The 72,089-nt window shown below is 35.0% G+C and overlaps 1 protein-coding gene across 1 annotated transcript; it reads left to right on the top strand.

Moving 5' to 3' along the window:
- Window positions 1–51,114: 51,114 nt before the first annotated feature.
- LOC131063141 (brassinosteroid-responsive RING protein 1) lies at window positions 51,115–52,228 on the top strand. Its single transcript, XM_057996908.1, has one exon. It carries the CDS (start codon window positions 51,650–51,652, stop codon window positions 52,139–52,141), a length of 492 nt encoding a protein of 163 aa, XP_057852891.1. The 5' UTR covers window positions 51,115–51,649; the 3' UTR covers window positions 52,142–52,228.
- The last annotated feature ends 19,861 nt before the right edge of the window (window positions 52,229–72,089 follow it).

Genomic DNA, 72,089 nt, shown 5'->3' with positions numbered 1-72,089 from the left:
TCTTAGTACCGGCTAGAAAATCAAACATAAGGACGATATATCGATGAGATAAGGAAAGTGATCAAATGCAAACACACAGGGATACACAACACATAACACCAGATATACAAGGAAAACCCAATGTGGGAAAAACTTCAGTGATAAATACTATTGGAGTCTATTCCTCCAATCCAACCTCACAATAAACATGGTTACATAGTTTAGGGCACCAACCCAAGCAGTACCAACCCCTGATTTTAGGGCATCAACCCTTGATTTAGGGCACCAACCCTTGCACCGAGATCCAATTCAGTGAGATATAATAAATCAAATCAATATAATGGTTGTAGCTTTTTTACAAATAAGTTTTGTAACACATGCAATCTAAATACTTCACTGGTTTAACTCTTCTCTATCGGTTCTCCTCTTCTTAGTTCTTTGCTAGTTCAATGTCCTTTGTTTATATCCTTTTCGCCTTGATTTTGTCTTGCAAAACCTCCACTAGTACACTCTCTTTTCTCCTTCATGTTCAAAATCTTTCTTCCTAAATCTCCCTTGCCAGTTCAAACAATATTTATCCTATTTGGTAGCTTTGCAGTTGCTCTAACCTTACTAGTAAAACCTCTAATAAAGCTTCTACCGGTTCAACCTTTTTGTCAAACAAATCCAACGCTTAGATGATTTCTATCTTCTCTTTGATCACTCTCTGCTCTCTCAGTTACTTTATCCTTTCCGACATCTAGCATCATCATATTTCATCTTTGGTCTACATATTTATACTTGGCTTTCCCACCAAGACCAGAGTTCAAACAGTGGCATGCTAGGGATTTTCTCCACCAATTCAATCCTTATCAAATCTAATTAGATCTCATCTCCTCAATTAATTTTCTATAGTAGATCAAACATCACCATCATTTCTGATGACATTTGTACACGCTTTATATATTTAGCAACCTACACCTTGTTTTTTGGCCTTGCTCTATCAATCACCATTAATGCTTCGGTTGTTTCCTTCGACCAATGAGCATGAAAATTGGATTGTCCTACTTGATTTACATCATAAAAAAGCCTCTGCATCTTGATCCACCTTGAGCCACACTTCTTCTCTCATTGACCCATGATTTATGGGTTCCTCATTTTAAGTTGACCTTCTCATCACCTACCATGTCGATGGACACTTCACTAATCTTTGCATGCCTGCCACCTGGTATCCACATGTCATCCTTATCGACATCCACCTCTATTTAGTCCATTGAGTCAATTTAGATTCATTAACCTACCAAGGCATACTACCAGTGCTTTCTCACCAGTTCACTAACCCTGCCTGTCCATGTCACCTTAACGATTATCCTTCATCCCCGCTTTCCTCTATTCTGTTGGTGGGTCAAACTGACTTGTCATCAAACACATTGATTCATGCACTAAGTCTATTTACTAATGATATTACACCTGGCTTCATATCGGTATTATCCTTGAGTAAAATATATCATTAATGCACATCCTGATAATCATGCCTACCAGTGTATTACACTCTTCTTTGTTGTCTTTTTCTTGCTTACCGGTGAACATCCATTCCAGTAACATCTCCTTCTTGCATCCTGCATTCATCTTGCATACCGGTAATCATCCATATTAGTGGCATGCTATACTTACCGGTTGACATCAATGACAATACAATGTCAACAAGGGTCACCACCCATCCGACAGAAACTTAGAGATGCAAGGATGTACCAATCCGGTGAGCTTATCAGAAACATCTTTTGATCTGGGTTGATGGGATGATGTTGCTGCTAAGGGGGAGTAGTCAGCTATTTGGTTTGGCATCAGCCCTTTGTCATTTATGTCAAAGGGGGAGAGGTGTTCATGTGAAAATCAAAAAATCTGAGGTGGAGAGATATTTTGTAGGTTCTTAATTGTTTGGGGAGATTGTTGGCATTCCTTGGCACTTGGATATTTTTCACATTCAGTGTTGCCATAAATGCCAAAGGGGGAGATTTGTTTATGTATTATTATTGATGTCAACACTGGGTGAAAGCATAGTGTTGTGTTTTATTTTTAGCTAAGTGCGATACAAAAAGATATCCTACTCAGTCAAGTCTGTGTGGCACCACATGGCACCTACGTGGAGGATGGGTGGCGAGGTATACTTGACTGAGTACTACCCAGCCCTACATATACCCGCCTTCCTTCTTTTAGCCCTCCATTTGCACACTCTAAAATAGATAGAGTGGGAGGGGGGCTAAGAAGACTTTTGGCCAAGCAAGGTAGGGCTGAAAGGCTTTTTTTAAATTTTTAATTTATTTTTTTGTTTTTAATTGTTTTAATAATTTATATGTATAGATTTTTAATTTTTTAATTGTTTAAGTAATTTATATGCATGGATTTTTAATTTTTTTAATAATAATATATGTATATATTGTTTTAATTACATATAATTAAAAACATATACAAGAAAAACATATACAACCAAAATATATATAGCCAAAAAACATATACAACCAAAACATATACAATAAAAATATATATAACCAAAAAACATATACAACCAAAAAACATATACAACCAAAACATATACAACAAAAAAAAAAAAATTACAAACAATATAAGAGAATATAATTTACAAACAATCTCTCTAATTACATTTAGGCATCCATGTATACCTTCCAAGATTTTAGGAGATCTTTTAGTTTCATGGAGTACCAAAGAATATCATATTTAATAAGGGTAAGTTTGATAAGATCATATTTGAGACACCTAGATAATGTCAAGGTTTCGGAAAAACATACACATAATTGGGAAGTAATTGGAATATAGATCAACTCATCACCTTAAGATTGATCAACAAAAAGAGAGTGAACCAAATTCTTGGGGACTTGTGAACAAAAAGATGAGAGCTTACTTACTATTAATTGAGTTTACATATGATAGTTACACTAACCATAAACAAACTTCTCATTTCTTCATTGGATGTTCGTAAGCTCAAGTATTGTATGCTTAACAAATAGGCTTGGACATGGTAGTTGTGGATCCAAATGAACTAAAAAATATGAAAGACCAAACTTAGATTGATTAGCAATTGGGAAATGTAGTGTTTTTAGAAAATTTATAAATGACAAAAATATATACATCAAAATAGGCATGTAACAGAGAGAGTGTTTCTAATAAATTAGCCATTGACAAGCCTGATTAATGTTTTTCTTCCAAACTTGCATATCACTTTGTGGAACCTTTTGAGATCCTAGAACCCTTTGATGCAATAAATACTATATAGTGAGCTTCATCATTTCAACTTCTAATTATAACTTTAGTTATTTAAGTCTTGGCTCCATATATCCCCTACTTCTCTCAAGTTCTACCCCCAAATCATGATTCTAAATGTTGGTTCCCTCCCACTAATCATTATTTTGATTAGAATTTTTAGAACATTTTAATAGCTTCATTGACATTTCCTAAATATTTTTGGTCCTTTGATCTTTGGTTAAACTAGATTAACTAGATTAAATTTTACATTAATGAATTTTCTTATAAAATAAAAATGAAAACCCTAGATAAAGTAAAAGGAATGTAATTAATGATTTATTAATAAATTAGGTTATTGTCTATTTTACTCCAACATTATATACCTATTACAAAATTTAATATTTGAAGTACAATTATGCTAGAATGATTATTATTATCAATATGATATTTGGCGTAACTTTCTAGTTTAATAAAATGATCTCATAATCATTATCTATAATGGTGTAGTCGCATATGCATATTATATTTTTTATGTTAAATAAGTTCATGTGTATGTTCATGTGATTTGTTTTGCAATGTAATCTTTAAGTTGTAATGTCTATAGGTCACAATTCTTTTGATTCGTTTTGTTTGAAATGTTTAACTCAAGTGCATTTTTGTACAATATTTCGTCTTGTTTGTGGCATACATTGTATATTAACTTGTTTTTAATTCAATTTAATGTATACATGCATATTCACACACACACACACACACACACACACACACACACACACACACACACACACACACACACACACACACACACACACACACATATATATTCATACATTTCACATCACATCTAGATATGGATTCTAGTGGTTCACATCATTTTTCTTCTAAGCAGAGTGTGCATCTTGATCCTTAGCAGACCTCACGTAGGTCTGAGACTCCTAAGAGTACTCCTGAGAATTCAGAGACTACTCGTACTGAGACTATTTTGAGAATGCAGTCCTCTCAAGCATAGTTACAACGAACTTTAAATAATACTTCTGTTGGCCAATAGAGATAAATTAGAACATATTAGAATGATATGATGCGTATGATTGAGCTTGCTCAATCATACAACCCATATGATGACCCTCACATTGAGCATATTTATAGGACTTTATCTCACACTGTCTATGGCATGGTTAAATAGAAAATAATAGATAGAGATGTTTCTGCAATGAATGTGAAATTTATGTTCCCATTTTACATGGAAATGGCTATGGTTAGAGGATATCGAGTCACTAGATGTGAGGATCCTATTGTTGTACCATTCATATATCCTAGATGGTTGGTGACACATCATAGGTGATCGAAGAAGGATGAGATGCCATAGTATTTTTGCAAACAATTGTATGCATAATTTCATCTAGGATATGATGTTGATTACATAGAATTTCCATGATATTCTAGGCAGGGTAGGGGTAGATTTGTAGACAAATTTAGAAACCATGAAACACAACCCCCTAGTAAGAGGGAAATGGTGGGTTGGAACCTTTCAATTTTTCTGAAAGGTTTGGATTTGATCACAGGTTGTGTTGGTGATATGGCAACTGAAGAGGCACGCATTGGCATGTATTCTAGCATTGCCAACATTTCTACTTAGGTTGATGAGATGAATTCTGATCATGTGGGGAGATATATGTTGCGTTCTCGTATTGCCCCTATTGTTGATGAGATGGATCCATTTTATGATCCATATATTCATTATGAGCTACCGTTGCCTATAGAGATCACACGCTTATTAGAGGATCATCTGTTCCAGATGAGCTCCTATTTACTAAGTGATCTTGTTGATGCTTATCATGCTCTCTTTACATTACATTGGATCACTCCTCAGTAGCTTCATGAGTTCATTGGATGAGTACTTCTGAGATCTTCAACTAGTACCAGCCATGGTGGAGGAGATTCAGAACCTGGTAGTTCCAGGCATGAGGATGTTTCGATACCTCCTACAACTCCCAAGACTACAAAGCATCCTACACCACAGACTCCAGGAGTTCGGCGATGAGGTTTTTCATCTCTTCTTATGGATGACTTTATTGATCTAGATGTTGTGTCATTACACTCTTCGAAGATATCTAGCATTGGGCATGCATTTGAGGAGAGGAATAAGGTAAGAAACTGGAAATTTTGATCTTAATTTAGTTGTATATATAAAGTTTTTATGTATTCACAGTACTGACATATTTTTTTAATTTTAAATATATATTACAGGAGATTATGATGGACATGAGATATGGATATTTGCAGGCATCTGGTGATCCTATTCATCAGGATACACAGGTAAATTTATATTTAAATTTAAATTTAAATTGATGTGTCTTATTTTTTTCCTATTCATCACAATCCACTATATATATAATTTTTTTAACATGGAAATTGTGTACACAATGTAGGCCCCTGGAGTAGGCGACAGATCAGATCGGGGATCGGGATAGGGCATGACATAGCTCATTATATTGTTATATATACATGCTTTCTTCTTTTATTATGTATATCTGACATTTGTATTATACATGTTGTGGACGTTTCTATTATACATGTTGTGAACATTATATTTCTATTATGCACTCAATTTATATTATACATGTTGTGGACATTGCATTTATAGCCTTATTTTAGACATTATACCTCAAAATTTCATACTAGTTCCATGTGTTAGGATTCCCACAGATACTGAAAGGGGGGGTGATTCAGTATCTAACCGGTATATTAAATTTCTTAACTTAAAATAGCTAGAGCATATTAATATTATGTACCAATAAACAGAAAGTAATGTAATAAACAGAGATAAAAACAACCACATGAAAAACACACCATAACAAAAGGATTTAACAAGAAAACCCGGTGTGGGAAAAACCTCGGTGGGATTTGTAACCCACAATATTCACTTACTAGCCAATAAGAGAATATTACTGCTACAAGAGGGGCCTGCACATGCAGGAAGGCCAAGTGCTTAGAGCTCACTGCTCAAATACAAAATAGGAAGTCTCACTGACTTACAAAATGGATTATATAAATCCAGTGTCTTGTACTGCTTCAAAATAGCATCTATAATGCCAGATCCAGTACTAGTTTCTACTCTGCTTCTTACATAAACCCTTAACCTATAATTCACATAATAGGTTTGGCTTATTTTGCCTAATTACATTCCTCTTACTTACATAAATGTTCTATAATGATCTCGCTTATATAAGAGTTATTTTACAACTTGCCAAGTCGGCTTACAATGATTTTACAAATAATAAATTAAATATATTACAAAAAAAACCGGTCGACCTCTGTACCAGTATGCTTCCTTTCACTGTCGGTGTCGGTGATCTGAGTGCCAGTGTAGAGTCTGATCTTGATAGTGCTAGTGGAATGCCTTGTCGGTGTCATAGGATTGTAAGGGTTCCATCAATGAAAAAACCTTCAATCACCTGCAATGTCTCATTGGAGTGTGCATATGCCAACAATCTCCCCCTTTGGCATTGATGGCAACACTCATGAGAAAATTTCAAAAGTGTATCCAAAACTTGTAATCCAAAAATTGTTTCCAAAAATGTGTACCAAAAATATATGAGCTCCCCCTGAGTAGATAAGTCTTTTGCAGATTATTTTCTCATACTACTACTCCCCCTTTGGCATCAATGACAAAGGTTGTCAAGGTGTCAATAGAGTTGTAGTTTTTCTATCTCAACTTTGTAGCTGGGTGGTCACAATTTGAAAAAGATCTGCCAAAACCAAATTTATGCTTACCATAAACTTCTTACTGTCTTTTATTGCTGCCTTTGTTCTTTGAACTGTACCGATGAGGTGTTGCATATGCTTTGCCAGTGTTTTCTGTCCTTGTACTAATGCCTCTGATATTTCCTTCCTCAAGGATGCTAGATAGTCCAGTCTTGGACTTAGTCTTAGTCTCAGATTTTTAGCCTTGTTTATTATTCTCTCCTTTTCTCTTACTAGCTTCAGTAATTCTTCCTCAAAACTAGTTATCTTTTGCTCAAAAATTGATAATGTATCAAGTGAATTAACAAAATTGTCAGCAAGTTTATTTATTTCTTCTTGTACCTTTCTCATTTTCTTATCTATGTCAACTGTTAAAAAGTTTGTCTTGCAAGTATCTTTGTACAGAGTTTTAAATTCTTTCAATGAGTTGCATAGTTCTGGTAGAAGTATATCAAATTCCCTAGTACACTTCTTTATTTGATCCTCAAAGAGTTTTTGTTTTTCAATTTCTAATTTCTCTTTGAATGCATCTTCCTTTATTTGCTCAACTATCACTATGTTGTTAGTAATATACTTCGACAAAGTGTCAAGTTGACTCAAAGAATCCTTATTGCCTATGTTGCATTTTGGAGCTATCATTTTCAAAATTGGGATTGTGTCATCTATAGCTTTATAGGCTTCTAAACTACAATCCGTTATTTTCTTCAAAGAATCTAAAAGAACTTTAGCTACATTGGTTGATTTGTAACCTATTGAGGAGGAACCAACATTTTGAATTCCACTGGTGGGGGAAGTAACCATGCTTGTAGTGACCTCTAGTAGGTCAGTCTGTGTTTCCATTTCCTTAAGCAAGGGTTTTTGTTTCTCTCCTGTTGCCGGTGGCACTATTTCCACATGAACCTGTTCCTATTTCAGAGCCTATTGCTTTGCTTGTCTCTCTATCGATTGATCTATTTCAGTCTCTATCGAAGTCTCTGTCTATTTCCCTATGCTATCATCTTCCACTTTTCCTTCAGTGTTATCAATGTTGTCAGTTGCCGGTGGCTCACTAGCCATGTCAATCTTACCGGTTGTGTCTTTATCTACCACAATGTTGACCTTTTAAGTATCAACATCAACTGTGTATAGTACCTATGAATTAGGATTAGTATCCTCTTGTGATACATCCATACTGTCATTTGCCGGTTGGTCTTCTATTATTTTTACCGGCAGAGTAATCAGAGGCAGTGGGGATAAGTTATCTTTTATTTTTATACTAGGAGGTCCACCAACCTTTCCTTTACCCTTATCTTTGTCCTTTTGATAGACTTTGATAGGATTGAGGTTCCTATGCTCTTCCTGCTTTTCCTTCTCCACAAGGAATATATCCCATCCATTTTTTGTTTCTTCTATTACCTCATTTACTCTTCCTACCATTAGTGCAATATGTTGGTGTGCAGTAGAGAATACTGATTGGTTGGCCTTTGCAATTAGATCATCTATTTCTTTTGGAGAGTTGACTGGGTAGATAGAAAGTAATTTTTCAATTTTGATTTTCTTGTCAAGTTCTACAACAGATTGTCTTCTTGCTTCCAGTCTCTTGAATAATTCATCTGGTAGTTCATCTACAACTTGCATTAAAAACTTCTTATAGATATCCAGGTGTAAAATGACACTGTTTTCAACTTGCTCTTTCTCATCTACTGATAGTGTTTCATATAATTTTTCTATGTTCGTGAGTTTTCCTTCTATTATTTCATCCAACAGTCTGTCAATCGGAGCAATGTTTTGTTGAGTCCTTTTCTTCTTAAGTGTTATCTTTTTCTTTGGGGTTGTCTTCTTTATCAGAGACCTCACTGCCTATTGTTTTTGTCTAGTTCTTCTAGGCGAGGGTGTGGATACCGGTGAAGGTTGTCTTTTCCTTACAACTCTTTTAAATTCAGCTAGCTTATCACTCTCTGAAGAAGTTTCTACTGGTGATAGGTGAGTTTCTGGTTGTTGTGCCTGTGACTCATCTTCAGTGATACCGGTTTGTTTCAGTACATCTTCTTTTATAGCCTTAGCCTACCTTGAACCTCTCCTTACTGTTGCTTCTACTTTCTTTACTCTCTTCTTAGATTGAATTTGGCTTTCAATGGTCTCAGCACTACCAAATACCTCTTCCTTAGGTTCATTTGGTGTTTCCAGAAGGCCTTTAGCATATGTTTCAATGATGTGATCATCGGTCTCATAACCCCTCTCAGTAACCCAAATTGTCCTTGGGATAACTGCTTCCATCCAGATCTCATCCTTTTTAATCACAAAACATATCATCCTTGTATTTGTTAACAATTTCTTGTGGCAGTCTGATTCTTTTGTTCATTCTGGCCTTTAGTGCTTGAAAATACTCATTGATATTCTTTTCTTTGTTTTCACCCATGTTGTTGAATATGTCTGATAACTATTTCCCTACTAGTATGTCAAATCCAAGGTTCTTGATGCCTATACCGGGCACCTATTTGGTTAAGTTAAGTTTTTATGCATAAAATCGAAACTGAGTTAAGTTTGTTTGCATGTGTTGCTTTGTATCCTAAAATCATGCTAACAAATCTCACATTTATGTTGGTTACATCATTAACCCTTAAAGACCTTCTGTCGGATGTTGCACCAATTAAGTTCATTGCTAGGTCATTTGAGACCTTCTTTGTTTTGTTTGGTCTGCTACCGGTGGAGGGTAATCCTGTTACAGCTTTCACAGCTTCCTTGGTAATTTTATGGATGGATTGAAGCCAAAAGAATGCACCATGTACTCTACTTAACACTATCCTAATAACTTCCTTGGGGAAATCCGGAATGCTAAGAATTTATGTGAATCCTAGGGTTTCAATAATTTGGTATTCGGGTTTTACTTTACCAGAATCATTACAGATAACAGATTTGTACATGTTCTTGATTTCTTCGTCTCCTAATTCTTCTATATGGAAATGGATATAAATTCTAGGGTCTTCTACATAAACAACTCCTTTGGGAATTTGGGGAAAAGCACCTACATTGTCATCCTTTTTAGCTGTCTCGATAACTAGCTGAAATATGGGCCTAGGGCGTTTGATTACCTCGACTACAGTAGGGTTTTCTATGAATTCAGGTGCAGAGGAGGATGCCATGATTATAAATACCTTTTTCTGCCTCAAGAAGGATTGATTGCTAAAGTGCTTTGCCTCTTTGCTCGAAATGCCTTAGCTCTGGAGATTTCATGCTCTTCAAATGTTTGAATTCTCGGTGAAGTAAAATGGAGCCAAAAACATTAATTTATAATGTCAATTTTCCAACTACAACATTTAATGCTTGCCGATTAAGTAAGCACTTAACATATCTGTTGGTATAGAAATTTAACTTCTTACATCAACCGAGGGAATAATAGCATATGTCTCATTGATTGCCAAACCCTCAAGGAAATTTCTTCAATTTGATGAAGAGACTCCTGCCGGTGGAGTGCTACTTTGTTCTGTCGGTGGAGTGTTGCTTGGTTCTACCGGTGGAGGAGTATTCCTATCTACATTTAGTTCTGATTTCCTAATCCATTGTTTTGAAAATTCTTGCTTAACCTCGTCAACTTTTTCTTTGCCTTTCAAACTAGAAGCTTTGTTGTCTGTTGGTCATCCTTAACTTCTGTAGAATTTTGCAATATGCCCAATCTTGTTACATGCATAGCAATTCACATTATTCTTTTGAATAGCTTTCCCATAACCTATGTCGGTTTGTGTTTTGCATTGATTATATAAGTGTCCAAATCTTCCACAAACATAACATCTCACATTCATTCTACAATTCTCAGAGTAATGACCAACTTTGTTGCATTTTGAACATTGACCGGTGGGTGTGTTGATATTCTGATAATTTCTAGATCTACATTGATTTGCTCTATGACCATACTTGATATAGTTAACACATTTGCCACTGAATTTATAAGTAGTAGGTTGTCTTACCAGTTTACTATGATCCTGTGTGTTTGCAGTACCAGAGCTTTCACCAACTTCAAAGCCAATTCCACAAGTGTCACCTTTAGGTTTTTGATTCTTTAGTAAGTTACCAAGTTCTTCTGAGATTTTCTTGAATTTCTCTTTATGTTGATTTGCAGTATCTAGTTCTCTTTCTAAGACTTCTTTCTGCCTCATCAGTTCATTGGAGTCATTCTGAGTGTGCATCAGATCTCTCTTCAACAAGTCATTTTCATAGCTAAGTCTTGTGTTTTCATTTGCTGCATCATTTAGTCTTCAAGTCAACTCTTCTTCATTCTTCTTTCTATCTTCAATTTCTTTACAAAATCTCATAGTCATATCCTTCATCTCATTCGTTGTTGTCATGTTCTCTTGTTTCAGCTTGTTTATCATATTATCAAGAGTTTCCTTTTCATCATTTTCATTTTGCATCTTTTCACAAAGTTCTCTTCTCTTATTTCTTGAAATAGTAAGATTTTCTTGAAGTGCTTGAATATTATCCTAAGCAGCCTTTAGATCATATTCAAGTTTGATATTTTTCAAATTTTATGCATCATACTCTGAAAGAGCTCCTTAAAGTTGCTTCATCAGATTTTCCATCTCTACCGGTGTCAAGATCTTCCTCAAGCTGTTAGGCTTTTGAAAATGGAGGACCAAGCTCTGATACCAATTGTTAGGATTCCCATAGATACTGAGAGGGGGGGGGTGAATCAGTATCTAACTGGTATATTAAATATCTTAACTTAAAACATGTAGACCATATTAATACTGTGTACCAGTAAACAGAAAGTAATGCAATAAACAGAGATAAAAACAACCACATGAAAAGCACACCATAACACAAGGATTTAATGAGGAAACCCAGTGTGGGAAAAACCTCGGTGGGATTTGTGACCCACAATATTCACTTATTGGCCAATAAGAGAATATTACTACTACAAGAGGGGCCTATACATGCAGGAAGGCCAAGTGCCTAGAGTTCACTGCTCAAATACAAAATAGGAAGTCTCACTGACTTACAAAATGGATTATATAAATCTAGTTTCTTGTACTGCTTCAAAATAGCATCTATAATGCCAGATCCAGTACTAGTTTCTACTATGCTTCTTACATAAACCCTTAACCTATAATTCGCATAATAGGTCTGCCTTATTTTGCCTAATTACATTCCTCTTACTTAAGGAAATGTTCTATAATGATCTCTCTTATATAAGAGTCATTTTAAAACTTTCCAAGTCGGCTTACAATGATTTTACAAATAATAAACAAAATATATTACAACAAAAATCTTGTCAGCCTCGGTGCCAGTATGCTTCCTTTCACTGCTAGTGCCGGTGATCTGAGTGCCGATGTAGAGTCTGATCTTGCTAGTGCCGATGGAATTCCTTGCTGGTGTCATAGGATTGTAAGGTTTCCATCACTGACAATACCTTCAATCACCTACAATGTCTCATTGGAGTGTGCATATGCCAACACCATGTTTATCTAGACATTTCGTGTGTTACATGTTTATATCTACATTTCATGTATTGTACAAGTTTATTTTATGTGTTATAGTGAGCTCTCACTCTGAATTAGGTGCACAATAGATCACTCTCCTAATTCATTGAAACATCTTTTTTTAATATTTATAATTTTTTATTTAGTGCATAATTTAGTCGAAAAAGGATGTCTTATGGGATGCTTGCTTTTCTTCACAACTAGTACTAAAGTAAGAGCTAAGTTTGATATTAATCTATAGTTTAACATCATTTAAGACTACATCATAGGACTTTACCTAACTTTTCTTAAGGTTTTGTCTTAAGGGGATGTCAATGAAATAATCTCTAATAAATAATCACTAATAAATATGAATAATGCAATTATGACTAGTGCCTTGTTCTTAATCAATGAATATAAATAATTGCTAATAATTTCTTAATCAAGCAATATAAGTAATTACTACTAATCTAATTCAAGTAATATAAATAATCACTAATAATCTAATGTAACAAAGAAAGGAATTTACATGTGTGTGAACTCATGAAAAATTGAATACTAATGTATATATATATATATATATATATATATATATATATATATATATATATATATATATATATATATATATATATATATATATATATATATATATATATATATATATATATACATTAGTATTCAATTTTTCATGAGTTCACACACATGTAAATTCCTTTCTTTGTTACATTAGATTATTAGTGATTAATTAGTTCATCAGGGAATCTAAAATTAGAACCTATTAGGATGTCTTAAGGGGATGTCCAAAGAGGATGTCTTAAGGGGATGTCCAAAGACAATGTCTTAAGGGGATGTCCAAAGCGAATGTCTGAAGGGGATGTATATCACATGTAAAAGCACATGTATGTATTTAATTGACGAATACATAAAATAATAAATATAAAAGCATTTCAACCTTGAGAATGCATAGCAATATATGAAATCCATTGTTCACCATGTCAAAAAAACAAAACTATCTATATTATCGAATGCTAAAAAATCATCTCTAAGTTTTAACATGGTCCAAAAATATATATATCCAGTCCTAGTTCAAATTAAACATGAGTTCAAACTCTAGTTCAAATATAAAAGTATTCAAGCTACAAAAACAAGTTAGATAGCCTAAGTTAGCTCCTGATACATATAGTCTGGATCCCCTCTATCTTTTATTATTTCCAAAAAAATTTCATGTTCTTCAAAAGGTAACCTCCACTTTTGGTTGCCACATCCTTTTTTTGGCATGTATTCAATAAATTGAACACCATTTTTGTCTATCTTCATTTTCTGATAATAGTTGCCTCTATAATAATTGAACCAATTGGATATGACTGTCCATCACCATCTACAGTTACATTTGGTAATTCAAATTTTTCTTTCATGCATCTTAGTAGATAATAATCTACACCTTCCACATTGTCAAGATCTGCAACCACAACAAAAATATCACCTACATGTATGTACATCCATATGACACCATGTAAATTTAAAAGAAAAGTAATATGTATCTATAAAATCTGAACATGTCACTACATGATATAAATTAAAACTAAATAAAAGAACATGTATGCACACACGCACCTAAAACGACTAAATCAGAAACATGTTCATAATCGACTGAATATATAGGATCATGAATGCCTATGTCATTTTCACCATCTTCATAAGGAGGCATTCTAATTAAATCTTTCATATTCCATTGTGAGACATATCCATTTGCAATATTCTCGCATTGACTCATTGAATTGTCCTCAACATAGTCAACACCAAAGCATGATTTTTCTCTTACTTGAGTCAATGGAGGCTTGTGGTGTCATATAGTCATCACTTGATGGGCGTGTACACAAAGATGGTGGTCAGAAAAGTGGACACCACCCAAAAAAAACTTGGAAAAATAGGCAACGCGTAGGTGGTTTTAAAATTTCAAATTCCCACGTATGTGCTTAGGTTTGTTCTTCTTGAGCCTAGAAAAGGTAGCGTGTATGCGCTAATCTTAAGAAACTGAGCACGTACGTGCTACGGCTAGGAAAATTAGTGCGTACATGCTAATAATCCTAGTAAAACCGCATACGCGATGCCTGATGAAAATTTTTTTTAAAAAAAATTGGGTCCTCATTTACCCGAAAAGCACATTTTTTACTTTCTTTTTTTCCCATTTTTTAAGCTAAACCGTGAACGGGGTGTGAAATTTGTCCTCAGGCTATGGATCAAGGTTAGTTTTTGTCTTTATTTCTGGTTTATGCAATTTGTTTTACATTTTGAATTTAATTTCATTAATTTTGATTAGGTTTTTTCATTTTTTGTTTCAAAAACCAGATTCTTCTAATCCAGAACAAGAACAACCAAATGCACCTCCTAAAAACCCACAAGAACAACCAAATGCACCTCCTGAAAACAAACAAGAACAACCCCCAATTCCTCCTTTTGACCGCACAACCGAAACATAGGAAGAATTAATTAATCAGTTAGGGCAAAATACATCCAAAATCAATAGACTGATTGTAAAATTGAAAACTTCTAAACTTGACCGTCATCAATCCCTTGCCACTAGCCTAGAAACATTAGCTAGTGGTGCCATAGCTGTTTCCACTGAAATTACCAAATGGGGAAGCTTTAGGGATAGGTGTCATCAATTCTATGCCAATGGGCTATCATACGATGGAGTTAATAACAAAAATATTTCTAAACAAAAAATATGTGCCCTTTTTGTTGACCCCAAAACTGGTCAATCATTACCTCCTAATGCAAAGAGGTTTCCCATACATTGGTGTACCAATGTGCAGATGAAGAATCTTTTTTGGCAAAGGTGGTGGATGGTCTTTGACAATCCACCTTGTAATAATTATGAGATGCCATTATATTTTTTGAGAAAAATATATTGTGAGTTTGTGCTCAATGTGCGCCAAAATTATTTTGACATGAGAGAGTTTCATGGTAGAGGTGGTGGCTCTACCCAAGAGAGACCTGGAGCCCGTAGGCGATTAGCCGCAAAGAGTCGTCGCCCCCTAGCACCCAAACCCAAGGTGCATCAGGCTGTCCCATTAGAGCTGAAAGAGTCGATGGAGCTTCAGACTCTTCAGGTGGCCACATCATTGACTGGTGCCATCATCCAGCATGGGACATCATTAGCACACCCTATTGTATTGGATGATGAGTCGTTAGAGGGCGATAGAGAGCCTATCGAGCATATGTGTGTTAGTTGCTCAGGGATATGCTCGGGGATAGATGATGCAGCTGGTGCAGATGGATACTCATATCATCTATGCATGATTTGTGGTTGTAGATGTCAGGCTCACACGGTTGAGGATGTCGTGCTGACAGATGAGTTGATGGATATGGTGTTTGCCAATGAGCCACAGACACAGGTGTGTTGATTTGAATTCATAACATTTTATTTATTAGTCACTTTAATTTTGTAATTACATAAATGAATTTTCATTTATACATCAATTTAAATTGAGACAAATAATATGCATTTCAGGATGCAGCAGCGGTATCCAATACACCTCCCCCAGTTACCACAGCTGCAACTTTGACGCCTGAGGTATAAATTTTGTAACATGTTAAAATAGAATAGTACACTTTGAATTCAAAAAAATACAAGATATACTAACTATCTTTAATGCTTGGTCTAATTTCTAGTTTGTAGGTGTTGACAGGGGACGAAATATCCCAGATTGATGACATCACACTGTCGGCGATCAATTTTGGCCTACAAGGCTATACGGTATCATATAAATTGTACAACTCTTTTTATGTATTGTTTTGATGGAATATACAAGTCATTTCATTTTAGATTTTTAAAATTATGTTTAATTTATTATCTGTACTAATATCTCATGTTAATTTTCTATTTTTAGGGCACCCCCTCCACATCTAGGGCTCGTCTGAAGAAAAAGAATATCTTGAAGACACCAAAACATGTGAAGAAGGTAATTGAACACATTTTTAGTTGTATAATTGTTTGAAAATGTTGAAATCAAGTATTAGTTGGGGTTTGTAAATTGATTAGTGTTTTTTTGTCTATTTTACATGTACAGCGGCCATTGAGCTTTGTGGATATGTTGAATGCACTTGATTCACCCATGAATCAAGAGAGGGAGGAGGTATGTATCTCTATTTTATTTTCTTGATTTAATGATTATATGCACATGTACATGTGAACTTGTGATATATTATAATCTTATTTTTTTTCATACAACAAATATCCATACCTATTTCGTCAATGGTGAACCCTCCTCCTTGCACTGGAGAAGCATATCAGGATCCGGTACACTTTTGTTTGATATGTAAAATTAATTGTTTTCAACCTTCAATACTTATCATTATATTAATTGTATTTAACATTTGTACATTTTTTGTATAGGTAATAGCGATTGTTTCTACATTGATGGTGAGCCATCCTCAGTCCATTGGAGAAGCATCTGAGGCACAGGTACGTCATTGTTCTCTATATTATAGCTTTAATCTATATTTATGTTAGTACATTGTATTAATTGTACATTTAATCTACAATAGACTACTTCATGGAACGGCCATAACGTGGATCCATTTAAGTATGTCTTCAAGAAAACTCCTAAGAGTGACAAGGAGAGGAGAGAAAAGACATTAGCTCTTGGATCAGCCGATGAGGTAATCTACATTTCAATTGCAAAGTAATTAAAGTTAAATGCATAGTTATGATGTCAATTGTGAACTATTTTCTACAAAAGAATTCTAACTTGGCTTTTGAATTGTGGTTTTCCAGCCATCTACAGAGCCGTGTACTGCACCAAAGAGGCTTGATTTTGATGATCCACCAGAAGTTTAGGATCATATAGTGTTAGTTTTGGTCATAGAATGACCAATACATGTAGATATATCCTACATTTTTATTGTATATCGATTTGGACATGGCATATGCCACATTTTTGTAATACTTGTATTGACTTGGTAGACATGCCTTTTTTTATATATATAAATATCGATATTCGATCCAATAAATGTGTAATGAGTTCATTATTTTGTATTCGTTGTATTTTGTGGTTGTCCTTTTATAAATTTAAATGAATATTTGTATATGTAATCAACAATATGAATATAAACAACAAAAATATATGATATAAAGAATTGCAATCGTGGAATATGATTTGATAAAATTTCTAAAATGTTGAATTAACTGTACAAAACACCTTGTATTCAGTTCATTATTGTGTATTCATTGTATTTGGTGGCTACCCTTTTATAAATTTAAATGAATATTTGCATATGTAATTAACAATATGAATATAAACAACAAAAATCGACAATATGAATTTAAACAACAATGTGTTTGGTGCGAGAGCACCCTCACGCTCGCAATGGTCAAATTTTGTTCCTCATGTGCACAAACCAACATCGCGAGCACATTTGGGTGGGCATTTTTATGCTAGGCATGCCCCTGTCATGCATCCCAAAGCACTAGAACGTCGAGAGTCATACCCTACCGGTGAGATCTCTCAAGTGCCTTGAGTCCAAAAACTTGTCAAAATTTGATGGACTGTTTCTTCCAATCCATGAATCATACGGTCGATCTGTTTGATCCCGTGGGGTCATGTGAGGCTCCTCTGCAATGGCTTATCTTAGTTATTGACGACTCAAAGTCATTTTCAATTAGTAGCATTTTTTCGCCTGCTCAAAAAACTGTCAGTTGCTTGCAAGGAAAAGTTGCAAGATTGGCTAGAATTGATTATGTTCCTCATGTGCACAAACCAACGTCGTGAGCATGTCCAGGTGGGCATGTTTACACTAGGTATGCCTATGTCATGCATCCCAAAGCACCAGAATGTCAAGAGTCATACCGTACTGGTGAGATCTCTCAAGTGCCATGAGTCCAAAAAATTGTCAAAATTTGATGGACTGTTTCTTCCAATCCACGAAACATACGGTCAATCTATTTGATCCCATGGGGTCATGTGAGGCTCCTCTACAATGGAATATATCATTTTTTGATGACTCAAAGCCATTTTCAATTAGTAGCATTTTTTCGCCTGCTCAAAAAACCATCAGTTGCTTGCAAGGAAAAGTTGCAAGATTGGCTAGAATTGATTTTGTTCCTCATGTGCACAAACCGACATCGTGAGTGCATCTAGGTGGGCATTTTTATGCTAGGAATGCCCCTTTCATGCATCCCAAAGAACCAGAACATCGAGAGTCATACCCTACCGGTGAGATCTCTCAAGTGCCTTGAGTCCAAAAAATTGTCAAAATTTGACGGACTGTTTCTTCCAATTCACGACTCATACGGTCCATCTGTTTGATCTCATGGGGTCGAGTGAGGTTCCTCTATAATGTCCTATCTCATTTTTTGATGACTCAAAGCCATTTTCAATTAGTAGCATTTTTTTGCTTGCTCAAAAAATCATCAGTTGCTTGCAAGGAAAAGTTGCAAGATTGGCTAGAATTGATTATGTTCCTCGTGTGCACAAACCGACATCATGAGTGCATCTAGGTGGGCATGTTTGCACTAGGGATACCCCTATTGTGCATCCCAAAGCACCAGAACATTGAGAGTCATACCCTACCGATGCAATGTAGAAGTTGCTTGACAAATTTTTTGACAATTTTTGCTCAAATTGTATGTAGTCTCAATTTATCACCCCTATGACCCGATAATGACTCAAATAATTATCCATGATTATACAAGAATTAAGAATGCTCATGATTGACCAGGGACATATCACATATACTCAAAACATAGTCACAAAACATTGTCACATATTATTCAAATCAGCTCTTGGCTATTTGATTATACAAAAAATTGTCTTACAAATAATCTCATGGGCTTTTATACAAAATTTGGCATTACAATATATGCGATTCAGCTCATCGCCATTTTAATATACAAATAATCTCATGGGATTTTATACAAAATTTGGCATTACAATATGTGCGATTCAGCTCATCGCCATTTTAATATACAAAATTTGGCATGTACATATGTACAAATCAGCTCATTGCCACTTAAATATACAAAATTATGCCCCTAAACATGTAAAAATTAGCTCATGGGCATTTATATATACAAAAAATGAACATAGAACAATTCATCGATGATTTATACAAAATTCTCAAAATCATTCTACTCTGAACCATAGAATCAATCAAGTGAGCCTTCAGGATCGACTCTAACCTGTATTGTGTCAAGTATTGCCTCGTGGTCAGATTCACAAACCTTCCATAAAATCTTGTTATGAGGTCTACCATGATACTTCATCAAATGAATATTTGTTGCAACAACAAGGTTAGAGAAATGAAGAATATGTCTGTGTGTTTCAAAGTCCTTGAACAACCAAACATCAAAATTCTTGATAGGGTATCTCCGAAGCCATGTTCCTGTCATGACAACAAACCCTATTGGGTACTCAATACCCTCCCCGTCAATGATTGTGGTTGTCAATTTTCTTTTATGCTCAACACAATGACACAAATAGTAATATGTTCCTTCTTCATTGTTCTCTTCTGCAACAACTGCATACACATGACCTGCATTTTATAAAGTGTTAATTAATACCAAAAATAAAGTATGATGTACAACAAAATGAACCAAAAAGAATACTTGCAAAAAAATTAACTCAAAAAATCACCTGAATCCACTAGGTCGGATACATGGTCAAAATCCACTGATGTCTCCATCTGGCTCAATTGTAGTGCTTTGAGAATTTGATATGAATCAATGGGAACCAACGGTCTACAAGACCATTTGTCAACCCACTCTTTTGATTCACATTCTTCCCACAAAAAATACATGCATGAAGAGCAAAAACATACCATATGTCTGATATAAATTACCAGTGAACTTGAATTTGAACTCATAAATGAGTGCATGTCACTCGATCCTGCAACTGTACAACAAACTAGATAGTTTTCAATGTTAGATTCAATAATCAACTAAAAATATCTACAAACCAATGACGTACCTGGATTACCTGGACCCATCATAGACTTACACCATCGCATAATTGTTTCTACATCTACCAACTCAGCACCACCTTCATACTTCAATTCTTCCCTGGCTAGGGCTCTTTTCACAAATGCTCCTACACCATCGTGCTCTCCCTTACCATGTCCAGCCTCAATGAAATTCCAAAAATGTTGTACACCGCTTGTCACATGCATCCTTGTCAGCCAATAAAACATCCTTGCATTCTTGAATTGTGCAATGCAATTATCTGACCATATTAAGTGTCGATTGTATCGTATGTACCTTTCCCTTAAACTATCATAGAAAACTTTAAAGCATCCTTGTACAAACTCTGATGAATGAGTACGATAATGACTTATGTAGAAGTGATACTTTCTTACAACCTTTCTATCCTCCTTTGTGCTATCATCTGCATGCATGAATGCTATGCGTACAAAAATAGAAACTTGTGTAGAGTGATAATACATGGATTGCACTTCATTTTGAGGTTGTAGAGTATAATTTTCAGCAAAATCAATGATAGAGACAATGGTGCCAAGAGGAAATGTGTCCTTACACAACTTGAATTGCTCATCTAACCATCGAGCTCTATGTGTATGCATTATGTACTCATAAACTATTTTCTCTTGAAACATTTTCATAAATTGAGCTACACATATATCATTTTTCACTAGCTCACATCTCTTCAAATCTTTTCCATCTTTAACTCCATATGTGATTGTCTTGTATTTTCCAAAAGAAACTAGTTTCGTACCAATTTCATGTGTGCTCTCCAAATGTATGCATCTTGGTAAACGTTGCAAACCACCACATATAGCACAAGAACCTTCCGAACAAGGCATCTTATAATAAATGCGACCATCATGTCTATTACATAATACACTTGAAATAAATTCTCTTGCCAACTTAGGAGGTGCTTGTATATTACATTCCTGCAAAACATCGTTAGTGTGCAAAGTAGAACAAATATGACGAAAAATATCATAATGCATGGAAAATTCAATATGCATCCTACAACAACATGTGGTGTGTACATGATTAATCTTAATATAAAAAGGTTTTGCCATTTCAAAAAATATTTGAGAAATTTTTATTTGAGGAAACTTTTGAAGGAATCTTTCATAAAATTTAGTTTGAGTCATATCCAAATAGTGTTTCACATGTGGCTCATGATTTTAAGACCCAATTTGCCTTCTAACAGCATCTCTTTGGTTGGGTGATACTCTTGTGTTGTCATGCCAAAAATTTTCAATTAATGTTTTTAGTGCATCTACAACAACCTTGTCTTTGCGTGGTAGTCTACCTGAGAATGCCCAAAGAGAATTATTGTTAGGTTCCTCTATTTTTTCTCACCTCTTTAATGCTTTACTTAATGTTGTTCTACTAATGTTCAATGACTTACTTGTTTTGCTTATCAAATGATCTTTTTTTATTTTCTTGCTCGTTATGGTTGATGTAATGACACAAAAAGTAGCATTAGAATCTTTACTACGTGATTTTGAACCAATAGATTGATATGCATCAAATATATTTCTGACAATAGTTCCTTCACTATTACTTTCAGATGATCTTAGGCCTAGAATTTTCATTGTCTCTCTAAAATTCAAATTTTTAATCATTTGAACAATTAATTGACATCTTGCGGTTTGATTTAAGTTTTTAAAATTGTTTTTCCATATTCTTTTAACCATTCTCCTACAAGTTTGTTCATTCATTTTATTGGGCATTGACTTCAATATATTCTCATCAATGTCAATTAGATACTTTGGTTTCCTACGAATGATTCTAGGAGGTGTTAACATTGGTGCATTATGTACATTCAATTCATCAAGTAGAGAAGGTGTAATATGTTCATCATTTAATTTATTATTCAATGTGGTATCTTCTTCAATTGCATTAGGTTCAAATGGTAAATTATCAAATGTTTCTTCTTCAATTGCATTAGGTTCAAACGGTAAATTATCAAATGTTTCTTCTTCAATTGCATTAGGTGCATTATATTCATTTGGTAAATCAAATTGAGATGTTGAGGTTGACATACCTTCTTCTCCCATTGTTCTTATGTCATGCAATTTCTTCATACACTGCATTTGTCTTTCCTTTTGAGCCTCTCATTGTTCCATCATTCCTCACTTGTTCTTTCCCATGGTTGAGATCAGTTGACCTAAATACAATCATATTACATATATATGTAAAGAAAAGTTCAAAAATAAATAAATAACCATAAGTATGCATCTTATCACTATTTTTTGGAATCAAACTATTTAACAATCACAATTTAATCATTTGAAACCATGCAAAAATAAAAAACTAATAAAAACAACAATTCAATCATTTGAAATCATGCAAAAAACAAAAAATTCACTTACTTTTATGTATATAGCAGTGATAGAAGTGCAGACACAGTTCCAGTGGGGCCTTCAACGACCTCAAAAACTTCTTTTGAGGCCGTTGAGGCTCTTGGGAAACTAAAACTATGTCTATAAACCATGTACGCATTGCTAGGCCATAAATGTTGGCAAGCCCAACGGTATACATGCTTATGAGTAATAAGTACCGCATACACGCTTATGAGTAAAAAGTACCGCATATGTGCTAATAAGACTTAAAAAAGTTATGGAAGGGATATGGAGGAAGCGAGAGAGAAGGAGAGGAGAGGAGAGAGGGAGAGAGAGGGAGAGAGAGAGAGGAGAGGGGAGAGGGAGAGAGAGGGAGAGGAGAGGGGAGAGGGAGAGAGAGGGAGAGAGGGAGACAATATGGGGGGAAGGGAGAGGTAGAGGGAGGGAGAGAGGGAGAGAAGAGGGGGGAGAGAGAGAGAGAGAGAGAGAGAGAGAGAGAGAGGTATATGGAGGGAGAGGGAGAGAGAGAGGGAGAGGAGAGGGGAGAGGGAGAGAGAGAGAGAGGGAAGGAGGGAGAGGGAGGGAGAGAGAGAGAGAGAGAGAGAGAGAGAGAGAGAGAGAGGAGAGGGGGGTGGGAGAGGGGAGAGGGAGAGGAGGAGGGAGGTGGAGGGAGAGGAAGATGGGGGTGGGAGAGGGGAGAGGGAGGAGGGAGAGGGAGAGGGAGAGAGACAGAGAGAGAGGGAAGGAGGGAGAGGGAGAGAGACAAAGACAAAGAAAAAGACAAAGAGAGAGGGAAGGAGGGTGACAGAGACAGAGACAGAGACAGAGATAGAGACAGAGACAGAGACAGAGACAGAGACAGAGACAGAGATAGAGGGGGGAGGGAAGGTAGAGAGAGAGGGAAGGAGGGAGAGGGAGAGGGAGAGAGAGAGAGAGGGAGGAGGGAGAGGAGAGGGGAGAGGGAGAGAGAGGGAGAGGAGAGGAGAGGGGAGAGTGAGAGAGGGAGAGAAGAGGGGGGAGGGAAGGTAGAGAGAGGGAGAGGGGGAAGGAGGGAGAGAGAGAGAGAGAGAGAGAGAGAGAGAGAGAGAGAGAGAGAGAGAGAGAGAGAAGAGGGGGTGGGAGAGGGAGAGAGAGGGAGAGGAGAGGGGAGAGGGAGAGAGAGGGAGAGGAGAGGGGAGAGGGAGAGAGAGAGAGAGAACATGGGTGGAAGGGAGAGGTAGAGGGATAGATAGAATACATGATAAAAATCAAAGAGGAAGTTGCAGATAAGAAATAAATTCACTTACTTCTATAGAAGTGTAGACACAGTTGCAGTGGGGTATGGAGGGAGAGAAGAAGAGAAAGAGGGATGGGGTATGGAGGAAGGGAGAAGGGGAGAGAGAGATTGTGTGTGTGTGTGTGTGTGTGTGTGTGTGTGTGTGAGAGAGAGAGAGAGAGAGAGAGAGAGAGAGAGAGACCTTGTATGCGTTTGAGAGGGAGAGACGATACACTTACATGTGTATATATATGTTTAATATATTAAATGTATATAAACATATTATATATACAATGTCATATTATACACATATTATATATTACATATATTATATGAATATACACATATTATACATAGAATATCATATTATACAATAGCGCGTACGCGCTGTTTAATGTGAAACACTCGCGTATGCACTTCTTACACTATAAATACCCCGTACGTGCTTTTGACTTTTTAGGCTTGGAAATAGGCCTGGATGACAAAGCTACGGATTGGAAGTTTGATTTCCCTCCATTTCTCTCATTTTTGACATGTTTTATTTTATCAACTTGGTTTATCGACTTTGTCATCACTAGGTTTACACTTCATAAAGTGGGTATTTCAAAAATTGCCACCATATTTTCACCCATCTTCCGAGCTTTCTAACCATATAATTTTTTTTCAATTTGAACAACAATAACGTATTATTATTGAATTTCTTTTACTAGTGTTTCCATAGTTCTCACAGACATAGGTGCACCATTTTTTGAATAACTTTTAATATACATATCCAAATTTAAAATAATTTATATATTATTGTAGTGCACTTGATTCTTTACAATTTAAAAAAAAAAAAACTTGTATTTTCGATTTGTTTAGTGCAACTTATGCTTCGCGCATGAACAAGTACCGAATTTTCAGGATGTGCTTGATTGGAAAAATCATTTAAAAAAAAATACTCAACAAAAAATTACAAAAAAATACACATCTTCTAGTGCTCACTCTTAGCTATCTTTTTGCCAAAGGATTTGTGAAAATACTAAATCTAACTATGACTTTTTTTATGCGCACGTCAGACACTATGTTATGTTTTTTAGAAAAAAACAGGGTCAGTTTTTCATGCACGAAGGATTTGACCCCCTTAATCTTATCCAATTTTGAAAAAGTTTAGTAGTTTGGAAACTAGATTCAGAGTCCTACAATATTTGTGTTTTGATTATCTTCATATCTTGAGTGGATGACTTTCAAATTTTGCCTCTAAGTTCAGGTTCACCTAATTTCAAAAAAAAGTGTCCACTTATACCCCCCTTTTTGACCACCATCTTTGTGCACTTACCCTGATGTAAACTTCTAATACCAAAAATTTTTCAACAATTGTAAGGATTAGATCAATCAATACCTATTACAAATATGAAATGAGATTTGCACATTTTAAGATCAACTAATTTAAGATAAAAGTGAAATGCAAAGCTGATGGAATTTTTTAAGAATTCTTGAGAACAAAAATATTTTACCTTTCACTTCCCAAAAATAACGTTTGTTGTATGGCGTGTCCCAACTAGCAAAATGACTTTGACACCATTCAACAATTTTGTTTGCATTCTCTATGCTATTACCTACATAAAAGAACTTAGAGATGTTGTAATGTGCACTTCTTTTTAAATGAAATTATATTAAGAAATAAATACAAAAAAATTGAAAACAAAATTAACAGTACCTATAAGTCTATGTTGGCAAAGTGCACGCTTCACACATGCTCCTTCTCCATCATGATGTCATTTTCTATGTCCACTTTCAAAGAAGTTCCACATAAACTTAACATTGTGTCAAGCATGTTGCATGGATAGCCACTTAAAGACTTTTGTAGATTTAAATTGTCCTGCTCCATAAAGTTGTATGTCATGTACATGTACAATTGAACATTTAAAATAAAATTTATCAAATTGAAATTAAATACAAATTTACATATAAATGAAAATGTATTGAAACTTATGTACTCACGTGCACAACCATCCGACTAAATCTAGTTTTGTGAAAAAAATTTCCCCTCTTATCATCTGATAGTGTTCAACACTTGGTATCAGAGCGAGGTTCTTGAATAAATAATTTAACCACTAAGGTAGTTTTGAGATTTGAAAACTATACTTGGAAAAGAGAACATGGACTCTAATCTTGGGAGGCTAATACTATTATGGATATTGAAGGAGAATTGAGAGTAGTTCTATAGGATCAAGATGGATGCAGAGATAAAAAAAAGAATGTAGAGGAAAATATTACCTACCTAAAGGGTTTAGTTGATGACAGGTAAGAAGGCCATAGATTATTTTGAGGTAGATATTAATGATAAAGCCAAAGAATATACTAAACTTGAAGAGGAAGTAGCTAAGGTAAAGAAAGAATTAAAAGATTCAAAAGAAAAAATTGACAAAGGACTAAAGCTTAATGGATGCAGTGAAGTTCTTGATTGAATGTTGAGTCCTTAGAAACATAATAAAGACAAAGGTGGACTTGGCCTTAGGAAAAGTGAAATCTTTATGACTTCTAGCAAAAGGGATAAGGGTAAAGAAAATGTGAAGGATGAATTGATTAAATCCAACAAAACTATCAACAAGGTTTAATCCCCATCCAAAACAAGAACAACGTTAGAATTACCCTTCCTACTAAAACCAAGTATTTAACATTCAATCAAAACCCTTTTTTTAATAAGTTTTGACATAGAGCTAGCGAATGTAGAAGCCAAATCAGATAACAATCATTTAGTAAAAAGTGTTATGATTGCAATAAGTTTGGGCATAAGGAAAATGTACGCAAAAGTAGGATGAATTGGAATAGATATAGAAATACAAACTATAGTAGAAATGTTGAATATTTTAATGGATATTGCCATGCATGCAAATTGGGCACAAGTTTATTGGGTGCAAGTCTAACATAAGTATCAAAAGTAGTGAAAATAATTGGATAATTATAAGTACTCCACAACAAGGTCCAACATGCTATAGTTGCAATAAATCAAGACACATTGTTAGATTCTACAGAGGAAATAATGGGAGGATGAGTCTGATTAAGAAGATTGATCTAAATGAGAAAGACAGAAGATGAAGGTGAGTTCCAAGTGAATAAGGAAAATTAAAATAATAGTGAGGATAGATCCACACCTTTTGTTGGTGCTAATTTTTTCTCTTTGGAATACTAATCAACTGAGCACTATCTAAGGGGGAGAGCTAAACGTAGATCTTATGTGCCCCCCTCAGATCTTGATGTTGAAGCTTCTTTTAGCATGGAAAAGGATAGGAGTTTTTTTACTAGAAGATACCAGATGTTTTTGTTGGTCCAAAATTTTGTTTGTAGCTGGTGAAAAAATAGAGTATCTACTTTCATGTTCTAACGGTAAAATGCATTTTAGATGAAAAAATCCTAAGTGGGTAGGAACAATGAATATATATATTTTCTTTTTGAGTTTATTATAGTCATTTGAAATTTTTTGGATATTTTGAAAAATAAATTTGTTCAACCTAAGGAAGATTCTTACTATACATGAACTAAGGTATTTCCTATGACTTGGTTTTCAATGGAAAGTTCTAACTTTGTGAGTATTATGGATGAACAATGACTGTCTTTCAATAAGCATCCATTCAAACCCTCAAAGGAATCTCCTAATAGTGATTTCTCTCTTATATTTGACAAGACCATTCAAAAGGAGAATATTCAATGTTACATTCATGTTTCTTTGGACAAATATGATCATTGATAAGATAGGTAATTTTAGAAGGACTCATCTGATTAATAATATGCAAAGGCTTAAACCACAATATTCTAGTCTAGGATTGATGAAGTTAGATGATTGGAACAATTTATTGGTGTTTCTTGGAGAATATGTGGTAAGAGTTGCATTAGTCATAAATCATTAGGATTCCATATGGGTAGATTAGCCATATCTAATTACCAAAGATGTCCTAAGTAATGTAACTAGTCTATGGTCGATCAGAGAGGTTCTAGTTGTGAAATTAGTAAAGAATGAAGTTGCCACAAGGTTAACTGGGATTATATTTGATAAAAGAGCACTCTGGTTTGACAACATTATTGATTTAGATGTTAGATATGCATAAATGAGTATTCCATACATGGTTTGCTTCATAAACAGAGATGGATCTTCATCTTCTCTGATTGTATATGTCACTCATAAAATGGTGAAGAAAAATAGAAATTATGATTTGTATGAACTCCTAAGAGTTCAGGTGATGCATAATTATTGATGGATGAAGGAAGAAATGTACCCATTCTGGTACAGGTCTGTTATTGTTCGCCTAATATTGTATTTTTTTAATGCATTGTATGGTAAAAAAAATATTGTATGGAAAAAGATATATCTATTAGTGCTTAGATAAAAAATTACCTAGATAATGTGAAGGATAGTGACCCAACTGGTAATAATTTCTTCATGGATCTTTAGAAAGAGATGATAATTAGAAAAAGGGCTCCACCGAGGGTTGTAGAAATTTACAGAAATGAGATTACCTTCGTGGTTGATAAGAACGATTGCTTCATGGAAGAAGTAGGTCCTTAAACTTCATGGGTTACCAAGCTCCCATGTGAAATCACTAAACACAAATGCACAAAAATTATAGAAATTTTGCTCAAATTTCCTAGGGATTAGAGTGAAGAAAAGATTGGGACTTTTGATGAAATAATAGGTACTAATGAAAAGACAATACTATAAGAAAAGGTGAGTATGACCTTAGAAGAATATAATTTAACTATCAAGAGGGATAAAATATTATCCACTGCATCTATAGAGGCTTCCTCCTCATAGATGCAATCTACTTCCAATTTGATGAAATCTAAAAAGGTGCATTCTGACAAGGAGAAAAGGGCAAAAACTATAATTGTAAAAACTAAAGAAGATGAATAGGAGAAAGATGGGGAAAATAAGAAAGTTGTGGAAGGAGAAAATATGTTTTCCCCAACATCTTCTAGGAAAGATTCACTTGAGGTACATAAAGTATTGACTATGATTGAATGCCCTGATGGACTAAGGACTATAGGTGGTTTGTACCTGGTGGTACTAACATATGATCAGGATGTTATTGAACAATATTTTGTTTTGTATCTAATCTAGAACAAATTAGCTCCTACTAATGTTGTAGATATGCTTCTGGAAGTATTAGTAGAAAATCTAACTCAACATATGGCTTTAGAAGAAATTGGTGATGAAGATAATGGGAAGAATGAAGAAAAGGAATTTACTTTATAAGACAAGTTACTGGGGAATATGTATACAAAATGTCTGGAAAATTTACAAAGTCACATCACAAATTAAAGGCTTATTTAAAGAATCTCAAAATGTGCATTGAAGATGTTGTTTGGTTGTGTTGTTATTTTTTAAGGTGGACCAATATTATAAACAAATTTAAGGAACAAATTCACTCAATTGAGTCAAGGTGTTGCAAAGGCCTACCCAAACTCCTAATAACAAGCCCATATAAGGTTAGGCTAGTGACCCTCAACTACTCACAAGGGTATCACAAGGAAGGACTCTACACCTTGGATGAAACTACTCACACACTCACTAGCCATGGGCCTACTCAAGATGAGTAAAAGGCTTCAACTCTTAAAAAGTACCTTACTAGTGATCCCTACTCCTTGGGATTTTGTATTTGGTCCACACATAACATCTACGATAGCTTTCAAATATTGGTTTTGATCTTGGGCATCAAATCCTTATACCTCCTTTGTAAACCTACCCCTTCGGCTAGTAGCCCTTTTATACCAGTATTTTGGCCTTAACTCGGAAATATTTCACACACCCATACAAAAAATTATCATTTTAGACACCCTTTTGGGAGGTAGAGTGATCCCAAAAGTCATTTGGTCAGATATGCAAATATAAGGTCTACTCCCTCTAGAGGTTAAGAGACCTAATAAGGGCAATTAGCCCTATTTTCCAAAGCAACTACCTTTACTAGTAGACCAAATGAAGATTAAACTTAATAGGAATGTGGGGCTTAATGAGAAACTTCTAATTCTAGGGTTGCATGCCTAGAATCAATCGCTAAGACAAAATATGATGAATGTCCTAAAACTTGCCCTAAGTAGTCACATAGAGATGCCTACCTAAATCTATTCATTTCTCCAAACAAAAAGGTCTCCCCTAAAAAAAAACATAAAATAACTAAAATAAAAAGGCTTATCTTGCGTCCCTCCAAAGGAAGAGTCTTCTAATGGATTGAAGTGCAAGATAAAGCCATTTTGGTTCAAAACCCTCTCCAAACCCTTAATTTCTGGGTCACAGTCAATAAAATGAAGGGTTCTCTCTACTCCCAAATAGTTAAGAACTCAGACCACCACCAAAAGAAAACTAATTCATCACCCTATCTACTCCATGGATTGTGTGGTTGAAACCAGTCCATACAGTCATGTACAACACCTGCAAAATCAGAATTTCTAGGAAAACTAAAGTATTTTGAATGTTATTGCTTCATAAACTCTAACTCCAACAACAAAAACCTTGGGAATCAAGCCCACAAGGCTTATAAAACTCTCCAATGGTTTCCCACCTAATTTGGAGTAGGTTGGAGCCATTGAAATGCTTACCCCAACTGAATTACAAAATGTTACAACTTTGCACTCAAAATTTCCATTTTTCCAAAAGTTGCATTTTTGCAATTTTGCTCACAAAGTTGTCATAATTCCTAAGGTTGGGATCCACACACATGGACCAACCAAACACACATAAAAAATGTCTAGAACCTATTAAACATGAATCTAAACCATCTATTACCCCTTTTTACCACATTGTCCCAATTGCATTCTCAAATTGCCTAATTGGTGACATGGGCTTACATGGTGGGGTTCATTTGCATACATGAAACACAAGACACTCTAACACATCCTAAGGATCCTAGTCTTCATCTTCAGGGTCATGAATAGCTTGTTTATAAGGTGCTCTTGCACCATACTCCCTGAAAGAAAAGATCTCAAGCCCACTTGAGATCAGAGTTTGTAAATTTTCACCATGATTGGATATTTGTTCACTTGTCATCCAAACCACATTAGAATCTAGTTTATCCTACCAAGCCACCAAGTACTCAATGCACTCCTTTTTCTGTGTCTTCTTTGTAACTCTAGTGTGAATCACTTTGCTCAACTAAGGTGATTCCTGCCTTGGAATGTCACTGTCTACTACAACCTATATTGGTTCCTCTTCTTCATTGTCAGTACCTTTGAAAAGTGTAAGATCACACACATTAAAGATGGGTGATAATCCAAGATTGAGAGGAAGTTGGATCTCATAGGCATTTTGTCTACACTTCTTCAATATCTGACATGGTCCAATCTTCCTCTGCATGAGTTTGGTGTATTTTCCTTTTGGTAGTCTCTCCTTATTCAAATGTACCCATACCAAATCCCCAACATTAAAATGTACATCTCTATTCTTCTTATCAGCATGAGCATTAGACTTCATTGTAGATTGTTGGAGATGAGACTTGACTTGTTCATGCACCTCTTTAATGGCTGCTACAAAGGCTTCACCATCTGCACTAATGGCTTCTTCTTTGGGTAGATCTCTTAACTCCAACACTCCCCTTGGGTGTATGCCATAAACAATTTGAAAAGGAGATTTATCTGTACTCCTATTTATGGTGTCATTGTATGAGAATTCTTCCTATGACAAAATGTTGTCCCAGTTCTCTCCATGTTGCCTTGTTAAACACCTTAATAGGTTTCCTAATGACCTATTGACAACCTCATTTTTCCCATCTATTTGAGGAGGGTAGGCTGATGAGAAAGCTAGGTTAGTTCCCAACTTCTTCCAAAGAGTCATCCAAAAGTGACCTATGAACTTCACATCTCTGTCTGAAACAATGTTTAGGGGCAATCCATGTATCTAGCCTATCTCTTTGAAGAAAATTTTTGCAACATATGATGCATCACAAGAAGTCTTACATGGCAAGAAATGAGCCATTTTACTAAACTTGTCCACTAATACAAAGACACTATCAAATCCTCTCCTTGTTCTAGGCAAACCCAACACAAATTCCATACTTATGCTCTCCCATGGCCTAGAAGGAATGGGTAAAGGCTGATATAAACCTGCATTTGCAGACTTCCCCTTGGTTTTCTAACATATGACACATGTTTCCACAAACTTTCTCACATCTGCCTACAATTTAGGCCAAAAATAATGTCTCTTCACAAGGTCTAGGGTCTTGTCAAGACCGAAATGACATGCTATAGATCCATAATACTTCTCCCTAATAATATTCAACCTCATGGAACATTTAGGAATACACAACTGTGCTCCCTTAAACAACAATCCATCTTGTATAAAAAATCAAAAAACTCAATATGATACCGGTAACTCAAAGTTTCACATACCTTGTATATTTCTCAAAAATCTTCATCAACAACATGCATACTCTTCAAGGGATCAATATCAACACTCTCCATCTTGATTTGGTTTACAATCAAGACTCTTCTTCTCAAAGCATCAACAACTTTGTTCTTGACTCCCTTCTTGTGTTTGAGGATAAATGTGAAGGCTTGTAGGGTCTCTATCCGCTTCATATGTCGATGATTAAGCTTCTCTTGACTATTTATGAAACCGAGTGCCTAGTTATCAGTAATCACTATGAACTCCTTAGGCAATAAATAGTGCCTCCATTTCTTAAAGGACTGTACTAGAGCATACATCTCTAAGTCATACGATGAGTACCTTTTCTTAGCATCATTTAGCTTTTCACTAAAAAAAGCAATAGGCCTTCCTTCCTGACTGAGTACAGCTCCAATTGCCATGTGACTTACATCACATTCAACCTGAAATATCTTGTTGAAGTCTGGTAAGGCAAGGACTGGTTGTTCTACAACCTTCTTCTTCAATGTCTCAAATGAATCATTTGCCTCTTTGGTCCAACTAAACCTGCACTTTTGTCCTCCCTTTATGGTATCAAGCATGGGTGCACAAATATGACTAAATCCTCTTATGAATTTCCTATAAAAAGTTGCTAAACCATGGAATCTCTAGACATCATTCATAGTTCTAGGTGTAGGCCAAGACAATATAGCACTCACCTTCTCTTGATCCATTTTCAACTCACCTTGTGAGATTACAAACCCCAAGTAGATGATCTCTTCCTACATGAACAAACACTTCTCCAAATTGATCATTAGTTGTTCTTCATGCAACCTCTTGAGAACCATATCTATGTGGTTGAGGTTCTCTTCCCTTGTGTGACTAAAGATCAAGATATCATCTAAGTATTCTATGACAAATTTTCCTATGAATTCCACCAAAACTTCATTCATTAACTTCATTAAGGTACTAGGTGCATTGGATAACCCAAATGGCATGACCTTCCATCATATAACACCTCATTAGTTTTAAAAAAAAATTTCCACTCATCCCTTGGCCTTATTCTAATCTGATGGTATCCACTTTTTAGATCCATTTTTATAAAATATTTAGCACTCCCTAAGCAATCAAGGAAATCCTCTATTCTAGGGATTGGGAACCTATACCTTATGGTTATCTTGTTGACGGCTCTTTAGTCTGTACAAAGTCTCCAAGTGCCTTCTTTCCTGGGTGCAAGGACTCTCAGTACTACACATGGGATTAGAATTTTGCCAGTTAGTCTTTATTCAAGCAACTCTTCAATCTTCCTTGCCATTTCTGCATTCTGGTATGGGTGAGCTTGTAGGCTACTTTGTTTGGCAATGTAGATCCAAGGATTAGGTCTATGCCATGACTGATGTCCCTTAGAAGTGGTAGGGACCTTGGCATTCCATTTGAGATGATGCCTTGATCCTTATCAAGAAACTGTCTGACTGTTGGGTCTATGTGCTTTGGTCCTCCTTCTTTCTCTTCTGCAAACTGCTCTTTCCTTGTCACCTTTGGGCTAGGCATGAGGGCATAACAAATTGCACCTTTCTCTGCAATCTCCTTCATGAACTATTTACCTTCTATCATCAACACTCTTGTATCCTTCCCTTTTGATTCCACCTCTTCCTCTATCAGAGGTAAGAGTTCTATCACCTTCCCATCTTTGGTGATTGAGTAGGTGTTTCTCAACCCATCATGATGAGCTTTCAAGTCATACTGCCATGGTCTCCCAAATAAGAGATGGCATGCTTCCATTTTGGCTATGTCAAATAGAAATCTTTCCTTGTAAGACCCAATCTGAAACTCCACCTAAGCCTTCTCTTCTACCATTGCCTGCTAACCTTGGGTGAGCCATGATACCTTATAGGGATATGGGTGAGGCAACTTCCTAAGTTTAAGCTTTTCTACCATTTCAAGTGATACAAAATTTTTAGTGGAACCAGAGTGTATCAGAACCTTGCATACCTTTCCTCTTGCCTTGCAAGTGGTTTTGAAAAGAGATTTCCTTTGTGTAGGCTCCTTGTCAGGTACTTTCATGGTGGTTACTACTCTCCTCATCATCAGGGCTTCTCCTCTTTCACGATATCCATAACTATCAGGAGCATTCACACTTTGATAAGTAATTGCACTTGCCACACTTTGACAATCAAATTCATGCACCAAATTGCTTCTCCTTTCTCCCATGGAGGTAGAAGCCTTCTTCGGACACCTATTGGCCATATGCCCTTCCTGATTATAGTTGTACCACCTAGGAGGTCCTCTACCTTGGGATCTCCCTCTAGAGGGTGGTCTTCTACCCTTAAAGCTCGCTCTTGGATTGTAGCCTCCTCCATGGTTGTAACTACTCTCTCCTCTATTGCCTTCTTGATTGGAGTCTCCATGATAACCAAAACCATTTCCTCTACCTCTAAAAGGGCCTCTCCCTCCTCTCTATTGTCTCCCTTTACCTCCACCATTCTGATCCTACCTTCTCTTCAACTTCTCCTCCACCTTGAGTGCCAATTGAAAACACTTTTGGACTATCTCTAGGGTGTGGAGATTCAACTCTTCCTGGATTGTAAATCTTAACCCATTGAGATACCTTGCCACCTTCTCATCTTCACTCTCTTTCACCTTATTCCTCACACATAACTTCATTAACTCATCGGTATAGGAACTCACGTCCATCTCCTTTTGTTTCAAATTTTCTCCTCCTATGCAATTGGATATTGTAATCCACTGGAACATAGGTTTCTTTCACCAAAGAATTCATCTTCTTCCATGTAGCTATTCTTCTCTTTCCCTCTTTCACCCTCTCATCTTGGATGAAATTCCACAAAGTTAGTGCAGCCCCTTTCATTTTGGATTGAGCCATCTTCACCCTCTAGTGGTCTAGTATGTCTTCACTTTCAAAAAAATTGTCCAAGGAGTCTATCCACTCCATCACAGTGCCAGGCTCCATCTTGCCTATAAATACTGGTAAATCCATCTTCACATCCATTGTTATTCTCTCCATGGACTTGAGGACACTCATTAGGGGTCTCTTGTCTACAAGTTCCTCTAACTCTTCCTGCATAGGGATCTCCTCTTCATCCCCTTCTTCTCCATAGTCTCTCTCTCCCCTCTCCCCTCTCCACTCTGTCCTTCAACTGGTCCATCTCATTCCTCAAGGCCTGATTCTCAACCCTAACTTCTCTTCCCTATGCCATATGCTTCTTCACCAGGACATTCAATTCTGCATTAATCATTCTTGAAGGTGCCTCATGTGATCCTTCTTCTTCCAACATTTTGGCTTCTCCTTCTCTTCCAAATGACACTCCTTTGCTTTGATACCACTTGATGCAGAGGCCTACCAAAACTCCTAATAACAAGCCCAAATAAGGTTAGGCTAGTGACCCTTCAACTACTCACAAGGGTGCTGCAAGGAAGGACTCTACACCTTGGATGAAACTACTCAGACACTCACTAGCCATGGGCTTACTCAAGATGAGTAAAAGGCATCAACTCTTCAAAAATACCTTACCAGTGATCCCTATTCCTTGGGATTTTGTATTTGGTCCACACATAACATCTAAGACCTCTTTCAAATACTGGTTTTGATCTTGGGCATCAAATCTTATACCTACTTTGTAAACCTACCCCTTTAGCTAGTAGCCCTTTTATACCGGTGTTTTGGCCTTAACTCAAAAATATTCCACACACCCATAAAAACAAATTGGTATTTCAGATACCCTTTTGGGATTTATACTAATCCCAAAAGTTTTTTGGTGAGATCTGCAAATATAAGGTCTACTCCCTCTAGAGGCTAAGAGACCTAATAAGGGCAATTAGCCCTATTTTCCAAAGCAACTATCTTTACCGGTATACCAAATGAAGAATAAAATTAATATTCATGTAGGGGATATTGATAATGTCTAATTATAGGGTTGCAAACCTAGAATCCATCGCTAAGACAAAATATGATGATTGTCCTAAAACTTGCCCTAGGTAGTCACATAGAAATGCCTACCTAAATCTGTTCATTTCTCCACACAACAAGGTCTCCCCTGCAAAAAAACATAAAATCACTAAAATAAAAAGGATTATCTTGCATCCCTCCAAAGGAAGAGTCTTCTAATGGATCAGAGTGCAAGATAAAGCCATTTTGGTTCAAAACCCTCTCCAAACCCTTAATTTTCGGGTCACAGTCAGAAAAATGAAGGGTTCTCTCTACTCCAAAATAGTTAAGAACTCAGACCACCAGAAAAAGAAAACTAATTCATGACCCTATCTGCTACATGGATTTTGTGGTTCAAACCAATCCGTACAGTCATGTACGACACTTGCAAACTCAAAATTTCTAGGAAAACTAAAGTATTTTGAATGTTATTGCTTCATAAACTCAAACTCCAACAACACCCACCTTGGGAATCAAGCTCACAAGGCTTATAAAACTCTCGAATGGTTTCCCACCAAGTTTGGAGTAGGTTGGAGCCATTTAAGGCTTCCCCCAACCGAATTACGAAAGGTTGCACTTTTGCACTCAAAAGTTGCATTTTTCCAGAAATTGCATTTTTGCAATTTTGCTCACAAAGTTGTCATACTTCCTAAGGTTGGGATCCACACACATGGACCAGCCAAAAACACATAAAACATGTCTAAAATCTATTAAACATGAATCTAAACCATCTATTACCCCTTTTTACCATATTGTCCCAATTGGCTTCTCAAATTGCCTAATTGGTGGCATGGGCTTACATGGTGGGGTTTATTGGCATACATGAAACACAAGACACTCTAAAACATCCTAATGATCATAGTCTTCATCTTTAGGGTCATGAATATCTTGTTGATGAGGTGCTCCTGCACCACAAGGATTACTAGTTTATCCAGTTCATTTGATGTATACAAGGACAATGATGGTATTGTTACAGCCAAGATTAGTCACCTCGATTGACAATTATCCTTGCTCCAACAAAGAGATAAATTAAAGAAAAAAATTTGTTCTCTTAAGGAAGTAGTTGAATTATAGTTGCCCTCTCTTATTAGACTTTTGGAGGTTGCATAAAAGGTGGAACAAGATTTAAAGAACTTGAACACCTTTGATAATGCAGTAGAGTTTTGTCTTCCATACAAATGTTAGAATCGAGTTATCTCATCTACAATAGGTTCATGGGATTCATTCCTTGCATGTCTTAGAGAATAGTAAAAGAAAATTTGGACTACTAAGAAAGGATAACAATCTTTAAAGAAAGACTAACAATCTTTTAAAAATTAATTTTTGGTGGGTAATATGTTAAAAGGTTGGAGATCTTTTTGGGTCTTAGTTTTGAAGAAATGTTGTTGATAGAGGAAGATTACAAATATGTATAGATAATAAATAAACCTATGTCCTTTATGTCAATGGGGGAGAATTATTTTTATTATTATGCACAAGTGTTCCTATCAATGACAAAGGGGGAGATTGTTGTAAACACAATATTATATTTTCATTAATGTCAAACTTGTTGGTTCAGATGTGGTTTGGCTAGTCCACATATAACCTTGTGGCCTGGTTGTGCTATATTATACATGATGAAAAGTGCTATGTAATTTTGTGATCATAAAAATAGATGAAGAAGCATTCTACCTAGTAATAGTTCTGGTTGAAGGTTATATGTCTTCCGCTCTATCTTTTGTGAGATTTATTGGTCAAGAAGTTGTTATATGCTAAGCAGTTGATATAAGTTGATATAGATGTTATGTAGTTGTATGGAACATATATCAGCTACATGATATCAACTACATGATATATCAGGTACATGATATATCAACTACATGATATATCAACTACATTACATATCAACTACATGATATGTTAGCTACATAGTTGTTATGTCAACTACATGACATATCAGCTTCATTAATCCTTGGAAGTTGGGCCATCCTTGGATCTCTTCCATGAAATTTATACCTTCTACAATCCATAAGTGTTTGAAATTCCCTCACAATGGGAATATTATTACAATTAATAATAGCCTTTACCAACCCACAATGAAGTGTGGAAATTTCACCCTTGATTACTTTTTGGCCTAAACAACCTAAACCTCTAAATCATAGAGAGGATGCTCTTTTTAGATCTTATAAAAAATGGAAATCTAATATGATAATGGCCTTAAGTAAACCTAGAGATCCTTCACCAATGGATATTCCTTGTCTTCACCTTGGACCTAGTCTTCTTCCTACACATTCTAATCGTCGTATATGTGTTGCGGTCCCACCTAATATATCTTATAAATGAAAATTCCTAGAATCTAGTATCTCTCAAATTAGTGGGTCACATTCCATTCCTCTCCATAAAAGAAAATAAAATTAGCCTATATTGAATGATACTCAACCTTCACAAGTCTTGAGTAAAACTAAAAGAAATCATTGTGGGAGAGAACGTTGACTAAGATGTCATGCCAAGGCTTGTGAAATTTCTTCCCAAACCATTTCCTCATTGAAGATATCAAATATTGACTTAGTTAGACCATTTGTCCAAACTTTGCCTAACCCTAGGGAGGAAGTTCAACTCAAATCACCAAAACTAAATATTCCTAATAAAAATGATGGTTCAATTTATTTTTGTGTTAGATATCTTATTATGATTAATTTAGATGATGATATGGATGGTGATAATAATGTTGTTCATTATAAAAATGATGACCCTAATGATTTTGACGATATGTATGAACATGTTGAGATTAATCATGAATAATATTCACACTTTTCAAAAGATTTAATCCTAACTCCTAGTGACAAACAAAGTGACACATAATTAGAGAATGGTCCTTGTTTAGAACTTGTAGTAGTTTCATATATCATTCTCAGAGTTGATCCTCTTGCATCTTGTCCACCATCTCTAAATGATGTTAATAAATCTTGGGAGGTGGATGATTTGCTTGATTATCTTCATTCATACTATAGATTATTGCATGTGTTTCCTTGTGCATAATGTTCTTTCCTCATGATGTGTTTCTTGATATGTCTCTATGTTATGTTAGGTTCTCTTTGGATTACCATTTTCACTCAATTGGTGCAAGATAATAAACAGGTCAAATCTATTGTGACTTTCCCATATTTGTATCTCAATTCTTCTATATTTCATATCAATGTTATGTCATACATGTGCTATTGTTCATAAATGTTCCTTTGTGTTGTCTACTTTAGGATAATGAAAATCATTGAGATCTTCTTTTGGTTTCTTCCATATTGACTTAGAAATACATTTGTTTGTTAATATTATGTGCTATTCCTCCATTGTGTTCATAGTTCCACTACCTTTGGGGATGAGTTGGATTCAATGCAATTATTATTGATACATATTATTTATCAAAAGTGCATACTGACCTTAGCTAGTGGGTTCCTTATATGATTTTTCCTATATGTTTTGTGACCATTTCCCTTGGATTTGTCGTTTCTTGGGGGCATCGCATTGTGCAAATGTACTTGTATTTTTTATGCACGTATGCTACCATCAAGATATTTATTGTATAAGGCATATGCATTTGCATTAATGTAGGTGCATACACTCTACTCAATATTAAAATTCACGCATACACCACAAGACTTTCTTTGTACACTTTGTTCACAGACCATGACATGTTTGGTACATGTTACATTCCTATGTCCTTGGGCCATTGGTGTGTCTTGTCTTTTTGGTATCTTCATGAATTTTTTTCAAAGTGACTTTGTACTTTACTGTGAGTATGGACATAGGTTCATACTCCTACTAAAGTGGGGGCTATATGTAGTGTCATAAATTGTATCCTTAAAAAATTTCATCCCTGCCTATCCCTCATCTTGGTTTTCTAGCCTCCAATTCTTAGTGTGTATCTTAAAGTTCCCCATATCATCTTGAAGTCTCCATTTTAAGCTCCTAACTAAACCATAGTCCTAATTTGAGTCCTAATTGACAAGACCAAGATGTCTTGGGTGCGTTGGTCCTCCCAATTAGGACCCAAAATGGGACCTCACAATGGTCACCTAATGTGGGTGGAGAATTTGGCTTCATTTTGGATTGCTTCCAAAATTTAAACATTTAATCGATGTTTAGGTATAAAAGGAAGTTTACTGACCTCATTTGGTAACCTGGGAGATTATATGTGAGCTCTCAGTTACACCATAGAGAGATCTATTGAATTTCATGAGAGCAAGTATTCCATTTTAGTTCTATTTTCAATTCCATTTCAATTATTAATTCAAGCTTAATTCCTAAACTGAGGTGTGACCTAAGGAAAACCCCCATCAACCAAACCCATTTCCTTCTTTCTATGTTTAGGTATTTGACTCAAGAGCCACAAACAAGGAGTCTGGTAGTGTAAACAATGACAAAAAGACATAGATTTTGAAGGTTTAAAAAGTGGAGGACCAAGATGGTTGACTCCCCTAAGTCCTAATAATTTGTGACAACCTTTCAATAGTGAATTTTATGTGTCATATTAATCCAAAAAAGATCTAGTTTATCTACCCCAATATTGGGAGGACCAAGGTGACATACTCTCCTCAATCTTGATAATTTAATCCGAATCTTCCATTACATGGTCTGATATGTTTTCCTTCCTTATATCTAGGTTTATAAATCTTCTTGACATCTGGAACATTCTATTATTGTTGGTTTATGTCAATTTCCCACTATTTGACCTAGATCTAGCATTGCAAATCAAACATAATTGCAATTCAATTTTCAACTCTAACAAGGGAAGAATTAACTTGATCAAAATTTAGTCCTTCTAATATTGGATCAATTAAGTTCAATTCTCTTCCCTTAATGTAAGGTGGTCCCATATAAATTAGTGGTTTACCCATTAGGTGGTGGAACCCTAATTTTAATCACCAAATAATTTCATTTCTTCTAACTTTGCTTCTATAAGAATCTACTCTAAAATCATCTAAGTTCAAATACAATATTTACTTTAGTTGTTAGACTATTACCTTAGGATCCTAATCTAATACCAATTGTTGAACACACCTAGATGTTGAGAGGGGTGGTCAACCAACATTATCTAAATTTTAACCATTCATCAACCTTTAAAACATTAAATCAAAACAACAAAAGTAAAGAACATAAATAGAACATGCACCACAGAAGAACACCAAGATTTTTATGCAGAAACCAAACGTGGGAAAAATCATGGTGACGATAAACTCACAATATGTGAAATAGGTATTATAATGTTTGTTTTAGGCTCACTTCCAAGGAACCTCACTACTCCTTGAGTAGACTTGCAGGCTAAGACACAATATCATTGGGCAAGATAAAAATAGACTTACAACCTAAATATCAACTCTCAAGGGCATGGTACAATGAGGTTATAGTGAGAAATATTATATGAACTATTGTGGATGAAGCATATGACAAATTTTGATAGTGTAGTTTGTTGGTATTTTGGTATGGTTTTGTCATTGATGTCAACACCTACTAAAACACTAGCACTTTGGAGATCTAGCAACATTCACCGACAAGCAAGTAATTATTGCACAGTTACTAGTATATGGTTCACCAACAGGATATAATGATCACCGGCACTTGGAATGATATGAAAGACACTTGGTAATATCAAAGACATCATGTGGACATCTTATCTTAATGAATTAATCATTGATATATTCATATTTGCATATTTTCTTTTACCGACAAATAGGTCTAGGGTTATCTAGGGTTACACCGGTAGGTTTATCTTTTCCAGATCAGCATGGCACGCTATGGAGATGATTAATTATTGTTGTAAATACATTAAGCTAACATGTTCAATCAGTTATTGCATCGGATATTATATTGTTTGTAAAATATTTTTATTGTAATATCTTGTAGAGCCGACCTACTAAAATTGGTCTTAGGTTATGGTATAAATGTAAGATCTTATTTGTAAGATCAAGTGTGGAATGCGAAAAAGAATTGTGTGAAGGTATATGCGAGATTAAGCAGTGCAATACACGTAGACATCATTTGAAGGTGAAGCTAGGTTTCTGTGAAAGAATATCAGGATTACACCAATACTGAATCCAACATATGAAGATGTTATTTTATGCAGTACATTCTTATTGGATTTAACCATCCAACTGTAGTTAGTGTGAGTCCCATTTTGTGATTGAGCAGTGAGCTCTAGGCTGTTGGCCTTTTTGCATGTGCAGACCCCATTTATGTACACTTACTATCTACAGTAGTATCATCTGATTGTGGGTAAGGTTTCACACCATGGTTTTTCCCCTTACAGGGTTTTCACGTACAAATATTGGTGTCATGTGTTGTGGATGACTTTGTTTTTATGTTTCATGCATTAATCTTTACCGGTATAGCAATTAATTATTAAAACTATCTACTAGAATAGTTAACTGGTTTATTGGTATTAAGCATTAAGTTGGTTAAGTTGTTTTTGGTTTGAATTTATTTGATGACTGATTCACCGCCCCCCTCTCAGTTGTCTCTGGGACCTAACAATTGGTATCAGAGCCTAGTCCTCTTTTGCAAAAGTTTAACAGCTTGAGGAGATCCAATGTCTACTAACTATTTCAGGAAGGACAATCCTAAAATTGATGGAACCAACTATGGCATATGGAAGATCAGAATGGAGACACATCTAAATTGCATTGGAAAAGACGTCTAGGAAGTTACAAAGAAAGGTTATACTATTGTTGTAGCTGGTCAACCCAGTCCAACTAACTTGGCTAAAGATGAGGAAAATGGTTACAAAGCAAGAGAAGCACTTTTGAGCACATTATCAGATCAACAAATCATGGGACTATCAGATAGGTCTACTGCTAAAGCTATTTGGGATCATTTGGAAACACTGAATGAAGGAGATTCCACAGTCAAAATTGCAAAACTTGAAAGCTTCCGGGTCAAGTATGAACATCTAAAAATGGAAGAAGATGAAAGGATTTCTACTTTTATGGAAAGAGTAAATTAAATTTCTTTGGGTATTAAATGTTGTGGAGGAACCTTAAGTGAGGATGAAATTGTTTCAAAAGTTTTAAGAGGATTGCCACCGACATATAAAATGAAGGTTACTGCTATAAATGAGTTAAGAACAATGCCTAATACATCAGTAACTAGGGATACATTGATTGGGAAACTTTCAGCTTTTGAAATTGAATAATTTGGTCTTGTTGCTACTATTAAGACAGATTTATCCGTTAAAGAATCAACATCATCTGCTCCATCATTTGACAAATCTGATTTGAAAGCCTTTTATGCAAGAGAACTTGAAGAAAGTAGGAAAGAAAATGAATAACTTGAAGAACTTGAAGCACTCTTTGCAAGGAAAATGCCTAAAGGTCTAGTTGGAAGTAAGTATGAAGGTAAAGCACCCTTTAAATTTTTTAACTACAATAAGATTGGTCATATGGCTTCGAGATGCCTTGATAGACATCCCAGAGTAAGAGAAGAAGCTAGAAGAACATACAAGCCTAATCTTGAATATCAGAGATACAGATTTAAAAAGAACAAAGACAAATCTTGTTACATTGCTGATGAAGGTGTAACTGATGATTCTGATGAGGATTCGGTAGACAATGCATGGGTTTTTGTTTCTATAACAGAAGATCAACCGGCACCTACTGCTCAACCAATAGAATACACCCTAGCAGCTAAAGTTGAAGTAAAGGATGAATGGATCATTGACTCAGGATGCTCACATCATATGACAGGAGACAAAGGTAAATTCTTGAACTTTCAAGAATACAATGGAGGTTTAGTAAGATTTGGAGATGACAAAGCCTGTTCAATCAATGGTAAGGGTACAATATCTCTTTATGGTAAGCATAACACTGACAATGTTTACTATGTTGAAGGATTAAAGCATAATATTTTAAGTGTTGGTCAATTAGTTGAGAAAGGATTTCACTTACAATTTAAAAATGCAAAATACAAAATCATGAATAGAACTAGTTTGGAAATTGCAACTGGTAATCAGACTAAAGGTAATATCTTTCATTTGAATAACAGTGAAAAAACATGCTTGATTGCACATATAGATGAAAGTTGGTTATGGCATAAGAGACTCTGTCATGTAAACTTTGATTTCATGGTAAAGATCAGTACTTCTAAGGAAGTTAGAGATCTACCTAAAATTGTCAAACCTCAGAATACAATATGTAAGGAATTTCAATTTAGAAAACAAGTTAGAGCTACTTTCAAAAGTATTCCTGAAAAATCCAATAATGCTCTTGATTTGATTCACACTGATTTATGTGGTCCATCTAGAACTAAAAGCTTACAAGGTGATAGATATTTCATGCTAATTATTGATGACTATTCTAGAATGTGTCGGGTTACTTTTCTTAGAGAAAAAACAGAAGCACTTGGAAAGTTCAAACTATTCAAAGCAATGGTAGAAAATGAAACTGGTAAGAAAATAAAATGCTTAAGATCAGATCAAGGAAGCAAATTCACATCTAAGGACTTTAATACATTTTTTGAAGTGAATGGAATCAGTAGACAGCTATCAACACCTCAGACATCACAGCAGAATGGAGTTGTTGAAAGGAAAAAAAAAACTATCTTAGATGCAGCAAGAAGTATGTTATGAGAAAAAAAATTTACCACATGTGTATTGGAGAGAAGTAGTCAGCACAACAGTCTATACATTCAACAAATTTGACATCAAAGGTGAAACCGATAAGATCCCTCATGAACTATCATTTTGTAATACTACTACTCTTAAGTATTTCAAAATTTTTGGAAGTAAATATTATATCACAAGATATGAGTATACTGGGAAATTTGATCCTAGAAGTGATGAAGAAATATTTCTTGGTTATCCATCTAAGAGCAAGGCATATAGATGTTTTAACAAGAGATTGCAGAAAATTGTTGAGAGTACAAATGTAAAAATTGATGAACAATTCAGAGGAACATCAAGGTATATAGACTCTGAACTGGCAATAGAAATTGTGACAAATGAACCTACACTAAATCCACTGGTATAGAATGAAGATCCAGTTACCCCGGTACCATCTGAGGATTTCACAATAATTGAACAACAACAACAAACAAAGACACCTCGGTATGTAAGATTGAATCATTCTAAATATCAGATAATTGGAAACAAGTTTAAAGGAGTTATGACAATAGGAAGATTGGCAAATGAAGAGGTATGTCTTATTTCTCAAATTGAACCATCATCTGTTAATGAGGCATGCGAAGACAAATTTTGGATTAAAGCTATGGAAGAAAAATTAGAACAAATTGAGAAAAATAACACTTGGACATTAGTTCCTTGACCTAAAGATAAAAATGTAATTGGAACCAAATGGGTATTCAGAAACAAACTTAATGAAGATGGTAAGGTTGTCAAAAATAAAGAAAGACTAGTGTGTAAGGGATATTCTCAGAAGGAAGGAGTTGATTACAATGAAACCTTTGCACCAGTAGCTAGAATTGAGGCAGTCAGATTATTCTTGGCTTTTGCAGCACACAAGAACCTCAAAGTTTATCAAATGGATATTAAATGTGCATTTTTGAATGAAGATCTTGAAGAGGAAGTATACATTGAACAACCTGATGGATTTTCTTTGACAGATGACAATGATATGATTTGCAGGTTAAGGAAAGCTCTGTATGGATGAAAACAAGCTTCAAGAGCTTGGTATGCAAGATTGGATAAGTATCTTTTAAAGGTTGGTTTTACTGAAGGAAATGCAGACAACAATTTATATTACAAAATAACTAATGATGACATCTTGATTATAGAAGTATTTGTCGATGATATAATCTTTGGAGGAGAAGATGGTTTATGTAAGGAATTTTCTACTAAAATGCAGCAAGAATTTGAAATGTCTATGATTGGTGAAATAAAATTCTTTTTAGGATTGCAAATTTCACAGACTAATAAAAGTATATTCTTGAGTCAATCCAAATACTTAAAAGAGTTACTAAAGAAATTTGGGATGGAGAACTCTAAACCGATAAGCACACCTATGACTACAAATGACAAATTATCTCAAAGGGATGAATCTACACCTGTTAATCCAACTAGATACAAATCTATGATAGGAGGTTTACTGTATTTGACACAAACCAGACCTGATATTATGAATGCAGTATGTATTGTTTCAAGATTTCAAAGTAATCCTAGAGAAAATCATGAATCAACAGTAAAAAGGATTTTCCGGTACTTACAAGGTACTATAAATCTTCGATTATGGTATCCTAGAGATGAAAAACTTTGAATTATGTGCATACACAAATGCAAATTGGGCAGGAGATGTGGATGATAGAAAAAGAACCACCGACGGAGCATTCTTTCTTGGAAATAGACTAATTTCTTGGTTGAGTAAGAAATAGAGTTGTACATCTTTATCAACAGCAGAATCAGAATATGTTGTAGCAGCAACTAATTGTACATAGGTACTATGGCTTAAGCAAATGCTAAAAGGCATAAAGGTAAAATTCAAGGAACCTATTACTATATATTGTGATAACACTGCAGCAATTGATATATCTAAGAATCCAGTACTACATTCTAAAACAAAACATGTTTCTATCAAACTGAACTTTCTAAGGGACAAAGTTGAAGAAAAGGAGATAAAACTGGTTTATGTGAATACTAAAGAACAACTTGCAGATATCTTTACAAAACCTTTGCCTAAGGAGACTTTTGAATATCTCAGAGATCAGCTTGGAGTCATACCACCACCGGTAAAGACTTAGGAAGTTGATTATTGTCATCAACCGACATAATTAAAAGACAAATCTTTTACTCTGGTCTTTGATGAGGAAGCTACTTCTCAGGGGGAGTAGTTGGTATATTGAATTGAATGGTATTTTGTATATGAACTTGGTTTTATTATAACTTTGGCATTTGATGTCAAAGGGGTAGAGATATCTATTGAAAAACACATTATCTTTAGAGGAACTTTGGATAAAACATGTTGCTCCCAGGGGGAGAGATTGTCATTTGGGAGAGACTATTACTCTCTGTATTATGGTTATGATATTTTTCAAGATTGTTGGTTTTTGGCATTTTTGTTTTGGAACTTTGATGGTTTTTTTATCTTGTGTTGCCATCAATGCCAAAGCGGGAGATTGTTGGCATTTTGGTATGGTTTTGTCATTGATGTCAACACCTACTAAAACACTAGCACTTTGGACATCCAACAACATTCACCAGCAAGCAACTATTGCACAGTTACTGGTATATGGTTCACCGATAGGATATAATGATCGCCGACACTTGGAATGATATGGAAGACACTTGGTAATATCGAAGACATCATGTGGACATCTTATCTTAATGAATTAATCATTGATATATTCATATTTGCATATTTGCTTTTATCGACAAATAGGTCCAGGGTTATCTAGGGTTACACCGGCAGGTTTATCTTTTCCAGATCAGAATAGCATACTATGGAGATGATTAATTATTATTGTAAATGCATTAAGCCGACATGTTCAATCAGTTATTGCATCGGATATTATATTGTTTGTAAAATGTTTTTATTGTAATATGTTGTAGAGCCGACCTACTAAAATTGGTCTTAGGTTATGGTATAAATGTAAGATCTTACTTGTAAGATCAAGTGTGGAATGTGAAAAAGAATTGTGTGAAGGTATATGTGAGATTAAGTAGTGCAATACACACAAACATTATTTGAAGGTGAAGCTAGGTTTTTGTGAAAGCATATCAACATTACACCAGTACTGAATCCACCATATGAAGATGCTATTTTGTGCAGTACATCCTTATTGGATTTAACCATCCAACTGTAGTCAGTGTGACTCACATTTTGTGATTGAGCAGTGAGCTCTAGGTTGTTGGCCTTTCTGCATGTGCAGACCCCATTTGTGTACACTTACTATTTGCAGTAGTATCATCTGATTGTGGGTAAGGTTTCCCACCATGGTTTTTCCCCTTACAGTATTTCCACGTACAAATATTGGTGTCATGTGTTGTGGATGACTTTGTGTTTATGTTTCATGCATTAATCTTTACCGGTATAGCAATTAACTATTAAAACTATCTACCGGCATACTTAGCTAGTTTACTGGTATTAAGCATTAAGTTGGTTAAGTTGTTTTTGGTTTTGATTTGTTTGACACCTAATTCACCCCCCCTCCTCTCAGTTGTCTCTGGGACCTAACATAGTCCTCTTGAAAGCTCATATATTTTGTCACAAATATTTTACAGACCCCATAATCATCTTATATATCAATGATTGATTTTGAACATTAAAATTCTTCAAATCAACTCTCACATCTCTAAAAATTATTTATCCTTCCTTATCATCTCATATAGGACTTAGCAAATGAAATGTGCAAAACAACATAGCTAGGCCTCCAATGCATTCATAATCATCAAAAATAGGCTGCAACTCAACCTAAGACTTAACTAAACACCAACCATGTCATACCACATCCTTAAAAGCCAATAAGGTCAAGATCATCCATAATTAAAGAAACATAGCCAATCGGCTCAAATTTCAACACCATTATCAAAATTTCTAATTGTTTGTCTCCTTACCATTGAAAAGAGACTCAAAACATTATGTAGACAAATATGAAGGAACTATAGATTATCTGCAAAATTTCTAAAAACATATGGAAAAGTAATCAATCAACAAGTGTTGGTGCAAAAGAACAACATCACTAGATTGGTAAACATTGTTCATACTAGACAGACTGTGTGACATCAACATAGTAAATACTATGTACCAAAACACCAATACAACTGAAACTCATATCACTGATCCAATGCACAATCCTTAATATCCTCCCCAAATAGTATGGTCATACTAATCACTGTGGTAGTATGTGGAGCATCTAGTGATCATACTGACACACGCTTCACTGTCAAACTGTGATCCTAGAAACAAATCCTTATATTTTTTTTGTAGAATATATATGATTTGAAAACTTGATAGTAGACACCTAACACACTTCAAATATTAAGACCTAAACCACACAACAATAAGATGTAATACAATAAAATGCATAGCAATTTACCAACAAAGAGTCATAAGAAAATAAACGTTTCTACACTTATACAAATTTCTTCAATCACTCAATTATGAATCTGAACTAAAATGTTACTCAACTGACTTCTATACATCAATCGAGGTGACTGAATTATATAACTATGGCATAAATCATGTGTATCAATACATATCTTATGTACCTCTAGATTGTCTTTTATATCACTAATCAATCTAAAATGGCACAACTACTCTTCAATACGCCCAATATACAACATTTGATATATCAATGACAACAATACATACACCAATCATCTCCTCAATGGAAACATGTATTGTTAGACATCAAGTAGACATCAACGAAAAGATATATTGCCAACAATGTATGTTGTTATCATGCCCCCAAATGGAGGATAAAGCATAATGTCTTATTATGACATGACATTTTATTTTGTATAGAGAATAGCTATCGCCCTTATTTACTATATCCTTAAACATTATTCTACCATCATTTCATATAATTAGATTTTTAATACTCTATTTGACTCATCACATACAACCTCTTTTTTTCTTTTCCTTCATCTACTCAGAAGCCAACAATGGTTTCCTATCAAGGTATATACTATCATAATGCATGTTTATTCTTGTCCATATATCAAAAATGGTATTGGAGATATATTAGGTTTAAAATTAAAATATATTGTTAGACATAAAACAATTGTAATATGCCTTGAAATAGTCTTATACTCATTTGCCAATATGGTGAACAAACTAGATGCCTCATTATAGTGAATAAAAATGTTTTATTAATTTATGTTCAGAAAAACATATAATTTTAATATCTCCTTATAATATTACAGCGAAAATAGATACAATCTATTAACCAATAATGCAAAATTAATTACTATTTATTAATATATTGAAACTATAATATTAGACAATGGACCCTTGATATATTGGTAAAGTTGAATAGCTCTAAATAAGTCCATAGGAATAGTCTTGTTGAGTGCAAGGTCCCCACATCATAAGGGATGTGATTGCGATGATGCCCTGAACGAATTTGATGGAATTAATATCCCTTAGTCCTTGGTTCTTAGCCAAAGAGGTTTTCAACCTAAAGGCTCGTGCTCCCATATTAGATTGCTAAAATGTCTTTATAGATAACATTAAATCCTCCAAAAAAAACAATGTTATACTACTTAAAAAAAACCAATAAAAGACACAAATCAACATTTACTCACCATTAAAGTCAATCCGAATGCCTCAAAACATAATCCTTAAAAATTAATTTTCTTTGGTCTTTCCTATATAAGTCGGTTCTCTCTTACCCGAGGAAGCAATATCTTTTTCTTTCGAGTAAGGTTTCCTTGTAGTTTCCTTGATATTTTATTCGCAACCTTGTTTCTTGTCTTCCAGATAATTCTGATGTTTTGCCACATTGTTAACTTTATGCACATAATACATTTACCATTTTACTAGATCAGTCCAAATTGTCTATATCATTTAACCACCTTTAGAATATATTATGAAAAAGGCTTCTCTCACAGCTACAAAATGGGGCCGTTATTATTGTACCTACAGCCAAACAATAGGCGATGAGGATGGGAATCTTGATCTACAAGGCTTTAATTTATAAAAATATCATTATACTTTACCTCCATGAGATAAAAAGGTGAAGAAAGGTAACCTCCCTATACCATTCAGTCCTTCTACCTACTTTCCTCCATCCAGTAAGAAAACAAGTAAGTTGTTAAGATAGATACGTACTTACGAAAGATGAACAGAAACCATTGATTTAGTCAAAATTCTTATCTATATTCTCATGTCCATGCAAGGACAACAGTATAAGACTGCTACAGCAACTTTATGTTATCTCCTCCGTCTATACTGCTTTTGTAGATTCCTATTGAATGCTCAGGGGCGATGTGAAATAGAATGGCTTTATATTCTGGTTGAAATGTTCTCTTAGTCTTCCTCTGCTCCAGCCGTTCATACTCAATGTGCTAAGATAAAATATATATATATTCCCAGGGTCCATCAGATTCTCTTCTTGAGCCGTCCAATTCTGGTCGGTTTGAAATTTACCATGCTTTTACATCTGTATAGCTGGACTTCACTGTGTATTGAATCGGATAGGTTGTAATTGATGGATTCACGTCTGTGGTAGGGCAAAGCTTATCTTGTGGGAATCCATTTGGGTCATCTACAATTCCACAGATTTTTATACCCATCTGCTCCTTTGAGCCCGCTGTGCTAAAATTCCAACTGGGTTGTTTTAGGGTTTCTGTTGACATTTCCTCATCAACTGGGTTGTTTTAGGGTTTCTGCTTACATTTCCTGACCAATTGGGTTGTTTATTTATTTGGTTTCTGTTTACATCGTAAGGTATTGGGTGGGTTGGATTGTTCGAGTGGTAGCTCCTTTATGGGTTTCTTGGCAGGTCAATATATTCTGATAATTCCTCGTTTGGTGCTGCGCGTTGCATTTTTATTGGCGTTTGTAAAAAACGCTATTCTGTGGGCTCTAGATTGCTTTGAATCTGAAACCTCTCCATGGCAGGATTGTTCAGTCAATGAAGAATGTTCTGCTTCTGCAGAAATTATCAGACAGCGCTTGCCCATTGCTACTTTTGGAGATTTCATGCAGAGGACCTGTGAAAGTGAAGCGGATTATGAGTGTGCTGTTTGCTTGAGTTCATTTGAAGAAGATGATGAAATTCGAGAGCTCTGTAATTGCTGCCATATATTTCACAAGAATTGCTTGGATAAATGGCTTGATCATGACCAGAATACCTGCCCTCTTTGCAGATCTTCTCTTGTGCCTCAGACTGTTGATACAGGAGATAACAGCGAGGATGTATCATGGGCTGTAGATAGGATTTCTCATTTCTTTGCTGAGGATTTTGTCATAGCATAACTCTTTGTAGTTTTCTAATTATGGTATATTTCTTCAGGATTATAAGTGTAAATACAGAGAATTAAACATGGGAGAGATTTCAAAAGAGTTGCTCTTTCATCATAATATTTTACTTTTATTAGACTTTTGGTCACAGTTGTGGGCTCTTCAACTTCTTGTTTGGTTCCATATACAATATACAATTAAACAGCGTATACAAAAGTGGCGACATATATTCAATTTTATTGCCTTTATCACATGGCTGGCCTTCCTTGTCTGGTATTTGTTGGGGTTGGATCACAGTCTAACGTATAAAACTAATCACTGTCAAAGATAATATCACACAGAAAAATATTTAAACATGTACTGACCGACAATCAAAATAGGTGGTCCTATATTCAATAAAATTTGTTCATTTTTTATTATGTTGTTTTCTTGCTTAACGTAGATGTGAAGTATAACTCTATCTGATCAAGTGTACTTCAAAATTTTCAAGTAGACATGGAGCACCAACCGATTCTGAAAATATCTTGCCCTCCATTGGATGCGTCTACAAAATTTGTGTGTTTCGAAACGATTTCTTCCATTGAAATACATATACAAATCAATCTAGATATTGAAGTATTATATGCTTTTGTATGCATTCATAGAGAATCAGATGAGTGTAAATGGAGCACCAATCGATTCTGAAAATATCTTGCCCTCCATTGGATGCGTCTACAAAATTTGTGTGTTTGGAAATGATTTCTTCCATTGAAATATATATACAAATCAATCTAGATATTCATGTATTATATGTTTTTGTATGTATTCATAGAGAATCACATAATATATTTGAATAATACAAAGAAAACAACAATACAAATAATTTTAGATTTGTAAGAGTTGTGTTTAGAAATAGATTGAAATAAATATAAAGTAATAAAAATCAAAGTATAGTTTGAAGTTGTGGGAGAACAGATTGAAAAGATTGTGGTGAGTGGCTGTTATTAAATATTCAAAATTAGAGTTAAGATAAATAGACTGAAATGTTTATGTTTCATGATTATATTGAAATTTGAGTAAAATCATTATGAATAGTTTATATTTATTCATTAATACTATTTTTTATATATTTATAGTTTTTAGACAATAGTATTTAGATTATTAGCATGCATATCAAAGATTAATTACTACTCATAATTATAAACAAAAGATTGAAGTTTTAAAGACAACATGGAAAGCTACATTATGATAGGGGAGGAAGTGATTAGAATTTCATGTTTAGCCTAGAAATCAAGTCTTTCTTACTGATTAAATAAAATTTTAGAAAAAAATGAAGATATGAAAAAATCATAAATGCAATAGACTATGATGAAATTACGACCATGCTAAGCTTATAAGACTTTGATGCAAGTAAATGAAATATCTAAAAGAGTGTGAAAGTGACCTAGTGAGAGAATTAGGGTTTCACTATTTGTTGATACAAGGGTTAGTGTAGTTGATGTGACCAAGAAAAAAATTGAGAGGTGGCTATTGTTTGATTTTTTAATAGATATGCTTAGAAGAGTTGTCCTGGTGGTTGACGGATTTAATAACCCCTGCATATCCTAGGGTTGATGTCCTTTTATACATTAATATATGAATGAAAGAAAAATTGCTAATTATAATTAAGCCACTCTAGCTTTATCTTTTAAGTCAACAAGATTAAAAATAAGTCGAAATCATGTGCTATAGGTAAGTTCTTGGAAATGAAGAAAAAAAGGGTAAAAATAATAAATTATTTATACTAAAATCAACTAAAGCCATATTTGAATAAGTATTTTGAAATGCCAAATTCTAAGTGAAAAAAAATTGAGCATAGTGTTTCAGTGAATGAACCTATTATTTTCTACACTTGATATATTTTAAATTTGATTGGTGAACATATATCTAGGATTGACTACTACGATTTACTTATTGTAAATTTGTTTTATTATTTTTTTTTATGTGATTTTTGAAGAGGGTATATTCTAAAAATTACATTCTTAACTGAATTTATCTGATAACATGCACAAAACTAATAAAGAATATATTTTTTGAAATTTGAAAGTAGTGAAACATACAAAAATCATATTGAATTTTTTTTTCTAAATTTGGATAAGTTGATAAAAAAAGATTAATATAATTATATTTATATTGAAAAATATGAAGACATTGTTAGATAAAAATATAAATAAATATCTTTATTTTGATGATGATTTTGTAAAATATTATTATTAAACATGTAAACGTAATTGAATTGAAATTTCAACATGATTTTTATATATTTAAAACACAAATTTAAGAATCACAAGAGATGTACAAAATATAATCTTGAATTGATAGGATCATATTTTTAAAAAATAAATTAATGCGTTAAAAATATATATAATTTCTAAAAAAAAATCATATTTTGCCGAAAATATTGAACACTAATTTTCACCCCATGCCCATGTACTTACTGTATATAAATGCAATTAATACATCCACATACGGTGGTGTGAAATGAAGGAAAAAATATTTTTCCTGATTTTGTGTGTATGTGAATTATATTAAAAAATAGGTCAATAAAAAAGATAATAACAAGAGAAGTAAAATAAAAAATCATGATTCAACTTGTGATTTGTATATAAAATTTAAGTGTAAATAGTAGTGCTACTCTTCACTAATGTTTTGTTCAAAAAATGGTACTCACAACTTTAAGAGAGAGAAATATATAGATAAAATGTAAACAAGATCACATGTGTATAGAAAATGAGCCAAAGCATGGTAAACAATGTGTAAGTATAAATGTGATAAAGAAAACATAAAAAATATATGTATTGACATAATAAATTAAGATAAGATTTGGATACTTAGGATACTTATCTATGTGCGATACATGTGTATATGATATGTACAAAAGACATAAATTTTACCTCTTAATGAGAATTCATGGTTTTATTTTGTGTTCAAGTCAATATCGTACTATAGTCTTGATTAATATAAAATACATAGGATCATGAGGGGCAAAAATGTGGTGATATTCTAACTATAGTCCTAATTGATAGGTTGATTGAAAAATATCTATAACTTTCAAAGAGTATCACATTTTTTTAATTTGAAACATGTGCTACAATCTATGTTTTGTATGCTATAGGATTAAAAAAAGAAAAATTGAATTTCGTAAAGTTTTTACTAAGTTATGGTGGTCTAACATACAATTTTTTATGTTTTTAAAAAGTTGTAGTAAAAAAATCATAATTAATTATTTATTTCAAAAAAATACAAAAAAATATGTGTCACATCTAAACGTAAGTCACCTAACTTTATTTTTCTGATTTTCACTACCACTTAAGGGCCTATTTGACCCACCATGATCCTGCACATGCCCTCTACATCAATATTAAGATAAATTATTTATTCATAACAAGATAAGTTATTTATAGTTTTGGAGGATGAAGGGTTTATCTATGAGATTGATCTAACAGGTCAACGAATATTGTTGATCACAAGGTTTAAAATCATAAGAAGAATCTAATGGTGCTTTGCAATAAGTTCACTAAAGAAGATTAAAAGATAGGTGTTTTTTAGAAAACTAAGGTTTAAAATTCAAAAACTCTTTTCTAGAGCACTATAATTGACATTGAACCATATGCAATCTTGTACCATTTGGTAGATTTACTTAACTAGTCATGATTTAGATTCTATAAGAGATTGACTGGCGAACTAATTATTTTTAGTCACCTAATGATTTGAGTGAAAAATAGGAACTAAATAATTGACTATATGTCTAATTTGTTAGGAATGAAAATGACGAACTTAAGAAAATAATTTTTTAATTAATTTGTTTAAGTTTAACATTAGGAAATTATTGAAAATATTGTTGAAATGAATAGACTATTATAGCTTTGATTGTGCAAGAGTTTTTGCATCAATATTTCAGATCACACTTCGTGATCCATTATCACGATGAGAGAGTGTATAACAAGAAAAATAAATTATTGCTAGATGAAGAATCAGTTTATAAATTAAATATTCAAAAATATTTTATTAACATCATTAGGAAAATAATGAAAGTTAATTAAATAAATAAAAAAATATTTAATTAATTTAGGAGGTGGTGTTGTGAAGGGAATTTTCTATAGATTAAATGTTAAGATCTTACTTTAGGTATTTATAATTTTTCTCTCTTTAAGATGAAATTATGAGTGGAAGAAGTAATATGATTTTAAAGAGGAATATAGTATAGATTTTTTGAAAGGAATATAACTAGTGGTAGGATTCCCTAGATTTTTAGACAAAAGAGAGTTAGGAAATGGGTTAGGGACGTGCCCTTGATAGAATAGGTTGTTAAATAGAAACCAAGTAGTCACTTTAAAGGAGACAAAGGTCTACAAAGAGGAGGATGAGATCTAGACGAGTGGAAATAGTTGGAGATGTGAAGATTGGGATGGTCACAAGATGAAATGGTGTTGAAAAATATTATTATAATGATAAGAATAAATATAGAAGTGGTGATGAGGATGATTGTATTAAGGTGAATGGGTGCAAGATGAATTTAATGCCAATATATGTTGAAAGCATGATGACCAGCTTATATTTCTTATATATTTGACATTATGCAGTGGGGTATAAGGAAAAGGGTGATGATGTGTCAAGTGCATGAATCATTGATATACCAAGAGATGTATAAATTGATGAATGATGATATGGAAAACTATGATGATGTTGGCCATGATAAGAAAGTGTAGCTTAGTAGATTGTATCCTTTTAAAATTTCACACACTATTTGACACCTAATCTAGTGTTATTTTTCCTAAATCATTTTAAGCCTATTTGGGCCCAATTCCACCTTAAATCTTTATCTTTAATTTCACAGCTTAACTATCATCAAATATCTAAATTAGGAACAAATCTAACATCATAAACCACCAGAAAACCCTATAACAATTTTTTTTTAACACCTTGCATTTTTTCAATGAAACTAAATAAATGCATGCTTTGTAATTTATAGATTGGTTGAACTCATCTATGGTTTTGGTTCATGAAACAATAAGGTGGGGGAGGCTCAAAGGCTCCCCTATCCAATGTGGTTATTTTTGTGGTAGCTAAGCAAGGTGTGAGGATGAAAAAACTATCATCTTCTTTGGTGGTTAATGGTTGAGATTCAAAAAAGGCTCCTATATTCCCTCCATATGGTATTGACTCACTCTTACTTGAGGAGGACCCTTTATCCTACATGGATAAGTTTGTGGGTGTAATATTTCCAAGCATGGTGAAATATATGGTTTAATATTGTTTAAAAGTTTCATGGACAATGGGAGGACTAGAAGTTGTGGTTCCTAATGATCCAATGGATGAATAATTTTTTGGGCAACAACTCTCCCTTGATGGTAATATTATTGCCTCTCATACCAGCATTGATCAAGTTAGGTAATGGCCAGATGTTGTTTAGAAGCTCAAGGGAAGTGTCAATATCAATGCAATAGCTAATGGCTTGTTCCTTTTTATATTTTTAGTTTATGAAAATATGTCAATATTCTCACTAGGGCCCCTTAGGCATTTAATAAATATTTTAATAAATTCATCTCCTTATGTAAATGGAAGCTAGGGTTTGACCCATTGGCTAATCTTGGTTCTAGGGCTCTAGATCGGATCTACCTTCTCAAACTTCCTTTAGAGTTTTACAATTTCAATATTTTCTATGGTATGTCTAATTCATTTGGCCACCTTCTTATTGTTGATAAAGTTACGCAACAAAATTCTAGACTAGTGTTTGCAAGGATTTGTGTTAATGTGCTTGATAACATGGTTTTATCTTTTAGTATATATCTAAAACTAATATTTTTCTTGTAAAACCAAACCATTTAGTACAAAAATAAAAGAGATTTCTGTTAGATATATAATATATTTGGTCCTTTAAGAAAACTCGTTCAAGGGAAAATTAGTGGCTAAAAGTATAATGGTGCCTAGCCAAAGAAAAAAAAAAAATTGTTTTGAAGTTTAAATATACTTAGTGATATATATTTTTAACCAAGTTGAAATTTTAGTGTAGAATGATCTCTTATTGGACTAAACTCAATAGCTAGGGAAAAATGTGGATAAAGTGCTAGATAGAGATTAGGATGAATCTAATAAGATCAGTGATATGGTGAAAACAATAGGAAAAATAAAAGAATTGTAGTGATGCTCGTGAGAAAGGAATGGAATATATTCTTTAAAAAGGTTAGGAAGACTTGAGGAAAGAGAATGAAAGGTCTGATTTAAAGGACCATACCCTTAGTTGTAAGACAAGGTGAAGAATTCTTGCAAATAGAACTTAAACTGAAAGTTAACGCAAATTTAAACTAAAGATCAACCCTTAAAAAAGTGATTGTAGAATTAAAACAAGAAGAAGAAAACCACAACACATGAAACACTAGAAAGAGAGGCAAGTATATTAATAATCAAATGAGGATTACAACAATAACAAACTTCTCTATAAACGTATTTAAAATTTGGTAACATTGCATTATCCTACAAACTGAACAAGTTGGAATGAATAACTCTATCTTAAGGTCCCAATTTATATAAGATTGTGAGTATGAATTTTATTGAGGTGCCACCAAACAATAGGAAACAAAACTACTTAGAAAAACTCATGCCTGCCTCTTTTAAATCAATCAAATTGACCCAAAATAAGAACTTAGAGATAATCTTACATTTTTTGTAAAGCATCTTGCATGCTTGGGAACTTGTGGAAGGATTTTGACATAAATATTATCATATGTATATCTTGTCATAATTCTTGTAGAATCTTATGAAAATTGTCATAGTTTTCATAGATCCTATTAAAATTGTGACATTTGTCATAACCTCCAAATATAGGATTTCAAATAGGATGCCTAGCTTTTTTGTCTTTTTCCCAAAAGAAACAATAACTATAACTTTTCTTTTACATGGTCTCTTTCACTACCATTATTTAAACGGTTTAACATCTTATAGGTAAGTCACATATGAAATTAGGAAAATAGTAAATTAAAGGACCTGGTCTCTTTTACCATTGTTGGTCAAATGGTTTAACCTATTTTAGGTAAATTACATATGACATTAGTAAAATAATAAATTAAATGATTTACAAGGTTGATGCCACCTAAATCCTCACATTCTCCCACTTGAAAACATACATTGTAAATTATTTCAAATAGGGATACATAATACAAATCAAGTGCAATGATCAACTTCCATGGCCATCCTACACCAAGAGAGCTTATCCATTGTCACTACCTTCATAAGAGAGTCTACAACATGATCCAAAGTGTCAAATTTTTCAATCAAATGTATCCACTCTCAACAATATTTCACACAAAGTGATACTAAACATATACATGTTTAGTATGAGCATGATACATAGGATTTTTGGCCAAACATATGGCACTATGATTGTCACATCTAATCCTCTTTGTTTTGCAAACAAAACCAATACCTTTACCATGTCTTTGTAACCAAAATACCTCCTTGGAGACATGTGTAGCAGCCATATACTATCTTTAATGATGGATAATATAAATGTAGCTTGTGTTTCAATCATCCAACTCACTACACCTCCAAACAAAGTAAACACATCTAGCCACCACTGGACCTTCAACTATCCAACTTATCTACCTAATCTCCATCAAAAAAACCCTATATGTCCAATGAGTTATCCACATCACCAGTACCATGATAAATCAAACAATAATCATATGCACCTCATAATTACTTTGATACCATTTTAACAAAACTCCAATTCTCTTTACATGTGTTAAACATAAACTTCTTTAGAAGTCTCACTACTTGGCCTATATCTAATCCAGTACAAATTATTGAATACATTAAAATACCAATGGGACTATAATAAGAAATATTAGACATATCTTCAATAACAATCAAAATTTAGGGCACATGTCTAAACTCATCTTAGTACCGACCAAAATGGAATACTTACTAGTTTAAACTCATGCATTTTAAATCTATACAAAATCATGTCAAAATACTTACTCTAACTTAACCAAAGCTTTCTATGAATTTGATTTTCATGCAAATAATATATGTAGCAACCCCCAAGTACTTCATATCAAACATTCCACAAAGTTGATTTTTGAGCTCCCTATTCATCAACTTGTTGTTTTCAATAAATAACATGTCATCAACATATGAGAAAATAATCAATATCTAATCATCAATAATATTGATATAAACAAAGTGATCCTCCTCACTTCTATCATAAGCCAACCTTAATGCAAATTCATTAAACTTATGGTACCATATCTTGGGTGATTGTTTCAAACCATACAATGACCGTTTTAGCCTACAAAAACAAGTTTTATTTTCTTTTCACAACTAAATAATCAAGTTGTTGCATATACATCTTTTCTCCAAGATCACCATGCAAAAAATCAATGTTAACATCCATTTGTTTGATCTCAAAATTACAAGAAGAAAAAATCAATAATTGGAGTCTAATAGAAGTTATATTAGAAATACAAGAGAATATTTCACCAAAATCAACTCCCTCTCTTTGGGAAATCCCCTTGGCCACTAGTTCGGCCTTGTACCACTCTAAGTGACTATCTACACCAACTTCTTCTTAAATACCCAAAAATTAGGAATTCTTAAGGCGTATGATAGAGCTCTGTAGCCTTTTTATTTTTTTTGATAAATAATTGGCCTATGGCGAAATAATTTTATTAATTAAATGAAATTACATAAATTTTACAACCCGATTCAGTGTGGGCACCAGTAGGAAAGAATCCAGCTAAGAAAACCTCTGGTCTTGCCCAAGAAAATAAATTTCATGGAAATAATCAGAACAACAAAAAGTGGCCAATTGCCATTCCAAACCAATACACTTAATAATCCATGTCACAACTATCATACAAATTCCAACGAAGATGTTTGCAGAAATTGACTGCAACAATGCCATATTCTAATAATGGTGGTATAAGGCGGTTCTGAATACAACATGTTGGAACCTCCACCTGAATCCTGCAAAACCAGAACACCTACACACTCTTCTAGCATAATACTAGACAAGTATCAAACATAAAGTAAAGAAAACCATAGCCATACTTGATAAATTCCCCTGGTTTATCTAAGTATAGACAATTACATTAACTTTCCATTGTGAGAATGCACCAAAGATTACCCACAAAAGATCATATTACTCACGAGTCAATTCGGCTAATTCATACCAACATATAGAAGAGTAAATCGAGGCAAGGTAAGAGCACAAAAAAAATTTAACTAAAAAGATCTACTAAAATTAAACATATCCTAGTCTAGGGCCGTGACAACTGTAATTTTTTTTAAGAATTTCAACTAAAGTAATTGTTGTCACATGGATTTGCACCCGATGCAAGCTTGAAATTCTTGCAATCTAGTGACACATTGGACTACTCTCAGGTTGTGGGTATCCTATTATGAGAGAAGACCTCTTGATTATAGGTCGGCTTCCTATTTGATCACCTAATACCGACTTGAAAATATGAGAAAAGGGAAGAAGGATATGCATAAGACTGAAAATTAGCTACTTCTAGGCAATCCACCAATGATTGAAAATGACTTGCAATGATAAGGAACTCACAAGAATCCAATAAAGAAAACTAAAACACTCACAACTCCAGATTGCGTACTTCGCATAAACAGCTCATGTGAAAGGTTCAGTCTTTCTAATATTTTTGTGAATGAGAACAAAGATAGTTCCCACAACTTCATTTACCAAAAAGTATAACTCAGACACTGATTTGCACTATATTATGCTTAACCATGCATTGAACATTAAAGGAATAGAGATGAAATGAAGAATTATTTGATAATAATCACAACTAATTCATCCAAAAGTATTCACAACAACATTTAGAACACGGAAAATAAGAGAAGGATTCAGTTGTTTATTGAAAACAAGGAGTATTTCTCATTACAAAGTCTGAATAATGCTCTTGAAAATATGAAAATATTCATTAAAAAAATGAGTTACAAGAGCAAAGATCTCTACTAATGAACAAGTACCAACTCCAGAACTCCCCTGCCCCCAAAAAAAGAGTGAAAAACAATCACTTATACAAAAAGCTCACAAAAAATTCAAAGATAGAATTTTTGGCTCCAAGATGGATCGGTTGTCATCAATTCTAATCTTTTCCTCAAAATCAGGGGGCTTAACTAAGAGAGAAACTCTTCCAAAACTAAAAAAAATGTAGTTAAACTATACAGAACTTCACGTCATTTTGCATTGAGTTCACCTAAATGCTATCGATTACCTGACCATTTGATTTAGCTTCCTGCATTAACCGTCAGGACTACTGACGGCTTGTCTCTATGTCGCAAGGATTAACCTTTATGCACCTTTTCATTGCGGTATAGCAACAACCCTTGGACCTTCAGGAACCTGTTCGGCTTTTAACCACTCTGTTTTTTTTCTTTTATCTCTTCTGTTGCTCTCTTCATCTTCGGCCCACAGGAATGAGAGACAATAATGAACTTTCAACCATTGAACCACTTTGAACCGGTTCAAAGTTCAAGTTCAAAGTTGACTTTAAAAATATAGACATCCACTCGTCTATAGACTTTTGCCACGTGTCAACCTCTGATTTGCTCATGGGTCCACTTTGTCTGCCATCTAGACTACCATCTCGACTTGGTCTACCTTAGTTCTTCATCTTCTCTCTACCACATGGTGCATCCTCATTTGTTCTAAGCCCACCTAGATGACTACCTCAACTGCCACCTCACCAGTCGTCAAGTTGCATGAGATAACCAGTGAGCATCTTCATCATGTGGTACAACGACGATCGTTGATCTATCTTCAAACTACTCGATCTTTAACCTTTCTAAGCGGGTCTCTTTTTTTTGCATGTGCTTTATCGCCACATCGATATGATAACTAGTGAGCTTCTTTCTATAGAGGTATAACGATATCCCTTAGATCTTTCTTGATCTGCTCGACCCTTACCTCTTCGCCTATCCATGCCACATGTCAATCTCTAGTTTGCCAACTGATCCACCTGAGCACGGCCTCATCCGCCACCTCAGCACCACCAGACCCACCATTTTACTTTGTTTTTTTCAGCATCAGTCTTTCGGCCAAACTACCTCCCTCAGCGAATAGTTTTCATGTCTCATCAAAACTGCAATTTCATCGATACCTATTATTTCGATGAAACTGATGCATTCGGTGAAACCATTTAGAGATCTATCACAACCAAGGTTTATTCGACACAAACTTTGATGACATGCCACGTGTCGCAAGGCATGTCACCACGTGTCACCGTGTGATACGCTCGGAGTCCATCTCGACACCACCTGACCTTTGACCTCTCACGAGGGTATTCGTTCTAGGCACTTCACAACCATGGTACAACGATAGTCATGGATAGCCCCACAGTGTCACTCCACCATCTAATCTTCCTTGATCTGCCATTGGATCTTAGTGATCTGCTCGAGCTTTAACTTTCCCTTTTTGACACGTTCTTTATCACCAAGTCGCGAGGAGTATTTGGCGATTATCTTCCCATCGCGACATAGTGACAGTCGTTAAATCTTTCTTGATCACCGTTGATCTACCTGAATCTACTCATTCTTTAGTCTCTCTAAGCGACTCTCTCTTATGCCACAGTGTCAGCATATGTTTTTCCACATGATCCACCCAGTGACCAACTCAACTTCCATGTGGACGCTACCTCACCAATCGCTAAGTCATAGAGATTAATAGTCGATCACTTTCACATAGCGTTATAGCAATGGCCGTCAGATCCTTTGCAACCTGCTCGCCTATTAATTTGCCCTTTTACTGCAAAATTTGGCCGCTTTGAGACACGCGCGCACACAGAGGGCCCACCAATGCTGAGCTACTCGTTTTCAAAAGCCAATAAGCTTTGACACTTAATATGTGTGGGACTTTGCCTTTAAATATTGAAATGCTCCTCGCTGCGACCAATGTGGGATAAATGGAATATGCCTGAGCCCTTCCATCGGCTAATCGGGATAACCTAAGATAGCTCCTTTGGATAGTCGATGACAACATTCTGCGCTCTACACTTCTTATCAAGTCATCGCGGTAGGTCTTGCTAATAAGGCAAAAATTCAAAAAACTGCAAAGAAACACCCATCTCCCTCAGCATGTTGGGCTCAACCCTCATGGGAGCCACATTTTACCCCACATGCTATAATTAAGTAAACAAAATGTTACTTTCCCTGTGTCTACACATGAAGAAAACAAGTTAGACAAAAACATGTATTCTTTTCGTACTTAGTACTTGTTTCTCCTTCTGAGGCATATTGAGCTTGTAGTGAAAATAGGTAACTTTTTTGGTGACATCTGCCATATGTTTGCCCGCTAAACATTCTAACTAGCTACCTTATGTGTTCCATTAAGCACAAAGTCACTGAGACTGATAGAAAACTAAAACAACACATCACACATGACTACAATAACTCTTTTTTCTCTCAAAAACCTATCCTAATCTATGGAGTATAGGTGTGTTGTTTATGGCAGTGAGCTTAACACCTTACTGTCATTAATTAGGCATGTGTATTGACAGATTAGGACAAGACAAAACAACAAAACACTTCTAAAACACTGCAACAATTTATTGCAGCTATATGAGGGAGATTCCTTTTATGCGTGAGAGGGGATAAACATATTCCTTTCTTCATATGATGGACACCTCTGTTTTATAGGTTCGATGGATTGCAACAGTATGACTCTTATTACTCCTCCTGAACTATGAACTAGGCACTTAGGAAAAACAAAAACTACAACTAGAAAACCTATCCTACACTAACAACAAGACCAAACTTAGCTAAACAAAACCATTTACAAGATGACTGAAGTAGCAGCCCTTTCTTCTCAACTTATTATGAGTTTCATACTTAAGGATAGCTAATAAAAAATGATACATAGAAAAATATTCAGCAAGATGAAGTACTATCCCCTCAAAGAGGTTAACACATTCACCTACCTGATCAAACTGATCATATTCTTTGTTGCTCCAAAGAGGATAAGAGAGGTGAGAAAACTCTTGCTGAGATGCAAATGCATCCTTGACACCATCTCCAACTAAAACTTCATGTGTGGGTGCTTTATTGGACTCCATCTGGGCTAAGTATCTAATAGGGAAACTCCTTGTAAGGACAAAGCTCAGGCTTTCCTTGATGATCTCCTAGTTGTCAAACAATCAAGACACATGCTCACTCACTTTATGTACATATTGTTGCTCTAAATGAGCACTCATTCCTTCAATAGAGGAAGGAAACTATCCAAAAAATGAAGTGGCTTCTTCCAACACACTTGCAATTAAAACATCAATCTTCAGCTCTTTTATACACCAGAAAGGAAGTTGTTTATGGTCCTCATTATCACTCAAAGGACACTCTAATTTAGACTCATCTTCCTCAAAGAAGGTAGGCAAATGCTCAAAAAATGAACTAGCCTCTTGAAAACAACCTTCAATGGGTATATCAACTCCCAACTCTTCTGTATAGAAATAAGGAAGCTCCTCCAACTAGTTATGACCTTGCAACTTAGGTTCATGAGGATCCTATTGGCATTATGTGAACCAGTATGAATACATGATGACATTGTATGTTGTCATTGATGTCAATATGTTGAAGAGGAGAGAACTGGTATATGTGAAACTGGTATGTTACCAAGAACCAGACACTGTGAACCGGTATTTGTGTCAAAGTGAAGCAGTGTGTTTGCATAAGGTGAAGTGGTATGTGGTTATGGGAACCGACACATGGAAGCTTTGTATGACTACTAGTTGGTAGTCTCAACTTTAGGGTTTTTGATTGAAGTCATACAAGACTCTTAACAGAGCGGACTTCCAAAGAGTTCAAAACAGCTTGTGGGTATTCATCCCCACCATGGTTTTTCCCAATTGGGTTTCCACGTGAAAAATATGTGTGTCATATGTGATGTCTTTTTCATGTGATGCTATGTTGTTTTCTATCAAGCAGTGAATCATGTTGATCTAGCTATATATATATCTCATGATAGATTACCTGGTTATGCACTAGGGTGAAATGGAATGAAGTATTAGATTGTATGAAAAGATAAGTGTCAACCAATTTATGCTTGTCTCAATTATTCTAGGTGTTGTCAGTTGTACTTTGTTTGAGAACCAGTATTACTGTTTGTCAGCCTAAGCACAATGTCTACTGACAAACCAGTTTATGATTGAGGCTTTTGTCTGTACTGATTCACCCCCCCTCTCAGTACCTGTTTGGTACTATCCATTCATCATTGAGTTATCAATTGGTATCAGAGCGTCCTCCAGGTCCTCTGTGTTATAAGCTTAACCGCTTGAGGTAAAAATCGCAGTCTAATGATGAAGAGGGAATGTCCAAAGTTCAACAGAGAAAATTTCAATATATGGAAAGACAGAATGAAGATATACATCAGAAGCATGGGTGCTCCACACTGGAGCTATGTTGAGAATGCCTATGTCGCCCCTACCGGTACTCTCACCGATGATCAAAAGAGAGAATGGATGATGGAGAATGTCTTGAGATTGGATCAAGACTGTTGCATTTAATGCAGTGTGCTCAACGGTTAGGATTGAACCGTTTGAATTCCTTAACCTGATAGGTTTAGGGTTTAGGGTTTATGTTATCGACCTATCTATTTTTTTGAGGTTGTTGGCAAAAGTTGTGTGTGTGTATCCAAGAGAAGGGATACGTGATTCTTGCCAGACTAGAGGAGAGAAGTGATACTTGCAAAGTATAAGTGCAGAAGGTGAAGAGGAGCTTAAGAGGATCTACATTGGCATTGAGTGTTGTTACCAGATCATTGTAATACCTGTTGATCTCTAACCACCTCAACAATTGAAAAATCCCTTAACAGGGTAGCTTTAACCAGCTTTTTGTAAATCCTTTAACAGGGTGACTCAAAACAATTGAGTTCTTGAAATCCTCTAACAAGGTAACCTTTAACAGAGTTTAACCCTTAGCCGAGTATTCTAGCCATCCCTTAACTGGGTGATCCCTAACAGAACCTATTGTATTAGTCTTTAACCGGACAAGGCTACTAATAGAGGAGACTTCTAAAGAGTTCAAAAATAAGCTTGTGGGTATTCATCCACACCGTGGTTTTTCCCAGTTGGGTTTCCACGTGAAAAATTTGTGTGTCTTGTGTGATGTCTTCTTCATGTGATGCTATGTTGTTTTCTGTCAAGCAGTGAATCATGTTGATCTAGTTGCTTATATGTATATCTCTGATGGTAGATTACCCGTTCATGCATAAGGGTGAGATGGAAATGAAGTGTTAGATTGTATGAGAATATAAGTGTCAACCAGTTTATGCTTCTCTCAGTTATTTTGGGTTTTTTCGGTTGTACTCTATTTTAGGACCAGTGTTACTGTTTGTCTGTCAATGCACAGTGTTTGCTGACAAACCAGTTTAAGAGTGTGTTTTTGTCTGTACTGATTCACCCCCCCCCTCTCAGTACCGGTTTGGTACTATTCATTCATCATTGAGTTATCAATTGGTATCAGAGCGTCCTCCAGGTCCTCTGTGTGTCATAAACTTAACCGCTTGAGGTAAAGATCCTAGTCTAATGATGAAGAGGGAAGGTCCAAAGTTTAACAGAGAAAATTTCAGTATATGGAAAGACAGAATAAAGATATACATCAGAAACATGGGTGCTCAACACTAGAGCTATATTGAGAATGCCTATGTTGCCCCTACCGATACTCTCACCGATGACCAAAAGAGAGAGATGTAGGAGAATGGGCAAATGATGGAAGCCCTAATTAGTAGTTTATCTGACTTTGAGTTTATTGATGTCCAAGATAAGGTAAATCCCAAAGAGGTATGGGATACTCTTGAAAATATCTATGGCGGTGATGAACATGTAAAACAAGCCAAGGAAGAAATCCTTAGAGGGAAGTTTGAAGACATGCGGATGGTTGAAGGTGAGACCATTCAACAGTATGGAATAAGAATCAAAACTGTTGTTGGAGATATCAAGAGTGTAGGTGGCAAAATGGAAGATTCCACAATGGTAAGAAAAGTCTGAGATCCTTATTACTAGTCTATGCAATAAGGGTTGTTGCTATTCAGGAGTTGAGATCAATAGAGAAGACTAAGGTATCCCTAGACTCCATCATTGCAAAGTTGACAGCCTATGAGCTAAATAGTTTTGATGGCAGTGTTTAAAAGACTGAATCGGCTTTTAAAGCTTCTGTTGTACCATCCAGAAAAGGAAAAGAAACTAGCACTAGTGGTGAACCAAGATAGAATAGAGAAATGGGTGATGAGAAGATTCTGATGGCATTTGAAGCTCTTCTTCCCAGGAAACTCCCTAAAGGAACCAGAAAATACAGATGTAAGCTCCCTTTGAAATGCTTTTCTTGCAACCGGATAGGACATATAGTTGTAAACTATACTAATGGCGACAATAAGGACAAACTGGAAAGGTTCAAGAAATTTAAAGGAGGAAACCAGAGAAACTATTTTGTGGTAGTTGATGAAGGCGTCACAGATGAGGAATCAAAAGATGAAGAAAATGAAGATATTGTGTTTGTTGCTGTCAAGGAAGATGTGCCAAACAAGAAGGCTCTTGTCTCCCGGTTTGATAGTTCCAATGAGTGGATTATTGACAGTGGGTGTTCTCACCATATGACTGGTGACCGGAGCAAGTTTCTATCCTTGGAAGAGTCTGATGGTGGTGTGGTTCGCTTTGGTAATGATGCACCATGTATGGTCAAAGGTAGAGGGTCCATCTCTCTAAATGGAAAGAGTAGTGCTGACAATGTGTATTGGGTTGATGGTCTCAGACACAACCTCCTAAGTGTTGCCCAGCTGAATGATAGTGGTCTCAATCTAGAAAGTGTGCAAAATCAAAGGAAAGAATTGTGAATTAGTGGCCACTGGCATGCAGACCAAAGGTAACCCATTTTAGTTGAATGCGAATATAAGTACATGTCTTATAGCTAAATTTGATGATAGCTGGATATGGCATAGGAGACTATGCCATGTAAACTTTGATAACATTGTGAAGGCCAGTAAGATCAAGGCAGTTAGAGGGCTGCCAGTGCTAAGCAAACTAGATAATACCTTGTGCAGAGAGTGTCAATTGGGGAAAATGTCTTCCTCAACCTTTCACTGCTGACAATTTTCTTGATCTTGTGCATATTGATTTGTGTGGTCCTATGAAAACTAGGAGTGTGTAGGGTGATAGGTACTTCATGATTCTCACTGATGACTACTCAAGAATGATGTGGGTCACATTCTTGAAAGATAAGTCTGAAGGTTTTGTAAAGTTCAAAGCTTTCAGAGCAAGGAAAGTAGTAAAAGGATCAAGTGCCAGAGAATTGATCAAGGAAGGGAATTCACTTCCGGTGAATTCAACAAGTACCGTGAAGAACATGGCATCAAGAGGCAACTGTCTGCCCCCCAGACTCCATAGTAAAATGGCCTAGCAGAGAGGAATAACCAGACTATGGTTGAAGCAGCTAGAACTATGTTGATTCAATGAAAGGTAGCTCACACCTTTTGGAGAGAAGTGGTGAGCACTGTAGTCTACACAATGAACCGGGTACTCATTAAGAAATGTAAGGATAAAACTCCCTATGAGTATTGGACAGGTAAGACACCTATGGTTAGCTAATTTATAGTGTTTGGTAGCAAATGTTACATCGAGAGGAGCGAACACCAAAGCAAATTTGATGCGAAATGTGATGAGGCAATATTCCTGGGGTTTTCCACCAAGAGCAAAGCTCTCAATTGTTTCAACAATAGGACTCAGAGAATTATGGAAAGCATCAATGTAAGAGTTGATGAAACCTTTGAGAAAATTGAGGAAACTGATAGTGAGCAAGCAGTAAATGAACCAGTTGTAACCTTCTGGGAACCAGTTGTCAGTCAACCAAGTACCAGTAACAATGTTCCTACACCAGTAGATGTAGATGCTGATACTAATGAAGATGAGGATGAAGAAGAAAAGCAAGACAAATCTATCAAGACCATTCCTTAGTATCTCAAGCTGAATCATGATCCTAAGAAGATCATAGGAGATAAGGATGTAGGAATTCTTACAAGAAGGAAGATCAGAGAAAAATCATGTATGATCTCTGAATTTGATCTTAAATCATTCAAAGAGGCACATAAAGATGAAGATTGGATCAAGGAAATGGAAGAGGAACTTGACCAGATAGAGAAAAATGGTACATGGTCTTTGGTACCCAGACCGAAGCATAAAAATGTCATTGGTACCAAATGGGTTTTCAGAAATAAGCTGAATGAGGATGGCACAGTGATTAGAAACAAAGCCAGACTGGTGTGCAAAGGATATGCCCAAGAAGAAGGAGAAGACTATGGAGAAACCTTTGCTCTTATAGCCAGATTGGAAGGAGTTCATATGCTTCTTGCATATGCAGCTTTTAAGGGATTCAAAGTATATCAAATTGATGTAAAATCCGCATTCCTAAATGGTGTACTTGAAGAGGAAGTGTATATAGAGCAACTAGATGGGTTTGCCCTATCTAAAGACAATGACATGGTGTGTAGGCTACATAAAGCCTTATATGGTCTAAAGCAAGCACCTAGAGCATGGTATGAATGCCTGCACTCCCATCTTGTGAAGATTGGACTTGACAGAACAAGCGAAGATAGCAATATCTACTTGAAGTCTGAAGGAGATCAGATCCTGATCTGTGAGGTATTTGTTGATGACAAGATGAGTCATGAGTTTACAGATGAGATCAAGAAAGAGTTTGAGATGTCACTCATAGTGGAGATTAAGTTCTTCATTGGATTGCAGATTCAGTAGATGAAAGATGGAATCTTTATCATTCAGTCCAAGTATGTCAAAGAGGTGTTGAAGACCTTTGGCATGGAAGATAGCAAACCAGTTGGTACACTGCTGGTGAGCGGTTGTAAACTATCCAAAGAGGATGACTCAACATTGGTTGATGAGAAGGAATACCAATCAATGATTGGTAAGTTGCACTATGTAGTGCATAGTAGACTAGATATTGCACATGCAGTTGGGATTATTGCAAGGTTCCAGAAAAGTCCAAAAGAATCTCACTTGGTTGTAGTCAAGGAGATTCTTAGGTATCTAAAGGGAACTATTGACTATGGGTTATGGTATCCATATAATAATGATTTTAACCTAAAAGTGTTCGCAGATGCTGATTGGGCTAGTAATGTAGATGATTGGAAGAGCACAACTAGTGGTGCATTCTTTCTCGGTGGTAGAATGGTATCTCTCAGTCTACAGCGGAAGCAAAGTATGTTGCAGCGTTCATGACCTGCACTCAGACAATTTGGATGAAGCATGTATTAAATGGCTTCAAAGTTCTTGTATCTAAACCAGTAAGTATATTCCGTGACAATACTAGTGCAATTAACATCTCCAAGAATCAGGTTTTGCATTCTAGAACCAAGCACTTTGAGCTTAAGTATCATTTCTTGATGGAAAAGGTTCAGAACAAAGAGATTACACTAGAACATGTTTCCAGTAAGGAGCAGTTAGCAGACATATTCACCAAGCCTCTCCCAAAGGCTACATTTATGTACTTAAGAGGTGAATTAGGGGCGCTTCCCCTTCAAGAAGTAAAATAAAGGTATATGCTCCATATCAGTCAGGTATTGCATAGTCAATTTTTTTTTGGATTGATGTGTTGAAGGATGCTACTCCTCAAGGGGAGCAGCATAATGGAACAGGGAAGTTTGTGCCTCCACTTTGGCATTGTACTCAAAGGGGGAGAAGAAGAGAAGCAGAGAAGATATCTGTAGAAATTGAGAGAGAAGATGTGAAGCAGAGAGATATCTTTGTATATTGCCATCAATGCCAAAGGGGGAGATTGTTCGCATTATGTGAACCGGTATGAAGACATGATGACATTGTATGTTGTCATTGATGTCAATATGCTGAAGAGGAGAGAACTGGTATATGTGAGAACCGATATGTTACCAAGAACCGGTATAACATTGTGAATCGGTATTTGTGCCAAAGTGAAG

This window comes from Cryptomeria japonica, chromosome 11 (assembly GCF_030272615.1).
Source record: "Cryptomeria japonica chromosome 11, Sugi_1.0, whole genome shotgun sequence".
In the NCBI taxonomy this organism is placed as follows: Eukaryota; Viridiplantae; Streptophyta; class Pinopsida; order Cupressales; family Cupressaceae; genus Cryptomeria; species Cryptomeria japonica.
Note: the sequence above shows the minus strand (reverse complement) of the source record. Positions and strands in the feature narration are given on the sequence as shown.

Bases quoted from the DNA above. Each gene is read 5' to 3' on its own strand.
- LOC131063141 (XM_057996908.1), top strand. From the start codon at position 51,650: ATGGGTTTCTTGGCAGGTCAATATATTCTGATAATTCCTCGTTTGGTG.